General features: G+C 45.3%; 1 protein-coding gene across 1 annotated transcript; it reads left to right on the top strand.

Annotated features, from left to right (window-relative positions):
* The first annotated feature begins 14,905 nt into the window (after positions 1-14,905).
* Positions 14,906-37,663, top strand: LPL (lipoprotein lipase). Its single transcript, XM_077921731.1, has 10 exons — positions 14,906-15,189; positions 21,683-21,858; positions 23,869-24,048; positions 25,064-25,175; positions 26,551-26,784; positions 26,938-27,180; positions 28,863-28,983; positions 30,474-30,656; positions 33,747-33,851; positions 35,445-37,663. Coding segments are annotated over exons 1-10 (1,464 nt in total). The 5' UTR covers positions 14,906-15,080; the 3' UTR covers positions 35,446-37,663.
* Positions 37,664-72,089: the final 34,426 nt, after the last annotated feature.

The raw sequence follows: 72,089 nt of genomic DNA, 5'->3' as shown, positions 1-72,089 counted from the left end.
GCCTCCTGTAGCGTTAAGTGGCTGGCAACTGGAGCCTGAATTTGATTATTACAACTGAGAGCCAAATTGCACCCCCGAGAGCCACACTTGGAGAGGAGGCAAACCACGTCAGCACATGCTAAAAGTGCCTGGTATGTGTGGGCGTCTTGGAAAAGAGACGGAAACAGCATTGGCAGGCATCCATCTCCTGTACACACATACAAACACACTGAAAGAAAGCAGTTTGCAGTTGCAAAGCTTAGCGGTGGCCATGGCAAGGATGCATTTTTCTCTCCATCGCCCCAGGCATCCCATTGCCAGTTTCAGAGGAAAGGAAGAAAATGTCATCTTGTAAAGGAGACCAAAAAAATGATAATTGAGAAGATGTATGAGAAAAGGCGGGATGCAGGTGGTGCTGTGGTCTAAACCACAGAGCCTAGGGCTTGCCGATCGAAAGGTTGGCGGTTCGAATCCCCGCAATGGGGTGAGCTCCTGTTGCTCAGTCCCAGCTCCTGCCAACCTAGCAGTTCGAAAGCACGTCAAAGTGCAAGTAGATAAATAGGTACCACTCTGGTGGGAAGGTAAACAGCATTTCCATGCGCTGCTCTGGTTCACCAGAAGCGGCTTAGTCATGCTGGCCACATGACCTGGAAGCTGTACGCTAGCTCCCTCAGCCAGTAAAGCGAGATGAGCGCCGCAACCCCAGAGTCGTTCGCAACTGGACCTAACGGTCAGGGGTCCCTTTACCCTTTACCTTTATGGGAAAAGGCAAAGTCATAGCTTGCATGATTTTCAAAGATCTCTTCCTCTCTTTGGCCTAATTATGTTTACGATGCATAAATAATTTCAGTTCATAGTCCATAAATGATGCAGTCCATGCTTAAGGACATGTGCATAGCTGTCAACTTACAGATTTGAAAATAAGGGACCAGCAGCCTTGAAAATAAGGGAGCAGCTGCCAAAATAAGGGATTTTCAGAGCACAGGTATGTTCAACTTCTGAGCCCCTCCGAGCCAAAGGCAGAAAGCCTAGTCAGCAGCCAAACGAAGCCTCAAGCGGTGGTTCCCACAGCGCAGCAACCTGGCAAAGGGGATGCAGCAAGGAAAACTACCGTCACCTTTGAAACCTGGGAAATTTAAGGGACATCATCAATAAGGGACAGCAGCGGGACACACCCCTGGGGTAAGGGACTTTCCCGCCAAATAAGGGACGGTTGACAGCTATGGACATGTGGTATCTAGGATGCCCTCTGATGCACAGAAAAAGCCTCGGATTGTACTGAAGCAAGACCTTATTGGACAAACTGCCCGAAAAGGAGCATGATGTGTCCCCCACCAGAGGTACTCCTCCTCCCCTAGTTCTCCATACACCCCAAATGACTCCTGTTAAATGTAATAGTTGAGCAGGAGAGGGAATTTCAGCATGTGCAGCTTTTCTCAGTCCTGTATGGCTCAAGTCACACCTTCCAAAATTCCCCCATCCACAGGACTATTAAACAGGAACCCCAGCAGGACCCCTGCTGCTGAGTCCCTCCTCCAAAATCCTTTGGCCCATTCCTTCATCTTGCTGATGTTGCGTCTTCATCTGGCCTCTCCAGGAGACAAGAGGGCCAAAGGAAGGAGAAGCCTTGCATGCTCTCCTTCTGGGAAGTGGTGCAGATTGGGGCCAGAGGGCAAGCGAATGCGTAGTGGAGACAACGGCAATGAGCTGAGTCCACGTGGCCTAAAATTTTGAGCCAGTGCTGCTGTTACAGGCTAGCAATGCATACATCGCAATCCACCCAACCCCAGAAGACGCAATGCGTCTTTGTGTCCTCTGCGCACGCAAAAGTACGTCACCTCACATGTCAGCAAGGCCAGGCCACCTAGGATCAGGGGGTCTGGTCCTGGCTGCAACACTGTCCCCAAGTGCTTTCTTGTTTTCCTGTAGGAGTGGATGTCACATTCACAGATATGGGATAAAATAATGGTCTTCCCGGGACTGGGGCACAGGCTAAATCTGCTCCCTGGATGCCCATCCAACTATCAAGCCAAAATTTATCTCCATGGACCCAGCATGGTTTCTGTTTCTGCGTCACAGGATGGAGTGTGTTTTTATTTATTTATCCCATTTAATTTTGTCCATCAATCTCTTCCCATGAGTTGCATCCAGAAGCATTTAAACAACAACAACAACAAAAAACCCATCAGCAATAAAAACATGAGTAAATACGATTTCTAAGGCCAACATGGGTGAAGGCCACAATCAACATCTCCACTTAGAAAGCTTGTTGGAAGAGGAAGTTCTTTAATAGTTGTAAAGACAATGAAGGCAATGGGTATCTAATATAGAATGGAAGAATGTTCTGAAGGCTGGTGCTTCAACAGAGTGGGGTGCTTCCTGATAAGAAGTTATCCACAGGAGGCTGTCTCCTGGCACAGCCCAATGACCGAATAGGTATTCAAATGGTATTTCAGGTATCCTGGTGCTGAGCTATATAAGGCTTTGTTTGACAGCACTAGCACCTTTAACTGATCCCAGCTGCTGATTGGCATCCTGTCCTTCAGCAGCGACTTAACCTGATGGTGACTTTCTGCCCCAGCAAGCTGCTGCATTTTGCACTAGCAGCAGCTTCTCGCTCAACCTCAGGGCAGCTCCACATACAGCACATTGCAGTAGCTCAACCGAGAGAGTACTAGCACATGGATGACAGTGGTCAGGCTGCTCCTGTCCAAGAACATCCCTAGTTGACTTACCAGTTGAAACTGCTAAAGGGCACTCCTAGATGTTACCGTGTGTGATGGCCTGGGACTCGGGCTTGGAGACAGAACCAGAGGAGACTCAGTCTGCACCGGATCATTTGCATCACCTGAACCAAGTCTGGGGCCTGATCCTGAAGAGTCCCAGTCTGCACAGGTTCCCCTGCAACAAACACCAGCTGGGCCGAGTCAGGGGCCTGAGCCTGCCCTGGCTCCAGATGCAGGGATTACCTTGTTGCCTTCAGCTGGGCCATCGCTTACAGCTGCTCCACTACCGGTTTGGTCAGGGGAGGCTGAGGTGGCCCCTGGGTCTAGTAACCCACCGACGTCTCCCGAGTTGCAGAGACTAAGGTCTGAGAGAAGGAGAGACCTGAGTACTTGCAGGAGGAGTGCTCGCCTTTGGGCGAAACAGGGAGGTAAGTCGCTGGGGGATCAGGACTGGCCACTACCCTGACAAAGATAACAGGCTGTCGGACCCCACTCCAGGTTGCAGGAGCAACTTTGCTGTATGCTAGATCCTGCCTGAGACCCTGTTCCTGTCCTTGCCTGGTTTCCTGCCTTGTGTCCTGCCTTGGCCCTGTTGGACTGACTCCTAGCGGAACCTCCGGATTCTGGACCGGTCCTGGACCGCGTTTCATGGGTTACCACTGGGCCCAGCACACCGTGGCCTCTAGAGAAAGATGGTTCCAGGAGGACCTCCAGACTACAAACCTATTCCTTCATGGGGTGTATGGCTCCTTCCAAAGCAGGCAATTGACCAGTTACCTGGACTTGTGAACTGAGCTCACCCAGGGTGCCTTCCCCAGGATTCAGAGCCAGTTTGCTGGCACTCCTCCAGCCTACCGCAGAGTCCAGGCACTTGTCTAAGACTTTCACAGCCTCTCCTGATTCAGATGTTACAGAGAAGTGGAGCTGTGTATCAGCAAACTGATGGTACCCAAATCACTGCAGCACAGTGGCCCCAATACCCTGTTCACTGAATTTGTTCAGGTCAATGGTATCAAAAGCCACTGAGATATCAAGCAAAAATAACAAGAGTTGTACTCCTGTTCTTCTCTAGATAAAGGTCATTCAACAAATTGATGAAGGCCAATTCAGTCCCCAAACCAGACTGGAGCCTGGACCAAAATGGCTTGAGATAATTAGTTATCATGGCTGAGCTGGGACGGGGGAGTTCTGTCGGCCCTGGCTCGGCTGGGACATTCCAAGATCTGCCTATTCCAGACTTGCTCATCCTGGGGGGACCTTGGGCTGGCTTCAATTAAACAAGCAGGAGCCGGCACAGTGTGCCCATTCCACTACCCTGTGCTCCCTGCACCTCTCAAATAAGCTCTGGAGGGAGGAGGAGAGAGGAGATTGTTTCGTCTGGCTAACAGAACTGCTTGTACAGATGGAGCAATAATAATAGCCCAATGTTGAATTCCTCCCATTGCATTTGGGTCTTACTGTTACATGGAAGTGTTATGTTGATAATTTCCCATTGCCAATTACAGTACAAGGTGACATCTTTGTGGTAGGTCATGACTCTGGGCCCCAGATCTTGAAAAATTATGCCTTCAGGGGGAGACGCATTTGCATTTCTGTCTTTTATCCATGTAGAAAATATAGGAGCTACATTCCCCTTTGCATCTGGTGACATCGGTCCAGAATCTGAACCCCAAACCCTGGTGCAAAATGAAGAGGAGTCAAACTCTTCCAAAATGCTTTTGCTCTACTCTCTTTACTATTTTCTTTCCTCCCCCCCCCTCCCCAAAGAAAAATAATATTTAGCAATTGCTCAGTCTATTTCCTAAGCAAGTCAAATGTCAGACTTTCTCAGGGGGATTGGTTGTGCCACAAAGTCCAAGCTCAGAACTGTGGAATGTATTTTAAGTGCAGCAACCACCAGCCTCCTCTGAACCTCCCGTGCTGCAGACCTTGGTTTCCTCGCTTGTGACATAAGCAGCCCTTCTGAGCATCTGGGGCAAAGATCTTGGAAAGATCTGGGGAGGGAAAAAGCCAGCAGATTTTGAGAGTACCCATGCACGATACGAGACGACAGACAGACCATTGCGTATTTGAAAGTTAAAGGTAGTTTGTACGACTGAACAGTGGCGGGAGGGGGGAGCACAGGAGCAGTTGCCCTGAGTGCAAAATTGTTAAGGGGCACAACATTTCAACGCCTGGTGCTGCCTCAATACAGCTGCACGCGTCTGTCGCTGGACTCTGTTGAAAACAGCCTCTCCATGCAAACCAGAGAGTGGCCTCTCCAGACAATGGAACAACTCTTCTTATCGCTGCAGCTGTGATCTCCTGGGTGACAAGGATGCCATTAGGCAGTTGAATGTGCATGCATGCTCTGTCTGTTTCCCTTTCCCCCACCCACCCACTCTGCACGGCCCCTGGCAACCCATGCTACACCACTGCAATGGAGGCATCATTTCCCAGTGGCATGAAATATAAGCCCCTTATCAAGACCTGGGGTGGTGGTGAGGTGTTCTCCTCTATGACCTGATCAAATTGGGCTCAGTGAAAAAGTGGGTCCCTTGGTGGGCATTGCTCAGATTCCTAGTGGCCCAGCTAGTTGGCTATTTCAAGTGTAGCAGGGCAATGTTTCTCATACTACACAAAACAACTGCTGTGTTGTTTTAATGGCTGCATCATCTATTTTAATGGTGGGTGCCTATATTTTAATGTTTGTGTAAAGGTAAAGGGACCCCTGACCATTAGTTCAAGTTGTGACCGACTCTGGGGTTGCGGCGCTCATCTCACTTTATTGGCCGAGGGAGCCAGCGTACAGCTTCCGGGTCATGTGGCCAGCATGACTAAGCCGCTTCTGGCAAACCAGAGCAGCGCACGGAAACGCCATTTTACCTTCCTGCCGGAGCAGTACCTATTTATCTACTTGCACTTTGACGTGCTTTCGAACTGCTAGGTTGGCAGGAGCTGGGACCGAGCAACGGAGCTCACCCCATTGCTGGGATTCAAACCGCCGACCTTCTGATCGGCAAGCCCTAGGCTCTGTGGCCACCCGTGTCCCTCTCAATGTTTGTGTAGCTGGTTGCTGTACTTTGTAAAACACCTAGAAATCCATTTTGGCATTAAGCAGCATATCACATCTTAAGTTGGAAAGGCAGATAGCAAGATAGGATCAGTGGAAAGGTGTGCTAAAGAAAGAGGTTGTTATGAAACGAACCCCACAAAAAACACATTACTAATGAATGGGGATGTTTTCATGACCTCGTTTGCTGCTTATCTGAGGGTGGGGCAATTTACCTTTCTTCTCTTAGCAGCTGCATCCTTATGCTTGCCATTGTATTTCCACATAATACCCTGGGTGTTGCATTTCCCCAGAGCATTCTGGGGGAAATGGTGACTGCCATTGAGACTGCTGACTTTCTTGTGTTGACCACCCCCCCACCCCCCCACCCCCTCAGAATGCTCCCAGAACAGAGCACTCTAGGAAAATAAAACTCTGCTCCCACCACTTCCATAAGCTGTGTAAAAAAAGAGGGGGGTGAGTAATAAGCACAAATGCATTTTTTTAATGAATTAATACAGGCAAACGTATTTTACAATGGGGTCATTCAGGAGAACTTCATGACGGACTGTGCCCAGCGAATGAATAAGATTGCGACCAAGCCAAATGTTTCGGCTACATTCATGTGGACTGACATTGAACTGTAGCATAAAATGCACTCTTCAAATACACATTTCCCCTGCAATCCGTGAAAGGCCATCTTCACATTTAAATGACACGAATGCCATAGTTTGTTTTCCAACACACTGCATTCCAAAAAACACACAAAGGAATTGAGAAACTGAAAATTCAACACATAGTGGCATGCGCTGTTTTGGATCTAATTAAGTCCTGGAGTTCGTCATAGTATGTATTATGTATGCAGAACAAATCAAATCAAAACATGATTTGCTTAAAGGGGTGGTGGCAGAACACAATGAAATTACAATGCTTCGTTCCAGTGGAATTTTGATCCACCCTGGATAGTTTTAAAAATAACAACCAATTCTCCCAGGCCTCTGGCTAATTAATCTATGACCTTTTTTTGAACTGTGTGTACAAGGGGAGTTTATTGTTTTGTTTGTTATTATGTTATGTATCATTGTGTTTTTTTATATTGTATACCACCTTCCAATCCTCAGATGAAGGGTGGCATATAGCTTGAATGAATGAATGAATGAATATCAACTGCCAGGGAGCAGAAGAGACAGCCATACACACATCCCTGGCTTCCGACCACCTTGTATCTTTCTTTGTGTTAGATTGTAATGGATTGTACACCAGGCAAAATTGCAGTTTGCTTCTGCCCCCTGCCCTCTGCACCTGTCCTCAAGTCAACTGATTAATTCTGTGAACTCAGATTAGGTGAATGCCAAGGTCTGCTTTTGCAAACAGCTGGAACAGCTTCTATGAGCTTCTAGTTAGGCTTTCCCCCCCCCCCGGGATGGTCCACACAGAGAGGTGCAAATATGTGCTGGGGTAGTAGCTACCCTTTTTCTAGGTTCACAAAACTCTCTTCTAATCTCTCTCCCCGCCCCCCCGCCCCCCGCCTTACAGAGGTCCTGTACCTTTAGCAACAGAGCTCTGGGGCCTGTGCTATTGCAGGCCACTGGTGGAAGAGGACAGGTCTGAAAGATCAACGACATTGAATAAATAAATGGACTTTCCCTGCATACAGGAAATTAGACAATTTGGGACTATCAGTATCAACGTATTAAAAACAAAAACACAAAAACACCTTAGGCTCCAATCCCATGCTAATTTACTTGGTAGTAATTGTACTCAGGGGTGTTTCTTCAAATAGTTGTGCATATGCATTGGGCTGCATGTTATCAAACTATAACCCCCAAAGTGCCCTCATGGAACAAACTGCAAACTCACCTGTTTCGCAGGTATTTGTGGTGCCATTTTCTTCTATACAATGCTGTCAACAGCTCATCCAAGGCAGACAGTGTAATAACTATGACTTGTAGTTAATTCATACTTGGAGTTTGATCTTTGCGGAGCATTTAAGCCTCTTGGGAAGACACTGAATGGGGTCTTTATGTATGACAAACACAGAGTCATTTATTGCCTCTTTGGGGGTCATTGCATAGTGAGTTAGCAAAGGCATCTGCAAGAGCAACTGTTTTCATTTCTTGGCATTCCTCTATGACAGCATAACAATCATATAAACCCTACAATTGTAGATTAGCTATTGTACCACATGGTAGACTCTTTATGGAATACAGTGCAGTGAAATTTAGGTTATCTCCAGAATGACAGTATTTTGTGGGAGGGATTCAGGCGCATACAAAAAATGTAAAGATAAAGGTAAAGGTACCCCTGACCATAAGGTCCAGTTGCGGATGACTCTGGAGTTGCGTGCTCATCTCGCTCTATAGGCCGAGGGAGCCGGCATTTGTCCACAGACAGCTTCCGGGTCATGTGGCCAGCATGACTAAGCCGCTTCTGGCGAAACCAGAGCAGTGCACGGAAACGCTGTTTACCTTCCTGCCAGAGTGGTACCTATTTATCTACTTGCACTTTGACATGCTTTCAAACTGCTAGGTTGGCAGGAGCTGGGACCGAACAATGGGAGCTCATCCCGTCGCAGGGATTCGAACCGCTGACCTTCCGATCAGCAAGCCCTAGGCTCTGGGGTTTATGTAGGTTTGCACAAAGTGAGTTTAAGTGCTCTGTTACCCTGCCACAAAGACCTTTTTGCTGTTAGGAAAGTGATAGGGCAATGGGATTAATGGGAAGATGCAGGACTACAGCACAAACAAATCAGAATGAATTAAGGGACAGCGTTGTTTGTCGTATAACCGCCACTCCGCAAACAAATGGAGAGGAATGCAATGCTCAATAATGACCATTGTGTAAGATTTGTGCAAGCAAATCAGGTTAAATGCTCAATAAACAGGTCTTCTGGGGGAACCCTGAGAAGAGAGGGAATGACCTATTCCTAGAAAAGCTGCTTGACGTTTTTTCACAGCACAGAGATCAACATTATTGCCTGCCAATGACCAAACATCAGGTTTCTGTTAAAGGCACAGCTACAGTTGCAAAGCTGGCAATCCTCGCTTGTGGGGGTTGAATGAGAAAGGGCAGCGGGAGTCCAGAAACTTAAACTGGAGAACTATCCAAAGCTCACCATGGCGCTAATGCCCTCTGTGGATATGCCATTTGTTGGCAATCTGGCGGACTCTGTTTGGCGGACTCTTGCAGCATTTCAGCCCACTGTTTCTGTAGCAGAATTGCTTAGGCAGGGTTTGTTAAAAAAGAGATGCAAAATTCTGAACAGCAAGGAGATGTTTCCATGTAATTTTTTATGCTGGCAACCTCCTTACCAAAACTTCAGCCCCCCTCACACCAATCAGTGCCAAAATGTTAGGATTTCACACGCCCAAGAAGACGAGAACCTGTTTTAGATCTTGGCATGTTATTCCACTGTAAGAATTTCACTAAAACTGTAGGACACCAAAAGGTGCTTCGGATGTGAGGAGGAAGCTAACTGAATTGAATGGTTTCAAGAAATGTCGAATGAGTTTGGCCCAGCTGGTTGAAATTCAATTTAGCACTCGACATCGACCCAAATCTGAAAAAGTTGCAGGGACCTGGAGGCAGGGAAAGTTAGAATTGAATTCAGCATTAACAGGAAGCCTGTGCAGCAATCGCCAGAAGATACGATTAGAATTGTAGGAAGGCTCCAGACTAAGATAATTGCCTTTCAGGAGGTGACCAGTGTTACTGAAAAACTAAGGAAAAGCATACATAAATGCTGTAATTCGGAACCAGGTCAAAGATAAGCAAAAGTGACTTAGGATATGAACACCCTGGAATATAAAGGTAAAGGTAAAGGTACCCTTGCCCGTACGGGCCAGTCTTGCCAGACTCTAGGGTTGTGCACTCATCTCACTCTATAGGCCGGGAGCCAGCGCTGTCCGCAGACACTTCTGGGTCACATGGCCAGAGTGACAAGCTGCATCTGGCGAGCCAGCGCAGCACACGGAACGCCGTTTACCTTCCCGCTGGTAAGCGGTCCCTATTTATCTACTTGCACTTTGACGTGCTTTCGAACTGCTAGGTTGGCAGGCGCTGGGACCGAACGACGGGAGCACACCTTGCCGCGGGGATTCGAACCGCCGACCATGCGGTCGGCAAGTCCTAGGCACTGAGGTTTTACCCACAGCGCCACCCGCGTCCCCCTGGAATATAAGAAGCTGCATTTATTCATTACTGAGTATCCTTTATTGTGTGTGGGTGCTCCTCTACTTCTCCTGATTTTATTTTGTTTGGAGAGAAAGGCTGTGGTCGACAGAATGAAGAGAATCTGTTCCCATGGCTCAAACGATTTGTTTAATAAATATATGTAGGACGGCAGGGAGGTGGGGGGGGGGGGAATTGGCTGGTTCAGAGAGGGCTGGCAAGGGAAGCGACTTTGTCCGTGAGGAAGACAGAGCTCCGCAGGAACTAAACGTTTCTCTCTTGGACCAAAATAAATAAATAAAGCAAAACCCATCATTCCCCACCCTCCTTTCCCACCAGCCAATCATTTCCTGACTCTTGCACTTTTATGCAGCCTGGCAAAGGGCTGGAGGGACGATGTCTTTCCCATGCTGCAGAAATAGCCAAGGAACCATGTGAGCCTGATCAACAGAGGAGGGAAAGAACCAATGGCAGAAGGGACTCGGGCTCCACACCCACCACCCACCCCTGTAGTGGGAAGGGGCCGGCACCCGGCTGTCTCTCTGCATTGCATGCTTTTAAAAAATGGCTGGCAAGACAACCAGATACACTTGGCGGGTGGTATCTGCTCCTCTGGCATTATGAACTAGACCGTACTCAAAAAATGCAGCACGGGCTGTTTTAAATCCAGTGTCTGGATTTTCCTGGAATCTGGCTTTTGTTGTCTAAATCGACTTCTTTGCCTACATGAAACAGAAGATTCCCTCCTGCTAAAGTTGAAAGAATTAAACATGCCTCTAAACTGACCCATGGGTGGAAGACTGGAAGTTAGAGAAGAAGGAGAAAAGACAGAAAGAGAAAGAGAGAGAGTTAAGAGCATCTGAAGGACTAGAGCAGAGAGCCACTATTCTACCTGGTAGAGATTTGAAGAGAGAGATATAAAAAGTAGACAACTTCCCAGACACTGAAATCAATGGGACTGATGTTAAACCATGACTGACTTGACCCACTTATTTCAATGGGACCTACATTCAACTAATTTAACCAGGATCCACCACGGAGTAATTTGGACAGCCTATAATGCAAACAAAGAAATAGGTCACCAAGGGTCATACCGCAACAAGAACCCTATTCGCTTTTCCGGTGCCAAAACTTTATCTCTCTTGTCTCAGTTATCACAACCCCAAATATTCTTTTCCTGCCCTTGTTGGTTTCTCTATTGCTGGGTGTGTGAAATTGTTAATTAATTAATTAATTAATTAATTATACCCCACCCACCTGGCTGGGTTTTCCCAGCCACTCTGGGTGGCTCCCAAGAGAATATTATTAATAATAATAATGTGACAAAACATCAAACATTAAAAACTTCCCTAAACAGGGCTGCCTTCAGATGTCTTCTAAAAGTCAGGCAGTTGTTTATTTCCTTGACATCTGATGGGAGGGCATTCCACAGGGCGGGTGCCACTGCCGAGAATGCCTGGTTCCCTGTAACTTGGCTTCTCGCAGTGAGGGAACCACCAGAAGGGCCTTGGCGCTGGACCTCAGTGTCTGGGCAGAACAATGGGGGTGGAGATGCTCCTTCAGGTATACTGGGCCAAGGCTGTTTAGGTCTGTAAAGGTCAGCACCAACACTTTGAACTGTGCTCGGACTGTGCTGGTCCCATATGGGCCAATAGAAAGAGCCAAGGAGGCCACTTACATACAGGGTTCCATAGAAAGAAGGGGGTCAGACTGGGCCCGGACCAAAGGCCTGGCAGAACAGCTCCGTCTTGCAGGCCCTGCAGAAAGATGTCAAATCCCTCAGGGCCCTGGTCTCTTGTGACAGAGCGTTCCACCAGACTGGGGCCAGGGCTGAAAAGGCTCTGGCGCTGGTCGATGCAAATACATATGTAATACATTGGATTAATTAAAACAGGTCAATATGCCTGTCTGCCTAGCTATCTGCTATGTGTTCCGCTCTCCTTTTAAGGTATTTAAGACAGGACGGTTTCCATTTTATCTTCACATCAACCTTGCAAAGTAGATTAGGGCAAGCACTGATGTCTTGAGAAGGCCACCCAGTCAGCTGCAGGACATGTATCTCTTATTGTGGCTGGGTCTGAAAACATACACATTCCTTGAGCAAGTGAGCTAAGCAGAATCAATCATTTCCCAACTAGTTTATATGAAAATCTAGCTAACGCAATGTGTATCGTATTACTCTAGGAGGCTTGCTCAGTCCTGGCTCTGCGACTCTTTGGAAAATTCTGAGAGTTTTCTTCCAGCTGCAGATAATTGTAATCAGGTTGAGAAGTGTTTTGTGCCATGGCCTAAATATGCTCAGTCCAATGTTAGCTGGCTTTGAGCCTCAAATCCTCAGCGAAGTACGTAGCCTTAATGTGCTAAACATTATTAGATCTTCAACTTAACTCTCCCACTGACACCAGTGATATTTCAAAGTGCTTAACTAAGGTTGGATCACAGAATCGTAGAGCTCAAAGGGGTCCCTCAAGGGCCATCTAGTCCAACCCCTTGCAAAAGCAGGTGCCCATAGAGAAGTCAGCAAAGGCAGTATGGCAAAGGCAACCAGTTTATTGTGGTCACAGACCAGCAATTTTAAAATGGCCAAAAATACAATAGTTATAAGAACAAGATACAATAGTTATCAGAACAAGCCAGGATAAAAGCAGGGAGACAAAAGAGTCGCTAACCAACTAGAATTTTAGCTGTTACTAAAACCATTCAATTTCATGCCCAAGAAAAATATGAATGCAGCTTTTTTGGGGGCGGCGGGGTCAAACTGTGTGTTTTCTCTCTCTTACTTGTCTTCTCAGGAGTGTAGAGCTTGGTGACTGGACAAATAGAAGCAATAGAGCATGTGCTTCTCCAGTGCTTATACTATAGAGACCAGGCACCCCCAAACTTGGCCCTCCAGCTGTTTTGGGACTACAACTCCTATCATCCCTAGCTAACAGGACCAGTGGTCAGGGATGATGGGAACTGTAATTCCAAAACAGCTGGAGGGCCAAGTTTGGGGATGCCTGACAGAGACATTCATATTAGCCTCACCTCCCCACTACTCCATAAGTACCCAGGGTGCACAGGACAATTTTATACCTCCCTGCTGCTGTCAGATACCAATCCTGCTACAACATAGTGTTGCCAGATTCTGCACAGCAGCATTCAAAATTCGTCAGATGATGACGACCTGTGCCACAAACTAGATTTAATGAACACTCACATCAGGGTGCTTTCTAAACTGATAGTTGTAGTCTTTTATATACTAACCTTTTATGCTCTTCCATATTCATTTAATGTTCCCAACCCTTCTTTTAGATTCTTATAGTCTTTTAGATACACCTTCTGTTTTAATACTTTTTAGCCTTCCGAAATGTTTTACAGATTCTAAATTACTGTACCCCACCCTACTTATGCTGGTCTATGACCGTAATAAAGATTTAATCAATTGGTGAAGAAACTCTCCATGCATTTAGTAAAGTTGCAAAGTCCTGGGACTAAGGTTACCAGTGCATTTTGGCTGTAGTGATAGTGAAAATTCTGGAGCAAGTTTGGAGGCCTCTGTTCAGGAAAAAAAACTTACAAGGAAGAATGTGAGAGAAGTTCAGGAAGGTTTGTGATATTCATTGGGCAGGGCAGGGGAGGCAGGGAGGACTCTGCATGTTCCAAATTGCGAAACAGGAGAACATTAGAAAATCAGATGAGCCTGCTGGATCAGACCAATGGGCCAACTAGCCTAGCATCCTGCTTTCACAGGGGCTGACTAGATGCAACAGCACTCTGCCCACTTATGATTCCCAGAAACCAAGAGACTGAGGCAACCTTTGCAAACTCTGGAACATCTTACCAATGAATTTTGGGCACAATACCTCAGGAAACTCTCCTGCAAAAGCCAATTGAAATAAATCTACTTTCATGTGGGACATGTGCAGGAGAAATTCTGGATGGATATTGCCCTTTATCTTTAAGGTGCATTTTCCCAGACCATATGGAGCACACATTTGACGCTTTTTCATTTAAATGCCCAACACCTGTATATTTTCCCATTGCATACTCTATGTGTGTGTAACTGCATATTTTTTTAGAAGTTTAAATGCAATGCACTATATCCAAAGTTAGTTCTACCTAAATGCAAGTTTTCTGTCCCAGGTTGTAGTCTGGCTGACTGCTGATAACAAAGCAAGCAAGCATTTTAAAAAGTCATTTAAGTCGGAGATGAGTGGGCAGATTTCAAGATGCACATTTACAGAATTCTGAGCTCCATAATTTGATTGAAGTACCAGAGCAGAAAAGAGATATCCTGCCCGTTTCTTAACAAAAGAAAATTCATCTCCATTTTTCTTCATTTCAGCAGAGGGTGGGGTTTTCGGGGGGGGGGGGGCTCATTTTCGTATTGGTTAGCAATTGGGACTGCATTAGAAATCCTCGCCCCTAACAGCAACTTCTGTCATGTGCAGTGTGAGTCCGATCGGTGCAGGTATTGCATCTGCCCCGCCCCACCTTTGCGGGACTAAGGCTGCAACCCTGCGCAAAACTCCCCCAGACAGAAGTTCTCCTGGCCTGAACACAGTGGGATTCCACTTTGGCATGCGCAGGTGTTGATGAAAGTATAGTAGCTTTGGGGAGGAGATACCAGGTGGGAAACCAAACCAGTCCGTCTGGTCCCGCTCATGAATCTCCCCATCAGGTCTGATTTAGCAAGGATTTTTCCTATATCCACGTCGCGACTTCGGGGACGGGGAGACACTTGAGCATCTTAATTCAATTCGCCAGTGGTTTCCTTCCGCGCCTTTGCAGCCCCTCGTCCTTTAAGTTTGGGGCTTGCAAGGCATTCCTCCGCCCACTGCCTTCTCGGCTCCGAGCAACTCCAGCTGCGCCAAAAGGAAGCGAGCCTTGCAGAACTGTTTGAGCGGAGCCTGCCTCGCGCGCTTCGCGCAGCCAAGGGGTCGGGCCCCTCCTCCCCTCCTCGAACCAATAGGTGCCGAGCTTCATTTGCATATTTCTATAAAGCGCCGGCTTGGGCGGGGTGGGGGGCAAGCGCGAGTATCTTGCCTTCGTGCCATTCCGAGGGCGCCCTCCGAACCCTCCCCGCCTTCGCACGGCACAACTTGAGGGGAAACTTTCCCGCACGGACGCCGCCCGCCACCTTGCGCTCGCGGAGCTTCTACCCGGCCTCTGCCAGCCCGGTCTCCGGAGCGATGGACAGGCGCGCGCTGCTGGCAGCCCTGTGCCTCGTCGCTCTCGCCTCCCAGCCCGGCGCCCCCAGCAGCAGCAACGCCGCCGCCACCAGCACCACCTCGGTCCCAAGTAAGTGCAGACCCGTCCGCAGCCCAGAGAGCGAGGCGGCCACGCGACCAGCGAGCGCTCTGCGAAGCGAACCTGGCTGCGGTTGGCGGGAGAGAAGGAGGGTTGCGCGGCGCCCGCGCTGGCTTTGGGGTGGCGGGAAGGCGAGCAGTAGTAGCAGGTAGACGCGTCGAGCGGGCGGAGTGGAAGGGAACCCGCGGAGGCGGCTGAGGGGCGGAGAGGGCGGGAGGAGGACAAGCGGACGTCTGGAGCGCGACGATAAGGGGCGCTGGTCAGTCAGAAGCGGGCGCCAATTTTCGCGGTGGGTCTGGAAGGGCGGCTGACAGGGCGAGCTCACTCGGAAGTAATGCGCGCCGACGTCAGGGGACTTGGCTCCCAAGTTTGAGTGCCTGGGCGCCTCCGGCATCCCGGGACGGTGCCAAGTGTCAAGCGGGGAGGGGGGGGGTGTTCGGGGAAGTTCATACCTGGGAAAGGTATGCGCAGAAGCGCGGAGGACCCTGTATGGGCTTGTGGCACAGTCCGCGTTTCCGCAAGCAATCCAGCCACGCGTCCGGCGCGCGCGGGATGAGGCAACTTCAGTTTTTGCCCGGGACTGTGGAAGAAGCAGGTGTGCCGTTTGGTGGCGAACCTGCCCCGCCCGCTAGGGCTTCTCGGTGATGAGGCGCCCTTAAGAGAAGGGTTGGACCATTGGCGCGGCAGTTTTGTGCGTATTGGCGGGGAAATGTGAGGCGCCGCGGAAGGGAGAGAGGGGAAGAAGGGCGAAAGGAATGGAAGTGGCGGCAGCGGCGGGTTAGGATACATAAAGAAGTTTGGGAACGCTTGACGGGGTTACGATGCCGCAGCTCGACGCCCTGCGGAACTTGAGCCGAAAAGGAAAGGCGCGCTGAGGCGAAGGGTTTGCGGGGCTCGGCGTGCGCGTCGGGGAGGCGCAGGTTCTGTGGCTCGGGGCGCGCACGCTGCGAGGCGCGAGCTTCCTTCCCGCCCCTCGGCTGCTTTTGCGCGCTTCCTTGTTGCTGCCCGCCGCCCTTCCTCGTGTCGGCGGCGCCGCCGCGTCAGGAGTGGGCAGGGCGGCTCTCCTCCGGCACCCGCGCGCTCCGGAGGAGTGTGCTGGGCGGGGAAGGGGCCCGCCGGCTGACGGCTGCTGCTGGTGACCGCTAGTAACTCCTCCGCTCGCGAGCCCAGGAATGCCTGGAACGTGGGCCAAGGTCACCCTGGTTCAAGGGCTTCTGGGAGCCGGTGCAGGCAGGGAAGGAGGGAGGGATCGCGCGGAGGGAGAGCGGCTGCGGCTTCGGCTCCAGCTTCCGTGCCGGGGAAAGCCTGGCTGGGATGCTCCCTGGAAAATGAAAGCGCCACTCAAGGGAGGGAGGGGGGAGGAAGTGCCTGTGGAAAGTTGTGTAGTAACCAGAGAGGGAAGGGAAGGGGAAAGCGCTGTTTCGCGGGTGTTTTGGTCTCCACAGGGTGCGCTGGAAGTCAGTCGTCTAATCCTCATGCACGCGCATTTATGTTCTTGTGCCCATTGGAGGCCAATACACACACCCCAATCTCCAGATGCAACCCTTAGAGAGCCGGGAAGAAAGCTGAAAGGATGGAAGAGAGACTGGCTGTACACCAGATTTGCAGTTCAAGGGAGATAGATGGACAGTGGCTAAAATTCTCCCTTCCACCCCTCACACAACCCACACAAAACTTGGCAAAGTGTTACCAGAGGGCTTCTCTAATTACACTGTGCACACTGCATGTTTTCTATCTGTAAGATGTAGCCCTTGTTTTCTGGTATCTATGCTCCTAGTAAAGTACTTTCGCTAACAACCACCACCCCACTGGGCTCCTTGGGGATGTTGTTGTTGTTATAATTTAAAAGCATTAGTAGGAGTTGCTACAGTTGTTGAAAGTCCAGAGTTGCTTGTCCAGAAAAAGCACCTATTTGTTGCTTTTTAGAAGCACCTTTCACGACTGTAGGTAACAAGTTACCATCTGGTACGTTAGTGTTCAGCATTCAGGCCTACATATTACAGATTAGTCACCCTGTGACCACATTCCATTTTCATGTTGCATTATTCCAGTTTTATGGCAGCATGTGCAAAATGGCAGGACTCATGTGCTTTTAACAGATTTGTGATGGGTAGAAACGGCAAGTTCTGCCTTCCCTAGTTTCACATATTCTGAAGCCAAGGTTCATTTTACAGTTTGCTTGCTTAGCAGGTTGTAGTGAAGGAGATCCTTTAACCATGATCCTGGGCTCACACAACACACAAAACCAAACCTTGGCTTAGTTGCTGTGCCATACTGACATAATAAGCCTGAGAAGGAACAAAACAGAGGGAAATTCTCCGGGAGGCAGCATGTTTGCATGGTAATGGCAAACCAAATTCTGACTTACCATGGCATGTGAAGTGGGCAATAATTTGAGCACATGTGGATTCTTTCAGAGTTTGTCTCATGCTGCTCTGTGAATAACACTAGCATGCATGTCCTGCTCAGGCTTCTTTATTTATATGGGGGGGGCATTCACATTTATTTTGCATGTGTAAGGTGGGAGTTCCATTCCAGAAGTTACTACAATGGATTCAAACGCAGTGCAAGCATACCTGTGCTGTACCACTGCCAGCTGGGAGGCCAGCATAATAGACCAGCATTGTAGATCTAGAGGACATTGCGGGCAGCAGACATTTGGCCATGCCTCTGTTTATGAACTTAATCAGTTCTGGAAGTCCGTTCTTAAACCAAAACTGTTCTTAAACCGAGGCTCGCTTTCCCTAATGAGGCCTCCCGTCGCCAGTGCCCTTCCACCACTTGGATTCCATTCTTAGACAGAGGTAAAGTTCTCAAACCGGGACACTGTTTCCAGTTTTGTGGAGATTGTAAACCAAATCGTACTTAAACTGGACTGTTCTTAAACCGAGGTACCACTGTACTGTTAAGTTCTGTGTACTCCACCAGCAAAAGTTTAGGCCACCAGTCTAAACTGGGCAGAACGGGACCATACAGCATCAGCTTGAAATTCTGTGCTGTGCTCTGAAAGCATACATAGCTAAAATGCAGAAAATGAAAAGAATGACAAGGAGAACTCTTTAGTCAAGTAGGAAAACCCCCAAATATTTTCTTAACCCCCCCTTGCAAAATACCTCACTTGCAACCAAGTTAAACACCCATTTCTCAAAGATTAGGCTTGGCCTCTGGTTCACCATCGGGTGTCAGTCGGTGGGCTTTTGTTCCTAATCAGTGAAGCTGTTTACAACATACCACTTGCCAGCCATTGATCACAGCATCTTTTTTTGTGTCCTTCCTAGCGTGTTAGATCATAAAGTCAGTGATTTACACTGCAGGAAGTTAAGTTAATAATGTAGCTTATTTAATACATATTATCCCCATTTTCATAATGGGGGAAATAATAACTACTGTACTTGAAAGGAACTTGGCAAAGCTTCATTTTATTGTGAATTGTAGAATTATAGAAAGTTTGTGAGCAATAACTTAACAAAACATTGGTCAGTTAACAGCTGAATTGCCAGCTTCTTATCTGTAGCAGTTGTTTCCGGAATACACAGTTTGTGTAAATGCTGATACAGTAGTTGCAAATTTTGAGTATTGTTGTTCATGTAAATTGCAGCAGTTTTGTGCACAAAGTTCAATAAATGCTCTCCTTCTGTGCTCAGCTGATATGAATGGTGGTTGCAGTGTTTCCCTGATTTTAAACTAGCAGCCTTCTTTTCATTTTTAGTGGCTAATGAAGCTTCTCTCCTGGGATTAATAACAGTGTCAGGTGGAAAGTGTGGGGCTCATCGGAAAACATTAACTCCCTCCCTGATTGGAGGTTTTGATTGGGCCTCCAGATGATTGGCATTACAAATTGCAGCAATAAAATATTACCGTAATTCTAATGCAAGTGATGTGTTAGTGTTGCATCCTGCTTTTGGTGGTTAACCCTGCTTTTGATGGTTGCTAGCATTCCTACTAGGGACGCGAGTGGCGCTGTGGGTTAAACCACAGAGCCTAGGACTTGCTGATCAGAAGGTTGGTGGTTCGAATCCCCGCGACAGGGTGAGCTCCCGTTGCTCAGTCCCTGCTCCTGCCAACCTAGCAGTTCGAAAGCACGTCAAAGTGCAAGTAGATAAATAGGTACCACTTTGGCAGGAAGGTAAACAGCATTTTCGTGTGCTGCTCTGGTTCGCCAGAAGCAGCTTATTCATGCTGGTCACATGACCCGGAAGTTGTATGCTCAGCCAATAAAGCGAGATGAGCGCCACAACCCCAGAGTTGGTCATGACTGGACCTAATGGTCAGGGGTCACTTTACCCTTTACTTAGCATTCCTACCATAAGTACGGAAATTGTACTTCAGAGATAGGGAAAACATTCCCACTAACCTTTACTTGCTTGGTGAATTCTGTGATTCTAGGGCAGAGCTTTCCGAACTTCTTGTGTGGGTGACACACTTTTTAGACGTGCATCATTTCGCAACACAGTACTGTAATTCAGTTTTACTAGAAAACTGGAGGTTAAACTAACCCCTTTTCACCAACCCCAGAAGGAGCGCGGGGAGCGTTCACGCAACACACCTGCACACTGCAGCTGACACACTAACGTGTCGCGACTCTAAAGCTCTGTTCTAGGGTGTATAGACTGTTAGTCGGTCTAGACAGTTCATATTTATTTGAGCTCTTCAAAGGTGCTATAGAAATCTTAATAACAGTCATATACTGGCAATAGGTTGAGGAGACAATGCTTTTGTTTTGCAAGGCTACTGTGAGTAGTACTTGAGACTGAGAACAATGAGGTGCAAAAGCTGCCATAAAATATCATAAGCGGTAATATGAACTAGCACCAGTCAACATAAAAAAAAGAAACCCTGTACCATTAAACAGCATAAACCTGGGAATGCCTGCCTGAACCAAAATTCTTCACCTAGGACTGAAGGAATAAAATGTATTTCTCTTGAAAGGGAGCTCCCTGAAGATGGCAGTGAGTCCTAGCAGGTTGAAAGGCATTATGTAAAATAAACAAATGGAAAAAAATTCATTTTAAAATTTATTTAGTTCTAATAAATGCATGTGTGATCCCCGCCATACTAAAATATTTTCCTTCAGAGGCAGGGGAGCCAAAGAGTCACAGATTCCAAAGTCTGAGAATAATTTCCACAAAAATAAATGAGTTTAATTGCTTCCTTTACTTCCCTTCCACTACACACACCTTTTAGCCTTCCTGGCACCAATGCACAGAAGCCAGTGAGACAAAAGTCCTACTGATTTCAACCCAAGGAATATGGCGCTGGACTCATTTTGCAAATATACGCATGTTTAACTTTTAAATGGGAAAGCACCCTTTGAAAATGCTGGCATTTCTTCACCTAGAGCTTAGGTTTGGGTATTAAACATATAACTGTTAGAGGGACCATTGGCCTACTTGGATATGATGGGCTGAATCACCCTGAGACCTCCAAGTGTAGGGTGGTATATTAATAATAATAATAATTAATAATAAAAAATAGGTTCAACATTTTTTATTTCAGTGGGAAAACATGTCATTTCAATATTTTTGTGTATAGACATCTTAGGATACATTTAATAGAATGACAGTTTTTGTAAGGGTGGCTGAAAATCTCAGCCTCCAAGTCTCTGTTCTACTTGTACACATATATTAGACACTGTGGTTTCGTCATTTCCTTTGCTAGTTCTGAACAGCACTCCACAAATACGTTCCCAGAACATTGTGAAACTTTTATGTGAAACAACGAATTGAATACACAGTTAGATAAACAAGGCAGCTGTAGTACCAACATTTGCTATGTTATGAAAAGGTGAATAAATATTTGATAGGTAGAAGCAGATCAAGAGCTGCCTATTCAGCAAAGAACTGAGATTAGACCATGCTTAATGTTAAAATTAAGCAACCTTCACTGCAAAATATATTGTCTGCCCCTTTTGTTAAAGAGCAAGATGGAAGCTGCTAGTGAAGTCTAAATGTCTTGATTCAAGTAAAGTAAAATATTTGATGATGGTGGGGTTTGTAGATAGCCAGGCACACAAGATAGGAAAGCTTTTATAAACTGTGTTTTGTGAACTGTGTTGTGTACACACACATGCAGACAGGTTACTAATGTTTGTGAATCAACTTGCAAGGCTGAGCTAACAAAAAAACCATTGGTAATGTGATAAATTTTTAAATTATAATGGTATGTGTTTTCTTTGTACGGCAAATGATTTACATGCTGATGCATTCCATCGTAGCTAGTAATCAGAAACAGGGTGGCCCATCTGCCTCTTTAGCTGCTAATACAGTTGCTAAAGCAATGATAGCTGTGGGCATTGGTCTTGCCAGCATCCTAGGATGGGCAGGGGACAGTGGTCCACCACCCTCCATACCATCCTCAAGGAAGACCCTTCAAGAGAACTATGGCCACACAGGCTGTGTGTGCAATGCAGAACGATCACATTATTTGCTGGCGTTCCTTTTCTTTTAAGTCATTTTAATGTTTTCATGTTTTGTTCTCACATTAGGGAGCACTACGGACAAAAAGTGGGACTTCAGCAGCATTGAGAGCAAATTTTCTTTAAGGACACCTGGGAAACCTGATGAAGACACCTGCCTCATAGTTCCTGGCCAGGAAACCAGTGTATCGCAGTGCAGCTTCAATCATACCAGTAAAACCTTTGTGGTTATACATGGATGGACGGTAAGAGGGGTTGCACATCTCCTGGTGCTTCACAGTTGCTTTCTGATTCAGAGCCGTTTGAATAGAGTCTATTAGCGAATTTTCTGTATCATTCTCCTATGCTATACCACTTCAAATACTTGTCACATTTCTGGGTGGCGGATAGCCTTCTGAGTTCCATTTAGTATTAAAAAGTCTTTAGACTTGTTCTTAGAAATACATATTATGTGTTTATAAGTAAATTGCAGCAAACACAATATTAAGCTTCAAAAATAACTGTATCATAACCTTTAGCAAAATAAGAGCAGCAGAGTTCAATGAGAAAGCAAGGGCCAGTCTAGTGTAGGGTTTCCCAAGCTTGGTTCTCCAGCTTTTTTGGGGGACTACAACTCCCATCATCCCTAGCTAGCAAGACCAGTGGAAAGGGATGATGGGAATTGTAGTGCCAAAACAGCTGGAGACCCAAGGTTGGGAAACACTGGTCTAGTCCATCATTCTGTTTCCACCATTGGCCAGCCAGGTACTTCTGGAAGCCAAGAAGCTGTCAAGGGTGAGCTGTAGGCAGCTGTCAGAGGTGGTTCAAGAGCCAGAGAGTCAGGGCTAAGGGGCGAAGTCAGGCACAGAAGAAACACACCACTGTTGAAAGACCTTACTATTCAGGTAGTGTCCCAGCACAAACAGGGAAGGCTTTCTGATTCAGGAGGGCCCAATAAGGCAGGGCCACCCAGAGCTTGAGAATACTTCATTGCTGGGAAGATGTTCTAAGCTGCATCACTTGTCAGGGCCCCATATGGAACTAAAGGTTCCCAGTACTAGCCCTGGTCCTTAAACAAGCAGAGCATTAAGACGAGGGCATTGTTCTTGTTTGACTCCAGCACCTGGTATTCAAGGGATACATTGCCTCTGTGCATGCGGTTTCCATTTAGCTTTCATGGTGAATAGTAGACTTATCCTTCGTAAATGTGTCCAGTTCTGTTTAGGTAGATTTTTCACGTTCTGCCTCCATTCCATTGCCTCCACATGCCTCCGAATGACAGTTGCTGGGAATTGCAGGTGGGCAGACCTTGTGCTCAGGTCTCGCTTGCAGGCTTTGCACAGGCAGTGAGAGAACGGGTTGTCAGTTGTCAGAACAGGATGCTGGACTAGACGAGCAGAGTTTTATATTCTTATTTAAAGCCATCTAGGCTACAACTGATCACCACATCTTGTGACAGGGAATTTTGTGTGTGTTCACTATACTAATAATAGGTCTAAATTGGAAAATTGTGTGTTCTGCGTGGAGTCCCCAGTCTAGGTGTGCATCTGCATTCTATGATTTTGATGGTTCAGGCAGTGGCTGTTTATATACACACACACACACACACACACACACACACACACAGCTATATATGGGACGTGGGTGGCGCTGTGGGTTAAACCACAGAGCCTAGGGCTTGCCGATCAGAAGGTCGGCGGTTTGAATTCCCGCTCCTGTTGCTCAGTCCCTGCTCCTGCCAACCTAGCAGTTTGAAAGCACGTCAAAGTGCAAGTAGATAAATAGGTACCACTCCGGCAGGAAGGTAAACGGCATTTCCGTGTGCTGCTTTGGTTCGCCAGAAGTGGCTTAGTCATGCTGGCCACATGACCCGGAAGCTGTACGCCGGCTCCCTTGGCCAATAAAGCGAGATGAGCTCCGCAACCCCAGAGTTGGTCACGACTGGACCTAATGGTCAGGGGTCCCTTTACCTTTACAGCTATATATATATATTTCTTTTCTATGGTTTTGTCATGGCATTTGGCTTGTACAGTAAAGCTTACTTACTGTACTAATACTGCTGAAATCTGTCCTCGGTGATTCCCATCCCCCTAAAATATACCTTAGATGCTGCTGTGATATAATTCCCTAATCAAGCATGCTTTCCTTTTCGGTTCCCACACTGGAAACCTTTGAAAATTGTGTTAATCTTGTGTGTTCACACACTGCTTCCTTGGTTGGGAGCTCCCTGTGACAGCTTGAGACAGAATAATGTGATTTATATTCCTGTCTTGCAGGTGATTGGCATGTACGAGAGCTGGGTCCCCAAGCTGGTAAAGGCTCTGTATCAAAGGGAACCCCATTCAAATGTTATTGTCGTCGATTGGCTGTCTCGATCCAGCTTACATTATCCAGATTCTGCTGCCTACACAAAGGAGGTGGGAGAAGATGTTGCCAAGTTTGTTGACTGGCTGGAGGTAAGCAGTTGCATTCCATTTTAGTGCATAATACATTCAAGGAAGGTTAAAGGTGTAGAATATGTGCTACAAACGCTATATATTAAAGCATAGCTATGCAGTCAGTGAACTCTAGCAATGCATCTCTTGAAGTGTGCCACATGGGGCTGCAGGTGGGGCAATTACATGTTTAAATATTCTCCCAATGGAGGTAACGTTCTGCATATAGACTGGGCAGAAGGCCAGACTGGAGAACCTTCTTTCCGTCCTATCGGATTTCTGTCCAGGGATTTTTTAATATGGAAGAACATCTGAGAATCCGAGCTGCAGCTCGAAGCGGTACACTTTGGCAAGGATCACACCTCTTTGTCCTTTTTTCATGTGTAGATTGTCTCCTAGTTTCCTGGATATATGAATAGTAGCCATGCTCCTGTGCAGTGTCCCTCAACCTTGGGTCTCCAGCTGTTTTTGGACTACAACTCCCATCATCCCTGACCACTGGTCTTGCTCGCTAGGGATGATGGGAGATGTACCCTGCTCTAGCGCAAGTTGAGTGGGTTTGTGGTAGGCTTCCTGCTGTAGTATTTTTGGTCTAAATCAGGGGTGAGGGCCACGTTCTTGTATAGACAACCTTCTGGGAGCCTCATTCCTGTGCTGGGAAGCACCGGAAGCAAAAGTGGGCATAGCAGTCAATGTGAACTTTACCTTTGTACTGTGGTTGGTATCTACACACACACACACACACACACACACACACACACACACACACACTCACACACTGTTCTCCAGCCTCCATCCAAGCAGGCAAGAGGCATATTCAGAGTTCAAGGACCTATTCCAGGCAGGAAAAAGCACTCAATGAAGGTGCAAAGCAGTGCTGGGCATGACTTGGGAGTGTGTGTGTGTGTGTAGTCTGGGAGCAGCTTAAGTGCTAGGCTGGCCCCTGTCACAAATCAGTTCATCGGCTGTTCAGTGTCAAGCAAGATAAAAACGATAGATTTAGAGCTTAATCTTTTTAATATGATTTTTTTTATAGGAGCAATTCAGTTACTCACTGAACAAAGTCCATTTGCTGGGATACAGCCTTGGTGCCCATGTTGCTGGCATTGCTGGGAGTCTGACCACTAATAAGATTAACAGAATTACTGGTAAGCAAATATTGATGCCATTGAGTTAAAAAAGGAAAGGTTGAATGGTGTGGTTCCTTCCATGTTACAAAATGAATTATCCTTAGAACAAAACCAGGAAAGAGTCATTAAAATGTTACATAAAGGCTTTACAACCTTTCTGAAATGGGAAGTAGTGCTAATAGTTATAGGAGTCTGTTTCTAGCATCATCATTTATTATTTATACCCCGCCCATCCTGCTAGGTTTCCCCAGTCATTCTGGGCGGCTCCCAACAGATTAAAAACAGAATAAAACATCAAATATTTAAAACCTCCCTAACAGGGCTGCCTTCAGATGTCTTCTAAAAGTCAGATAGTTGTTCATTTCCTTGACATCTGATGGGAGGGCGTTCCACAGGGCAGGCGCAGGTGCAGTTGAGAGCTATTTATATCCATGGGAATTTTACCATTGAACTGAATGAGAAAGGGGGAGGAATTCAATGTTACACCAATCCATTGGTACAAGTATTTCTACTTTCCTGACAAAACAAATCTCCCCTGTCCTCCCACTAGGGTTTTTCCAATCCTGTAGAGTGAATTTGCGGAAAGAGAGGGGGCAAAGGCCCGTTGTGCTAGCGGGAGACACTTCAAGTTCAAGTTTATTAAATTTGTGAGGTCCATGCCTTTACACAAAATACCATAAAACATTATTGAAAGATAGACAATAAAATTATAAAAGTAAGCTAAAATTCATGCCATGCTGTCCCAGCAAGGAAACTACCCAAAAAAACCCACCATTCAGGAAAGAAGATACAGCAACAGGTTAAGAGAGCAATGGGAGGGACCTCACTGTTTCCTCCAGGAACCGTACCCTAGTTTTCATAGCCTTCACCACAAAGACCGCTACCACGTGAGAAATCCGTGGATCAGCGTCCACCAGTAAAAACTTTACTTGGTCCTCAGAGTTGACTATTGATTTGGGAATAATTTGTAACATCGCATCCCTGAAGGCCGAATAGATGGGACAATACAACATGTAATGTGGCTAGCGGGAGACCTTGTGCTGGCTTCTGCTAGAATGCAAGGTTAGGTGAATCCAGCCTATGGAACTCTACCACTAATATTCATTCTTTTAGACCAGAGTTTTCCAAATTGTGTGTTGCGACACATTAGTGTGCCAGCTGCAGTGTGTAGGTGTGTCATGTGAACGCTCCCTGCACTCCTCCTGCGGCTGCAAAGGGGTTAGTTTAACTTCTGGTTTGCTAGTAAAACTGAATTACTGTGTCACAAAATGATGTATGTCTTTAAAAAAGGGTATCACCAACATGAAAAGTTTGGGAAGCTCTGTTTTAGACAATGTGCTGTACAAAAGCATCGTACTTACAGGGATTTCTAACAGTTTTCTTCCCTCCTAAGGTTTAGATCCTGCTGGCCCTAACTTTGAATATGCTGAGGCATCCGTACGCCTTTCCCCAGATGACGCTGTCTTTGTAGATGTCTTGCACACTTTCACAAGGGGGTCCCCAGATCGCAGCATTGGAATACAGAAGCCTGTTGGGCATGTTGATATCTACCCTAATGGAGGTATCTTCCAACCTGGTTGCAACGTCGCGCAAGCCCTGCTCCTGATTGCAGAAGGAGGACTTCAGGGTAAGTTTTCAAGTCTTTGAAACTTGCTGATTTTGGCCTCCATAAAGTCAAAACTGGAGGCCATTTACTGCATATATTGTATATGTTGTTTAACAAAGGGCGTGCATCTGTAAGCTGTGCATCCGTAACGTAATGGCTTCCTTTTCCTTAAAGACGCAGATCAGCTGCTGAAATGCTCCCATGAACGCTCCATTCACCTCTTCATCGATTCCCTCTTGTACGAGGAGAAACCAATCATGGCCTATCGCTGCAACTCAAAAGAAGCGTTTGACAAAGGGCTCTGCTTGAGCTGCAGAAAGAACCGCTGCAACAACTTGGGCTACAAAGCCAACAGAGTAAGAAGCAAGCGGGGCACCAAGATGTATCTGAAGACTCGAAGTCAAATGCCTTACAAAGGTAAAAGTGGTGACTTTCTCTATTCTAATCTCTGAGGGTTTTTTTTGTGTGAATATAGATAATTTAAAGAGAATGATGGAAAAGCCTGGTAGTTCTCTTGCATAGGTACTACTTATTCAAAGGAGCTTGTGCAGGAACCTTCCACATGAATCATGCCTCTCTTTCCCCAAGTAAGGAGAGAAGCAGGATGCAGCCATACCAGCTGTTTTGTCTGGATCTGACATTGTTAATTTTGCTGGTGGCCCACCTCTGAACTGAGTTGGGTCTCTCCTTGATAACAGCCGGAATTGATATAGCCTACCTTAGATACTAAGGGACGCAGGTGGCACTGTGGTCTAAACTACAGAGCATAGGGCTTGCTGATCAGAAGGTCGGCGGTTTGAATCCCCGCGACGGCAACCTAGCAGTTCGAAAGCACATCGAAGTGCAAGTAGATAAATAGGTACCGCTCTGGCGGGAAGGTAAACGGCTTTTCCGTGCACTGCTCTGGTTCGCCAGAAGCGACTTAGTCATGCTGGCCACATGACCCAGAAGCTGTACACCAGCTCCCTTGGCCAGTAAAGCGAGATGAGCGCCGCAACCCCAGAGTCGGCCGCGACTGGACCTAATGGTCAGGGGTCCCTTTACCTTTACCTTAGATACTGGCACAGACTAAATGCCTCTTAGGGCCTTATTCCTATTAAGGTGTTCTGGTTAGAGCAACTAAAAACAAGTGGCTGGGTGCAAAAGTGTCGCAATAAGTTTAGGGCTTACAATCTCCAAATGGATAAATATTTAGCCCTAAGTTCACAAGACCTTAGAAATTGGAACTTTGACCAGAATGCCAGTCAAGATAGAGCATCCATAATAGCTGCTTGTTAATCTACCTGGTACCCCCAAATTAAGATCAACCATTCAAGACCTTGAGACACTGACTTTCTCACGACTGAGTGGGGCATTTGTTGAACTAAGGTTCCAACAGATGCCCTCAACATACTTAGAGGGGAGGTGCCTGGGAATTCCCAATATGGACGCAAGTGCATTTATGGATGCAATCAGGTTGAGGATATCATGTGCTACTTGCTGATTTGCCCCCACTGTATACAGTATAGGGCCAATCCCCCTAGGAAGTGGCAGTCGAACTCTGATAAAGATCTACAGATACACACCTGGTGCCCAAATTTGCTCTGGCAGCTAAGAAGCCCCTTTCCAGACATGTTAATGCTCTCCAATTTTAAAATTTCATGCTGTAAACTTTTTATGCTGTAGACTTTTATAGGGCATGTCATGCAGTTTCAGAGGAAAGCTTTGCCTTGACCTCAGCTGTACATTTTAAAGGCCTTTGGCCATGCACAATAAATTGACTGATTGATTGACATTGTTACTTCATTGCATTATTGTCGAGAATGCAGTTACAATGCAAGATATGCGATAATCAGATAAAATTCTATGATTGGGTATAAATTGATATATTTGTTAAACTTATACCCCACCTTTCCATCACATGATACAGAAGGTGATTATCAATGGATTTTATGATCTTTTGTTAACTGATGGTGAATAAATCTTATAAAACTGACTTTGTGACTTGGATGCAGAAGTATTGATATGCTTGAATAAAAGTAGTGGCTTCTAACTCAAATTAAAAATAATTGAATTTAGGTTTTTCATCTGTTGCTTTTGTCTCTCTTTTTGTTGCTTAGTCTATCATTACCAAGTCAAGATCCATTTTTTCGCAAAGGTGAATACAACCAAGAAAGACCAGCAATTCCGTCTCTCTTTCTATGGCACGAAGGATGAAAGTGAGAATATTGCAATTTCACTGTGAGTATTGAGAAACAACTGCATTTCTTTTGGGTAGTAGAAAAATGTCAAATGTATGGACATACAGACAGACACACAGAGTTATGCAGAGACTCTATAATCAATCAGTCATGCAGAGGCTTGCTTCTCAGTCTGCATCTTGTAGTCTGACTGAGTCCAAAACACACGCCTCAAAACACTTCTGCATACAAAGGCAGCCATCCAGTTTGAGAAATAGTTAAAGAGCTACGCAGGGCAGAGAGTAAAATCACTTTGCCTCTTTCTGTATTGTGGGACTGAACTGACCAGGTATGGCAAAAGCTTCAAATTACTTAGGAGTTGTGTTGTGTAAATGATAAAGCTATGAGTTGTGTATGTAGATCTCCACCCATTCACTTTAAAATAAAATAAAAAGAGTTCAGCTTCAATAGGCGCTGTATTTTTATGCCCTTATGTCTCGTGACTTAATCTCATAGATAACTGAATTTTTATTGCTGACTTCCTCTAATCGTATCTTTGTGTACAAAGATTACAGTCATTAGACAGTTAGTGGCACCTAAGTCCACCACAGATTTAAAATTAAATCTGAACTTCCTTCTCCCATGTGAGACGTAGTCTAATAATGCTAATGAACAATGTGTTCTGTCTCTACTTCTTGCTCTCGTTTTGAGTTGTCTCAGCTTGGTATGTTGCAAGCCACTGTCCTACTTTCTCTCTATGTGGGGCTCTCTATGCACTCTATGTGGGGCTACCTTTGAAGGTGACCCGGAAACTACAACTAATCCAGAATGCGGCAGCTAGACTGGTGACTGGGAGTGGCCGCCGAGACCATATAACACCGGTCTTGAAAGACCTACACTGGCTCCCAGTACATTTCTGAGCACAATTCAAAGTGTCGGTGCTGACCTTTAAAGCCCTAAATGGCCTCGGTCCAGTATACCTGAAGGAGCATCTCCACCTCCATCATTCTGCCCGGACACTGAGGTCCAGCGCCGAGGGCCTTCTGGCAGTTCCCTCGCTGCGAGAAGCCAAGTTACAGGGAACCAGGCAGAGGGCCTTCTCGGTAGTGGCACCCGCCCTGTGGAACGCCCTCCCACCAAATGTCAAAGAGAAAAATAACTACCAAACTTTTAGAAGACATCTGAATGCAGCCCTATTTAGGGAAGCTTTTAATGTTTAATAGGTTATTGTATTTTAGTGTTTTGTTGGAAGCCGCCCAGAGTGGCTGGGGAAACCCAGCCAGATGGGCGGGGTATAAATAATAAATTATTATTTTCTCTAGTGTGCCTGCGTGGTTGCTGCAATAAGGATTGACATAGTGGGTGGAATTGATTATTTAGTGGCACATCTTTGCTCCTATACGTGTTTGATACGATGTGTGCTATGTCCTATGAGCCAGCACCTTAGTCCTTTCCATGTTTCCTCATTTAAGAAACAACTGCATTCTCAGATAACTGAATTCTTATGTTTCAGAGGCGTATTGCCTAAGCATAGATTTTCTTTTTTAACAGGCCTGAGATCTCCACAAACAAAACCCATTCGTTCCTGATATACACAGAAGTTGACATTGGGGACTTGCTCATTGTCAAAATCCAGTGGGAGAAAGGCTCATTTCTCGACTGGGCCGATTGGTGGGGTACTCCTGAGTTTGGCATCCAAAAAGTCAGAGTCAAGGCTGGAGAAACCCAGAAAAAGTAAGAGAATGGATTGTGCCTTATGGCGCTCTCTCTCTCTCTCTCTCTCTCTCTCTCTCTCTCTCTGTGTGTGTGTGTGTGTGTGTGTGTGTGTATCATTTACCTTGCAGCTCATTTTGCTTTCATCTAGGACTAGTTGCCATCTATTCATTCTCTATGAAAGTGAAAACAAAAAAAAAATTCCTTCCAGTAGCACCTTAAAGACCAACTAAGTTAGTTCTTGGTATGAGCTTTCGTGTGCATGCACACTTCTTCAGGTATCTGAAGAAGTGTGCATGCACACGAAAGCTCATACCAAGAACTAACTTAGTTGGTCTTTAAGGTGCTACTGGAAGGAATTTTTTTTTGTTTTGACTATGGCAGACCAACACGGCTACCTATCTGTAACTGGATCTATGAAAGTGGTATGCTGAAATTTTCTGTAGATGGGAAACCCAGATGTGTTCAAGCAGGGCTGGTGAACCTGTGGCCCTCTAGCATGGCCCATGGTCAGGGAACATGGGATTTATAGTCCAGCAATATCGGAGTTCCACGGGTCCACCAGACTTGAGTTAAAACATCTCTACTAGCAGAGTTGAGAGAGACCTTGGCACCATGAGGTGCACCATGTGAGCAAAAGGCAGTTCTTCTCATGCAAGGGAGGCTGACTCCCCTCACCACCACCAGCCTGCCACACCATATCCCACATTGTTTGAGGGTGCTCTGACTCTTGTTATAAGCTGCTTTGGGGATGCTGGAGGATGGAGAGGAACAGCCCATTCCGTGAGCGGAATACTTGGTGCTCTCTGGACACTTTAGACCAGTGTTTCCCAACCTTTTTTGGGCAAAGGCACACTTGTTTGATGAAAAAAATCTCGAGGCACACCACCATTACAGCCCCGTGACGTCAGTGCGCAGCGTCGCGCCGGGAGGGACGCACGAAAGTGTAAGTTTCAATTTTTTTCCCTCCCCTCCTGTGTAAAGGGGAATGCACTCTGCTAAGTAAAGGCACTTGCCACAGCAGCGTCAACGTCACAGCACCCACCGGCACCCAAGAGAGAAGGGGTCTCAGCAGCCCTTTTGCCAGGAAGAGGAGCAAGAACGAGAGGAGGAGGAGGAAGAGGAAGAGAGTCCCCCCCAAAAAACCATTCTCCTTTTGATCTTCCTTATTTGCAATTCCTCATTGCAAAACAGCGGTTGATATAGAGCTGATTTTTTTGTTATTACAGTCCCCACCCCCTCACCTAGAAAAACACCCCCTGTCAATTTTATTATTATCATTATTATTATTATTATTCCCCGCCACTCTGGGAGGCTGAAGCCCTTTAAGGCTTCCTTCTGTCCACTCTCTGTGAATTACCTGCCCGGAGCAGGTTTCTGGGGGGGGGGGGCGCTGCTGCCGGTGTCCTCCCCGTCGAGTCTCGCCTTGCCCGGCGCGTGGCGGCCGCCCTTTCCCACACTCTGCCGGCTGCGCTGCCAAGCCCCGCGGCTCGGCCTGTCAGCGTTACCGGGCTCGGCGGGCGGTAATTCCCGAAGAAAGCCGGCGGCGCTTGAAGAGCTGGCAAGCCCCCATTTGCATGTCTGTTTTCCGCAGCCCTTGGAGAGGATTAAGTTCCCTCCTTCCTGCCGGGGAACCTCCAAGCTTTGGGGGTGTGGGGGGAGGAGGCAGCAAAGCGAGGCAGGAAGGAGAGCGCGGCTTGGCTGGGTGAGCTTTGGCAGGGGCAGGGAATGAGAGCCGCGAGGCGGGCGCAAGCGCTGCCCGCCGAGCTCGCAGGCAGCCAGGCAGGCAGACGGCGAGAGCCCCGCGCTGGGCGGCCTCTCCTCGCCGCCGCCGCCCCGCCTCTCGCCGCCCGACTCGCCCGCCTCGCTCCCACGGAGGTAGGCTGGTGTGCCGTGGGAGGGAGGCGGGCGAGTCGGGCGGCGAGCACACGCGGGGCGGCGAGCGAGCTCCCTCCCACATCCCATCGCCGCTCGCTTCGGCCGGCCTACTGGGCTGTCGCAGGCGGAAGGCCTGCGCATGCGCAAGGTTTTTGCGCCTTCCTCCAGTAGGCCGGCCGAAGCGAGCGGCGATGGGATGTGGGAGGGAGCTCGCTCGCCGCCCCGCGTGTGCTCGCCGCCGCCGCCCCGCCTCTCGCCGCCCGAGTCGCCCGCCTCCCTCCCACGGAACACAAGGCAACGTTCCGCGGCACACTAGTGTGCCGCGGAACACCGGTTGGGAAACACTGCTTTAGACCATGGGTATGTGAACTAAGGCCAGGGGGCTGGATCTGGCCCAATTGCCTTCTAAATCCGGCCCACGGACAATCCGGGAATCAGCATGTTTTTACACGAGTAGAATGTGTGCTTTTATTTAAAATGCATCTTTGGGTTATTTGTGGGGGTTCATTTCTTCCCCCAAAATATAGCCCGACACCCCCCCCCCCCCAGGTCTGAGGGACAGTGGACCAGTCCCCTGCTGAAAAGTTTGCTGACCCCTGCTTTAGAGTGTCTCCCAGAGTAGACAATATTAAGCTCAATTAGCCAATGGACTGTCTTGATATAAGGTAGTTCCATATATTCAAACTCCCAGAGAGCATAGAGGTGGGCTTCCTGTCCTCTAGAGTGGAAGGATGCATCAATACATTGTGCAGCAAGCAAGGAGGAAATGCTGTGATATGGTCCAGTAAAAGTTTTTACCATATATGTTTGCTGACAGTGTCAATAGGATAATCAGCAAGCAACATTTCCCCCCAGTGTTTTTCTAATTTAGTCTTCTGCTAAAGATCAGACTTCAGTGGGAGTATATAATTGTAATACTCTGCTCTGCACTATACAATGGAAGCTTGCAGTATTAAATGTTTTACAAAATACGGACCAGGTCCATGCCGCAAAATCTTTGTGGTTTGTAAGCAGAACTTGCTTCTCTGGAATAATTGAAAATGCCATATGTATAATTTCATCATAGGTTAACATGTTACTTTATTTCTTCTATCTCCCCCTGCCTCAATTATAAAATGCCACTATTCAGAAGACTTTTCCAGTGTAAGAAACAGATTAAATAACAAGAGAATAAGACGTTGCATTTAGGATGGATCGGGAAAGAGCTATGGTAATATTCTGTGTACTCTGCAGGTTGGTGTTCTGCTCTCGTGAAGGATTCTCTTACCTCAAAAAAGGAGGCGGAGCTGTGGAATTCGTGAGATGCCTTGGAAAAAACTCCGTTGATCATGATTCATGGTAAGAACTTTGCAGCTGTGTCACTGAGAACTCGGTCACGAGTGATGAGTTGCCACCACCTTTCTCACAGTGGGTGGGGTAGGGCAGTGGTGGGTTTGGAACTGCACAGGAACAGTGGCGGACATGATCCAGCAGCACTTCTGCTGGTGTGCCCTCACAGCCCTTACATCATCACTGCTCTGCCCCATCTCAGTCTGATTCAGGCAAGCTGCAGCAGAGGCATTGTTAGTTAGCAAGGTTAGTATCTTGAGTGCAGCAGCTCCACCACACAGGTCACTGTAGAATCCAACCCATGCCTGCTCTTCCTAAACTGTGATTAAGAGCCAAGTTCCATTATAAGCAAAATCAGGTGGTACACTCTTGCTAGACTATACCTTGGTGATGGGGCCAGAGGTGCCACCTTGAGAGCGATTGGGTCGGTGTGTGTGTGTGAGCATCGTGCCCCTCTCCCTAAGCTGGGCAGAAACTTTCTGGGGTTTGGGAAGGAGGTGTCAGGCCTCTGACAGGATGCTGGAGCTCTGCTGTCTCTTTCCCAAAGCTACCTGGCTTTGGGAAGGTGGAAGGAGGGCTTTTGGACCCATTGGAGCAGCATGCTCCTCTCCCTAAGCCAGGCAGAAGCTTCCTGGGCTTTGGGAAGGAGGTGCCAGAGGAACATTTAAGGGGCTAGCCTAGACCCCCCCCCCCCAGTCCACTGACGGCACATACTGCAGGGTTCTCCTCATTCTGTACGTAACCTGCTAGGGCATTGTAGAGAAAGTCAAACATAACGCTTCTCTCTGATTGTGTGCAGGCGTCCTCCATGGGATATAATTCAAACATATGCTCTGCATTCTGAGGGGGAGGAAAAAAAGCACAAACCACCAAATACTTGTGGGAATGTTCAGGGAATCAGGAGAGGATATATTGTTTGATTATACCCTTTCCAACTTCTGTTAACAAGTTCTACAATTTAGCTGAGTAACATTCCCCTTTTTAAACTTGCACAGCGGATGCATTTGCTCAGGCTTGCTAAAGCCTCTAAAATACGTTTCCTTGGTAATTCCCCATTTAGTCCCTCACAAAAAGATAGACGTGACACAGTCTTCTGTAAAAGTATAAAAAGAGTTTACTCACACATTCTGTTCACAAATGGATCCCAGAAGGCAGACCTAAGTTACAAAAGTAATATACACCTGGAAACAATCCCATAAGGAGACAGCTCCTTTGTCCTCTCTTGGCTGGAAGCAAAGACGAATGTGGTCACAGAGAGATGGCTGACCAGTCCTGCTCTTTGGTTACCTTTGCAGGTGAGGTCACACCTAACTCTAGTCACATGCAGAGGAAGTCTGTCCCAGCCTAGGAGAAACAGGAAGTTCCGACTGGCTGGTCCAGACATCCCCTTTGATGTCCACTCTAGGGATGTTGTACTTGACTGCTCTTGTGTTTCACATCCCACAATACTGAACCCTGGTGGGCTCATGCCGACAAGCTATTTTAACTGCCCCCTCTTCTGCCTTCTGTCAGCAGTTCCCACCTCCACCCCCAAGTTCAATCCTGCTGTGCCCATGGATCTCATGTTCCTCTTTCTTTGCCACCCCATTGTTTTCTTTTTAGAGACCAGGTCAAGTCACGAAATAAATATCAGCGCTTGAGTTCCTCGAAGACTAGCAAGTGGGTGAAGAAGTTCCATTCAGGGAAAGAGCCAATATGTTGGCTGTTCAGGGGCTGAACCCATTGAAATATTTATCGGTCTTCTGCAATGCTGTCTACTTTCTTCGTTGCTCTAAGAGACTCTCGCCCAACCCAGGCTCTAGACTGGTTGCACCAGAATGTGGTTGGGGTTGCCCAGTTGAACGCACACCCAACTGAAATGAATGCAGTGCAATAGACAACATTTTCAACGAGAATTCAAATCTTCACTGTATTCCCGATCCAGCAAATGATATGCGTGCAGAAGCCTACTGTAAAATATGGGGATGCCCTTCTCTGGGTCAGAGCATTTTTGTTACATCTCAGTATGCAAAAGAGCGCACACTAGCCAATTGTTCTTTTTTAAAAGAAGCCTCTCACATTGCATTGAGAGCAAACTACCATAATTGTCACACCACCCTGTTACAAAGTTTCTCACTTTTTTATAATGTACTGTGTGTAAAAAAAACCAAAACTATTTATTGAAAGGCTAGATACTTCAATTGATGAGTTTGTATTTTTATAGGTTTTTTTAATGATCACTTGGACATTATGCTGGACAATTTCCATTCAGGTCATTCATTCAGTGTTGCATCCTTTGACTGAAAGGCAATAATTTCACTTGAAGGGGGAGGGCAATAGATAGAGTTCTCACTTAACATATTCCTGTTATATACATTTCTCCTCCAACCCTGAGCATGACTGAAAGACTGCATGGTGAAGTCTCTGCAGTTGGTCAGCACTTATGTACACTTAGGTATTACTTATTGAACACTTACTTTTTAAATAGGATAATAAATTTTCCAGAGAAGAAGCTAGCATTTTTTTAAATGTCCTATCTTCATTTTTTAAACAAGAATGTAGTGCATCTGTATAAAAACATATGCACTCTCTGGCACTGTACCAAGCAATTAGTAAATAGGAGTAACTGTGTGTTAAATGATTGCAGGAACACTATTTCCGTTATCAATTTCAATTTGACAACTCCTAGTCTTGAGCAATTGTTACAGCTGCAATCATTGTTCCTAGGACTAGGATAAAGGACAAACACCTCTTTGTTGCTGGTATACTTAAATTTGGGGATGGAACCTCTTTTGTTGCTCAGCAATATGAAGAACAGCAGAACCTTGAATAACAGTGTTTGTCTGAAATCATGCAGGTTTTAACAAAAAGCAGTATTGCACACTTTTAGAATATGCACACTTTCATATTATGCACAAGCTTTACACCCTTTGAATCAGAAAGTCATGGACACATGGACAAGCTATAAAACAAAGGGGCCCTAAGTAGTATTTACTAGAATGCTCAAAATACTTTAGTAATCATTTCAGTTTTGTAGCTGATAACTCAGTTAAAACAAAAAGCTGTTTTATGAGGATACCGGAAAAAGCATACCTGGAAATATATATGTACTGACCTTCTATCTCTTGTTCCGAGGGGCTGTCTGACATTTAATATTCATTGTTTGAGCAAAAACATGTCACAAATAAATTGTTACCAAAATCCTGTGTGTGGCGACAAAACTGTGGTCCAGTACGCACGTAACCCAGTCTAACACAACAAACTGCATCCTTCAAGAACATTCTTTTTAAAAAAGAATTTATAATAGTTTAGTTGGCTCAAAAATGATCTCTATGCCCTGATGAACTATGGTGTAGGCATGATAATTTTGAGTTTGATAACTAAGTACTGAAGGAGATCTATAAAGATGAGGCAGTGTTTCTTCTTGACGAAAGTTCATACTTCCATTTTCAAATTCCTGAAAAGTGAGGGTTCAGTATCTATAAATGTATTATGAATTGCACATTTAAAGGCAAAATCAAATATAAATATCAACAGCATTTGATCACCAAATGGTGAAGTATTTTATATGTGAGAAAATAAAACTAGGCTTTAAATGTTCTTATTTATTATCTGTAAAATACCTGTATGTATATGTGCCAAAAGGTTAGTTTGTATATATTGCTGAAGTTATCACGGCTATATGCATAATAAAAAAAGTGCCAATTTTTCTAAATGAGAAATTATCAATCAGTTATATGAAAAATGCTGCAATGAAAAACCTTTCCTCCTCCCCAAGATGCATCTCCATTTTGTACTACACTGAAATATGAAAGCTTATTAAAAGTTAATTTAGAATGAAATCACTGGCATGACTTTCTTTGGAACAGGTGGGGAACTAGAACTTATACTCATACTTACAGAAAGAAATTTAGCAATGCACTGGAATATATGTGTGAAATTAACACTTTCATCCCGTCTGCAAGCAACACCCTGTCTCCATAAACATGCCCTCTAAATAGGATGGGCAGTCCATTCATATAACTAAAATCCCAGCAAAATACTGAGAAAATGAAAACTCTGTGTGATACATTAGAACAGTCCATGGGGGGAAATCAGTCCTTTTTTGCTTCGAGGTATTTCAAATCAATTGTTTATAAGGTGCAAATTGTCCTAGGATCCCTACCAGAAGCTAACTCAATTATGTAGAACGTTCGTGTGTTTCCTTAAACCACTTGGCAATAAGGACATATCTTACATGCTATTAACAGTTTCACATTAATTAACTGTTGTGGCATCCCTCAAAGAATATCATCACAATTTATTATTTATACCTTGTCCTTCGGGCTGGGTTTCCCCAGCTACTCTGGGCGGCTTCCAACAAAATATTAAAAATACAATAAAACATTAAACATTAAAAACTTTCCTAAACAGGACTGCCTTCAAATGTCTTCTAAAAGTCAGACAGTTGTTTATTTCCTTGACATTTGATGGGAGGGTGTTTCACAGGGCGGGCGCCACTACCAAGAAGGCCCTCTGCCTGGTTCCTGTAATCTCACGTCTTGCAGTGAGGGAACTGCCAGAAGGCCCTCAGAGCTGGACCTCAGTGTCTGAGCTGAACAATGGGGTGGAGATGCTCCTTCAGGTCTACTCCACCGAGGTCGTTTAGGGCTTTAAAGGTCAGCACCAACACTTTGAATTGTGCTCAGAAATGTACTGGGAGCCAATGTAAGTCTTTCAGGACCGGTGTTATGTGTTAGGTCATTTTAATTTGGCGAGGGTGCAGAAAAAGAGGTCCCTGTCTCACTCCTCTCCACAGAACTACAGTTACCTTTTAGGTCATGAGGCAAGTTGAGGTTGACAGCCGGGGGCAGCAGAATCCACAGGGTTTAGCAGATCTGGCCTCTGAGGAATGCATCACTCACTGCCACAGTGTCAGTGACAGCTGAGGCTCACTTCTTGGAAGTCAGATCTGCCATCTGTTCAGCAGCCCCATCCTCCATGACATCTCACAGCCCTAGTGAAGGAATGCCATTTAGTGGTTCGCCTCGGGTGACAGAATGCGATGGGGCTGGCCTTGTTTTAGTTGCTTCCAGTGTGGAAGTGTGTGCTAAATATTGCAAATGGGTATCACAAATGGGTCATTGGCAGCTGGCTGGTGTCTTGTTTTAAACAAACTTGCTGCAGTTTCCATGGAAGGGATCAATCCATTAAACTGGGAAGAACGAGGGCTGACATTCGGATGCCAGTGATTATGTGAAAAACGTAAGTGCGTGAGGAGCACCCATCACACAACAAACAACCATCTGGAACTTCCACCCACAGGGAGTGGAAACTGTTGTGAAACCAGTTTATTCTGTATGGTAGATAATACCCCCTTTTAAAACCCTCAATGGTTTTCACGTGGCTGGAAATACTGTATTTTTTGCTCCATAAGGAATTCCCCCACCTCCCACAAAAGCCCACATTTTGGGGAGTAGCCTGTCCGCTACTCTTTGGGGCTGGGGGGGGGGGACCTGGTTCCCCCACCTCCCGCAAAAGCCCACAGGAGCCACGCACCCTTCAAGGAGAGTGCGGCTCCTGCGGGCTTTTCTACGAGAACGGAGAAGGGACTGAAGCGGTCAGTCAGTCCCTTCTCCCTCCTGGGGAAAAGCCCGCAAGAGCCGCGGGGGCTTTTCCTGCCTGCCTCCCCCCTGCATTCGCTCCATAAGACGCACACACATTTCCCCTTACATTTTAGGAGGGGAAAAGTGCGTCTTATGGAGCGAAAAATACAGTAAATTCAAAACAGTAGCGAGGAGCACAGGAGTCTGTAAATCAGGCTGGTGGTGTTTTGTTTTCATTTATATTCAAAAGCTTTATGTATTGCCCTTCTCCATCATTGATTCTATGATGGCTCTGACTGAGAGCACCCAAATTCAGAGGCCATAAAAGTCTTATCGGTTTCATAAATTTAAGACAAATGAGCCAAATGGCAGCTCTTTTAATGCTGATTCTCTGTTTTTAATTTTCTAGCTCCCTGATTTTTTTCTGTGAGCTGTTGTTATCAGCTTATCAGGTATAACCTGTTGCCCACTCATCCAAATAGCTTGGCCAAATAGTTATGCAATTTTATTTAGAAATAAAATTGTGAGATCTCCTGTTGTGAATGGGAGATATAAGAAGCATGCATATGGTCGAAGCTTTCACTATAAGCCCACGTAGCTTCAGTGGCAAGGAATGTTTATTCCCAGCTTCAGCTGATGCACTAGCTACAATAATTTCTGAACTGGGATAGCTTTGTGTAAGTAACCTATGTTCTAATATGTCCAGACATCAGGCTGTCCGTTCTGGAAGCTAAAGCTAATGTTTGAAAACACTACAGTCAGCCCCTGTGTGCCATCCACAAGGCTCAATTCAAGGCTCTATACTCAAGTATAGAGCTGTTGACATCTCTTTAAAAAAAGACAGGGTGTTTTTCAAAATGAAAGTTGGTATATACTGCAAATAAGAGAAGGCAATGATTTATTTAAAGCCAAAAAAGCTCTCAAAGCTACTGACAAAGATCAGTAGTAAGACAGCCCCTGATCTCAGGCTTGCAATCTAAGAATCCTTCTCCAGAATCTCCTGAAATGAAATCTCCCAAGGGGTCAGTAGAGGCCGCCCAACAACCTTCAAGGAATAACCAGGAATAACCACCACTAAGGGTATGGTACTTTCTTCTAAATGGACTTGCATAGGACTGTTAGAAAGCACAACTCAGCTTGCTGTTGTTACTTGGCTAAACAATTGAAGTAAAAATAACCTGTGCAAGCTCAGAAGCACTGATCTCATTACTCCGCTGTGAGTGAAAGTTTAGTTAATAATAGCGCTCCACAGTCTGAATTGGTGCTGCCTCCTCAAATAAACTAATATTTTACCAATAGCTTCCCTTCTACATTCTTCGCTCGTTCTCACCATTCATATAAAAATACCCTGCATATGCTCAGAGGGATTTTTCCATGGCCAGGGAATATATTTTTGAGACTGAAAAACCCTCTTGAGAAATTTAATTAGTCGTACTGAAACTCTTCTAGCTCCACTTTAAATTACTCTCTCCCCCCACCCCACCCCCAAAGTAGGAACCTCTTTGGGAACCTAGAAGTGTGAAGATGGTGAGGGGAGACAGCTGAGGAATTTTGCTGGTCTTATCAAAACTTGTTTGGCTTGCTTTGAAATTCCCCAGATGTTTTCAACAATCATGACGTCCCAAGTGTGCCTCAGATTTGGCTTTAGGCAATACTTGAGGCCAAGCTAGAGGTATTCTAGAAGCCAAGGGGATTTTACGGTGGTGAGCACTGCTGAGATAATATATGTGGTATGTTCTAAAGTACGATATGGATGACATATATTGCTATTTCTAGTAGTAATAGTACTAGCACTATTGTGGTAGTGGTTACAGGAGAACCTGTTGACAAAATATCCATCGCTTTAGTCCCATGTGAGTGAAAGCTGAATTGCAGAGTCAAGACAGTAGACACAGATCTTTGTCCTCCTCATATGATCCTCACAACAGCCCTGTGAGGTGGTTGGACCTGAGAGATGGTGGCTGACACAAGGTCATTCCAACAAATTTCAGGGCTGAGTGGGGATTTGAACAGGCCTCTCTACTCCTGGTCTGTCACATAACACAAGGGGGGACTTATTCCAGAAGGAGGGACTCATAGCATCCTTGGCAGCCTTCCAGGAGCCACGTGGAAATGGTGGGTGGTTCCAAAGGCAAAAGTGGACAGGTGTGTTGAACCAAATGTGAGCTGCTCCGGAAGCTCTGATAGCGCTATCTTGGCACTCAAGATGACCCCACAATCAACTGGTAGCGGTTGTAGCCAAGGTCTATGTTCAGCTTGCTTTGAGGGTACCCTTTTGGGCTTGGGATACTGGGTTCCGAGGGCAGAGAGAGGGATATCTGTGATGTTTTGGGTACTGGCTACCTGCCAGTCAGGTGATTTACGTATTTTGCTTTGCTGTATTAAGAAGCTAGTAGTATCCGTGCTGCTGTCGTCGCATACATAAATAATCGTCTCTGCTCCTTTGGTATCTCCGCACCTAAAATTCCTAATGAAAAGGCCTCTGGATACTATTGGCCCAGAAATGGAAAGAAGATAAAGTCCCACCCAGAGATGAATGGCTGATGAAGATGATGGACTACGCCAAAATGGCGAAATTGACTGGGAAAATCAGAAACCAGAAAAAGAAGAACTTTAAGAAGGAATGGGGAAAATTGACAATGTACTTAAGAGAACACTGTAAACAGCTAAAAACTTTGGCGGGATTTGAATAACGTTTGTAATGTACTGAAAACTAAGGTAAAATTGGATTATGTAAGAAAAATAGAGAAAATAAGTGAAGTAGTGGAAAAAGATTGAAAATGGTAACCATGGAAGGGTGGAGGGGAGTAAAAGGATGCAGGGAATCCTAAATGATGATGATGATGATTGTTTGAATTTAAATTTGCAATGTAAAATTCAATTAAAAAGATTTATAAAAGATAAAAGAAGAAGAAGAAGAAGAAGAAGAAGAAGAAGAAGAAGAAGAAGAAGAAGAAGAAGAAGAAGAAGAAGAAGCAGCAGCTATGCCCTTTTGCTTGCGTGTGGACAACCTACTGTATTTTTCGCTCTATAAGACGCACCAGACCACAAGACGCACCTAGTTTTTGGAGGAGGAAAACAAGAAAAAAAATATTCTGAATCTCAGAAGCCAGAACAGCAAGAGGGATCGCTGCGCAGTGAAAGCAGCAATCCCTCTTGCTGTTCTGGTTTCTGGGATAGCTGCGCAGCCTGCATTCGCTCCATAAGATGCACACACATTTCCCCTTACTTTTTAGGAGGGAAAAAGTGAGTCTTATAGAGCAAAAACTACGGTAGCTCCTTGCTGCAACGCCTGCATGCTGCAGAGTCTTTCCTGTTTCTGTAAGGGCAAGGGGAACTAGCAGGCTGCTTCACTCTAAATCTATGCCTTTCTTTAATAAAACATTAGAACTGATCGCTCTGATGTTTCAGAATTCTTCCTTGGAACTCTTGCGTATCACAAACTCCCAAGAGCCCTGCTCTGGCTCTGTGCCGAGCAGCGACAGAGCAACAGACGTAGCATTTCCTCTGCGCAACGCTTGCACACAGATACTTGCACTCCAGCCACCCAAAGTAGTTTCTATTCATCCACATCTCTCTCCATACTGGGAAGAAAGAGGCTTTCTCTTTCAGTTCAAAGACACATCCCAGCCATGCAAATGCCAGAGAGCAAAGCATTTCTGCAGGAACAAAATCCACTGGAGGGAACAAAATGGCTCAAGATTTACTATTTCCAATAGCCAGCGTCCCCCAGATCACCAGTCCAATCTGGCCTGAGTTCTGGGAGGACTGAGGTGAATGTTGTGGTGAAAATGTTTAGAAAAGAGGTTAGAGCAGATATTTCCCTCCCAAAAAACCCTCTGACAGTGACAAGAGGAGTTCACAATGGAAAAACTCTATCACATATGGAAATATGTGCCTGGCAAATTACAGCCCTTCCAAAAACCAAGAAGGAAGAGATTTTTTTTTTATTAATGCACCAATGTTGGGCTGTTGCTGTACAATTCCACCACTATACCAGTCAAGCATCTTCTATAATCCTTGCCAAGACTTATTTCAACAGTAGTTTTTAATGATCTAGCATCCTAGTTGTAATCTAGCTTGCTTCCTACATTGACTTTCCCCAGCTCCTTCAGCTCGGCTGCGCAGTTCTTTATCTTTAAAATGGGCAGCTCATCAATGGAGGACTGTCCTTCAAAGAGAGGACTGCGGGACACATGTCAAGCAGGTCACAAGAGTACTCTAGTCCACTTTCTCACAAGCTTTCTTTCCACATTAATTGCCTGGTGTGTGATACAATGACGTAGCCTGGGATGACATGGTAATTCATAGGCGATGGCTGCTCATATTGAGTCTTGTTGTTTAGTCGTTTAGTCGTGTCCGCCTCTTTGTGACCCCATGGACCAGAGCACGCCAGGCACTCCTGTCTTCCACTGCCTCCCACAGTTTCGTCAAACTCATGCTGGTAGCTTCGACAACACTATCTAACCATCTCGTCCTCTGTCATCCCCTTCTCCTTGTGCCCTCCATCTTTCCCAACATCAGGGTCTTTTCCAGGGAGTCTTCTCTTCTCATGAGGTGACCAAAGTATTGGAGCCTCAGCTTTAGGATCTGTCCTTCCAGTGAGCACTCAGGGCTGATTTCCTTAAGAATGGATAGGTTTGATCTCCTTGCAGTCCATGGGACTCTCAAGAGTCTCCTCCAGCACCATAATTCAAAAGCATCCAATCTCCGGCTATCAGCCTTCTTTATGGTCCAGCTCTGCAGGGCCACCCAAGATGGACAGGTCATAGTGGAGAGTATTAGAGATATATTAATGAATGGGGGAGCTGTGGATAGCACAGCTGCACTCAGATCCTTCTTGCCAGCTTCTCTTGGGCATCTGGTTTTGAAGGAATGGCCACTGTGACAACAGAATGCTTGGCGGAACGGGCCTTGGATCTGGTCCATCAGCATTTTGCTAAGGGTTTTAAGCATCCAACAAAAGGGGGGGGGGGCAGATTGAGGCTATGGGCATAAGCATAATGGGGCAATATCTAGTTATATGCCTACTGGGAATGAGGAAATGTTAACAAGATGACAAAATATGGCCAGGGGACCGTGCACTTATCTGGAAGCAAGACAACAATGCAAAAGGAGCAAGATATGGATAGCAGGCTGTCTGACCTGAAAGCAGAAGATTAGGAAAGTGTTTGCTGTCTGCGTCCTGAAAAGTTCAGCACATCAGCCCAAGACATTTGGCTGCCCCCAGGAAGCTGCACTGCACAATCCAGAAGTACATTTCCTTATTCCACCATGTTGTGGTGTTGTGGTTTTTTTTAATGAAGCCTTTCTCACCAGGCATGTAGGTCAGATATGACAATAACTTAGAATTAAAACATTCAATGGCATTAAAAATAGTTGACATAGTTAAAATTATTGGAAATTCCACAACCAAGTTTAAAAAGTCAATAATTTTTGAGTAGTTGTTTGCTAAGAAAAACTAAATTATATCAAATTCAAGTAGGTAGCCGTGTTGGTCTGCCCTAGTCAAAATAAAATTTAAAAATTCTTTAAAAAGATAGTTAAAAAGACTTTTCTTAAAAACCTAAAAACTCCCTTAAAAGAATCAAATCTTCAGAAAAGTTATATGATCTAAGAAAGTATTTAAAAGAATCCTTGCATAAGAATTTAAAAATTATAAAGTAGCACCCTAGAGACCAGCTGAGTTGTTTTAGGTATAAGCTTTCGTGTGCATGCACACTTCTTCAGATACATATAAATTATATTAATTTAGCCAGCTTTTTAGCACCCATCATTTTTGGAATTTGAAAGCTGAAAAATTCAACCCTCCCTATTTATATAGTTATATACAGAGAATGCATTAAAACAGCAATCAGCCCCAGCAGAACTATGTAATTACAATATAATATGCATGGTTGGAAAAGAAGATTTGCATCACCAAGAGCGGAGGACTAAAGAGGACACCAATTTGCATTAAAAATGCATATGGTAATTTTATATGTGTAGGCACAAAGTTAGCAGTGATCACTATAATTAGAAAAGCAGTAAATCTCAATATAATCAAGAAGACACCAGGAAACTTGCATGCTTGCTCATTCTGCTGACCAGTTGGTGCTGCTGTTGATGGCAACTTCAAAGCTCTCACCCTTCCTTTTTCTAGCTCTTTATCTTTAAACCAGTCTCAGACTTGGACAGCTGTCAAACAGAGTACGCTTTCAAACAGGATTTCGGCAGCCTGATTAAAACCATCACCAAAAACCCAGTTTTCAAAGCCTGCTTAAAGGCTTGGCAAGGGGGAGCCTGTCTAATCACACTTTGAACACAGTTCCACAAAGGTGGGGCCACCACTAAAAAAGCCCTCTCCCTCATCCCTGCCAGAACATTTGCTCTCCCAGGTGGGTGCACAAACCAGGCCTCAGAAGCAGAACTCAAAGTGTGGGCAGGCTGCTCCAAGTCCAGTATAAAAATTAAGAACCTCAGTAATTATTTCCGAATTTCCATCTATGTATATAAATTAGCAAATACAAATCTGTGTCCTCCATGGTTCTACCCCTTGTGTAGTCACACATTCTTCATTTTTGGCTGTGCATACATTGTTAGCATTTGTATTGTATTTGCATTGTAAACATATTCCACAAAAAATATATGGTATTGGGGAAAGGAGGTGGCAGTTGGAAATTGGCAGCTGGCAAGTGACAGTTGGGAATTGGTTGGTTATTCTGTTCTTCAACTACTGCCAAACTGACAAGTAAAGATTTATCTTCAAGTCTTGTGTAAGGCATCTATTTTTTATATGTATCAAAAATAGCTAACATAAATGGCCACCCTAACACCTATTCTCAAAGATTTGCACTGCTTGCCAGCTAGTTTTCCTGTTCAAATAAATTTGCTAGTTTTGTCCCAGGCGGTCTGGATCTTGGCACTTGAAGGAACACCTCCACCTTGTATGTTCTTCTATGTGCCTCAAGATCATTAGATGAAGTCCTGTTTTGGGTCAGCCACCCACCCCACCCCCATTGAATGAGGTAGTTTTAGGCCATTTCTTTAATAGCTCTTTGGAACTCCTTTCCTTAGGCCATTTATTTGGCCATTTCTCTGCAGGTTTTCAGAAGACTTGGGTGAGACCTCTCAACTCAGCAAGGCACTTGGATTGTTAGAAGGCAACTGGTAGTGATTTGATTCAGTTCTCATCCTGTTTCTGCTTTTCATTTGTGACTGTTTTATATCAGGGATGTAGAGCCTGGGTTCCTCCAGATGTTGTTGGACTCCACCTTCCATCAGCCCCAACTAGCATAGCCCACAGTCAGGGATGATGGGAAGTGTAGTCCTGCAATCTTTGGAGGGCCTTTCTTATATTGTGGTTTTAAAAAAACTGTATTTTCAATACTGTGCATGGCTTTGCAATACAGCAAAACACAGAGCAACACAGCATTTACATTTGCCCTACACTCCCCCCCCCTTTTAAAAAGATTTTCTTGTTTTACAGAAGTATGTGTAATGTCTCTCATATTTTTTCCATGTAACATTTTTACAAAGCAGTTTCATTTGTTGAGACATTAGGAAGAAAAGGGGTGGAGGGGGGTGGAAGATGGGTGGGGTCGGGTGGCGATGTTTCCATTTTGCTTAATGTATGTAGGGTTTGGTGTCAGCGTTACTTGTGCCGGTTCTCTGCTGTTCACTTGTGTTCCTTTGGTGGTGAGAGAGGTTGGGGTTGGCCTAGGGTGTGGTTGTTTGTTTGTGATTGGCTGTGGTGATCTTTGTTTTTGTGTGTGAGTGGGGTGGACAACAGCCATATGAGAAATATGTAAAATAACTAAGCAAGTATTAGACATCACCCCAGAATTGGCCCTACTAAACATCTTCCAAGACAACAATGCCCATTTACACCACAAAGCACTCATAACCCACCTACTTTCAGCAGCCAGAAACACCATAACCAGACACTGGAGAGACCTGTCAGGAGTAAGAATGGACCAATGGTACCAAATAGTATGGGAAACAGCCCTACTAGAAAAATTAACCAATAAATATTTGCCCTACACTTGATCTTAGCCCATACCAGGCCGAGAAGCTCCCTAGCTTTGCAAAATATGCTACTAGAACATGCCAAGCGTTTCTTTTGTGGGTTGCGTCTGTATTTGGGATGTTCCTTGCACTCAGCAAGGCCTCCACTGGAAACGAGTCCCAATTTATGCATGCTACAACTTCAGCTAGGATTCTCTACACACAAAAATGGAACGAAGCAGAAATACCCACAAAAGCAGAATGGATAAGCAAGGATTAAGCAGAACTGGCGAAGTTAACAGCTAAAATAAGAGAAGCTAGTGATGAAGGTTTTGTGGAAGAATGGAAACCCTTTTTTTGGGATCATTTAAAGAAATATTATCATATGATGAACACACGAGCAGGATTGGAACTATGAGCAACAGATGGGATTAAAGATCATAGTAGTTTTGTTAAGGGTTAAGAGATAGAAGACAAGGTGCACCAGAGAGAGAAACACCTTGGGTCAGCAAGTTGGGGGGGAAAGTTTTTTATTATGTATGTGTGAAGTTTTGGAAAACGTAATTTTAAAAAATGGAAACAAGTCCTGAGAGATTTTGCATGAAGCAAAATTCTCTGGTGTGCAGATGCACACACACATACACACGAAGAGCCAGAAAAACAGCGTGGAGAGTCAAAAATCAGTTTGTTTGCCAGAATCAAATGGGAGGATGAAGAAAACATATTTCCTTGTCAAGCTTCGTAACATGGCAAATATCCAATTAATTTCAGACCATTTTTATTATTCTTGCTTTAGAGCCATCTTCAGCCAGCTGAGGAAGAGACATCTGAAAGTGGATCAAGATAAAAAGAAAATCCAATATAAAGTTATCTTTACTCCTCTTAAAAACAGTCATGCAAGGGAATGTTATCATATGTTGGCACAATGCCTAGTGACATAGGAAGTTTGATCTTGGCTGAGGTCCCAACACAGTATCAAAGAAATGATGGAGAAGAAACTGGTTTGCTTTCTTTATCCTGCTCAGTTAGAGGTCGTAGAGACGTCTCTAGAGGCCCATTTGAATATCAGTCTTAAAATGCAGCCTTCTTCATTAATTCATTTTATGGAGCTTCATGGAGAGATTTAGTAATCTGCATGATATGTCTGTCTGAACCCTACAGAAATTCTTTTCACTTCCCTCAAGGCTTGAGGCCCACAGCTGAAGATTCACACCTGGTTTTCCAAAAAGTTTGCTTTGCCACAAAATGCAATATTTTGGAAAAAACCTAAAATACTGTTCAAAGGAGAGTAACTCCTTGAAACCCTGTGAGATACTATTACATTCACACCACTTGAGAGACAGCATGGTATAGTGGTCCGAGTGTCAGACCAGAACGTGGGAGGCCACGATTCAAATCCCCATTCAGCCACGAAGTTCACTGGGTGACCTTGTGACACTACACTACACTAACTCAACCTACCCACAGACTCTATCCCAATTCACTCCCACTCCAACCAACCTACCAACTCCCAATGAACTCCCCCTTCGCCCCTCCCAGAGATGGTTTTATATTCCCTCTGACTCCACCCCCTGGGTTCTGATTGGGTAACCTGTTTAACTATTTCACCTCCATCGCTTTCATATGTTAACGTCACAGGCACCAACCCCCATCAGCCCCTGCCAGCATGGCCAATGGCTAGCGATGCTGTGAGCTGGAAACTGAAAGGTATCACCTTTTTAAAAGGCCTTCTCCACTTCCCCCCAGAATGTAGAATGGAGAACAAAACATGGCAAGACATTTTATGAGGAGCAGGCATGGTGCCAATGCAGAGTAGTGATTAGACTGGTGAACTAGACCCAGGAGACCAGGGTTCGAATCCCCACTCAGGCATAAAGCTCTTGACCTGGGACCAGTCACAGTCTCTCAAGCCTATCCAAGCTCAGATGGTTGTTGTGGGGCTGAAAATGGGGAAGAGGAGAACCACGTACGCCACCTTGTGTATCTTGGAGGAAAGGTGAAATATAAAGGTAATAACAGATGGAAAAGTACAAGAAAACGGGGACTATTCCTGGTGTAGAGGGAGAGTTGCAGTGCAGTCTGAGTTGGCCAGCTGTGCTTTTCCTTTCTTAAATAAAATACATCCCATGCAACAAAGCATTTCTTCAGTGCACACATAACCCCCTCTTTTTCCTTGGTGACATTTACTCTACTCGTCTCTCAATGACAGTGTCTGCCAACAGGGAACTATATTCCATATGTCTCAACTCCTGAGAGATGTGGAGGGTTAGATCGTGATTCAACAATCTGCTATGCCTTGGGAACAGTGGGTAGCAGGGCACAGATCGAAAGTTGATGTGGAGTCAAGTTTCATTTCCTAATAAGCTGTGCTACCCTGAGGAATAAGTAAGCAATTCCCTGACTGGTGGAAGAGCCTTGTGCCAAGAACTGAAGGTGTGAGCCCCCTCACTGTGGCATTTAAACACGGGAATATAGGGAACGGTCTTCGACTGAGCCAGCCTCTTTTTTTGGTATATTTTTTTATTAAATTTTAGAATATTCATTTAAACAACCTTAAAATACCAGTGACTTCCTTTCTTCTCTCTCCATGGTTCATTTTGCACCACATAAATCCCTGCATATTTTATATAAACTAAACCATTCAGTATTCCATTGTTACATCCACCAAAACCTATTTACACTGTTGAATTTATCTTAATGCTGCCCATGTCTTCAAATACAGTGGTACCTTGGGTTACAGACGCTTCAGGTTACAGACTCCAAACAATGTCAAGCACACTCCATCTAGAATTTGCATATTACTGGGGGTACATGGTTTTCTTCTACTTCCTAAGTTATAGCCCAGTCTGCAGACTTGCCATGTCCGTGAACACATGCCTAAGACAGGTGTGCAGACTGTTAGAAGATTACCATGGAATGTCGGGAATTAGCTTTTGTACGTCAAGATTTCATGCTGATAGACATGGCTGTCAACTTTTCCCTTTTCTTGCGAGGAATCTTGCGAGGAATCCTGATTCTCTTTATGCTGCAAGTGCTATTGGGACTCACTCAAGAAGATAACCATGATAACCATGCTCCCTTGGTGAAAGTGTTTTGTGAATTGAAGTTTTTTTTTAAAAAAATAATAATGTAAAGATTAAATTTGCATTTAACTTACAGCTGAGCCACACAACCAGCAGACTTAGGTAAGGTGATATATATCTGTTGCTGGATTGTACCACTTCATAGTGCAGGGGAAGACTAAATCTGAATACTGTAGAATGCTTCCTCCTTATCAAACTCTTGGAACATACAATAGCACCAGGGAGAAAGTTAACCCCAGATTGCCTGGTTAACAGCACTAATATTTGAAGGACACTTCACTTGCTCTGGATTGTGCCCCATGTTTCCCCTCATTGTATGATTCTGTTGCCCATCACAAGACAGGCTGTGAATCCCAGCTAACTCCTCTTTACTGTTGCAGAAATGGCATTTGTTTGCACTGGCTTCAGGAGAGCTAATCCGATGGTCTTTGCCTGGAGAAAGCAGTTTCGAGTTCTCCAGCGATTCCTGGCTATCTCTGTTTCAGGTCCTTCTGCTAGGTTGATCTGTATCTCTGGTGCTCTTCGCAATCGGCACCTTTTAAGTTAAGCCACCCATCCAACAAAGTATCTGAAGAATTTCATCTTCCTCTGAGAAATGGTGGTGGAATTTCCCCTAACTGATGCACCAGTGCAAAAGATAATGACAAATTGTGGGATTGCTTTGTGTAAATATTGTTTCATGGTTATCTGTTTCCCTATGGTGTGGAGAGTTCCAAGCAAGAACGTGATTCCAGCACTGGGCAAAGGAAGTTTGAACCCATCAATTTTAATGGACTTGAGTGTGACTAACACCATGTAACCATAGCTGTCAACTTTTCCCTTTTCTTGTGAGGAATCCTATTCGGAATAAGGGAATTTCCCTTTAAAAAAAAGGAAAACGTTGACAGCTATGCATGTAACCATAGTGTTTTTATGACATCCTATTATATGTAAACTAGGGACGCGGGTGGCGCTGTGGGTAAAAGCCTCAGCGCCTAGGGCTTGCCGATCGAAAGGTCGGTGGTTCGAATCCCCGTGGCGGGGTGCGCTCCCGTTGTTCGGTCCCAGCGCCTGCCAACCTAGCAGTTCGAAAGCACTCCCGGGTGCAAGTAGATAAATAGGGACCGCTTACTGGCGGGAAGGTAAACGGCGTTTCCGTGTGCTGCGCTGGCTCGCCAGAGCAGCTTCGTCACGCTGGCCACGTGACCCGGAAGTGTCTGCGGACAGCGCTGGCCCCTGGCCTCTTAAGTGAGATGGGCGCACAACCCTAGAGTCTGTCAAGACTGGCCCGTACGGGCAGGGGTACCTTTACCTTTCATTATATGTAAATCACAAGCTGAGAAAGGGGCAGCAACCTGGAAAATTCCTGCTTTTAAAGTATCATCTGTTTCCCGAAAGGAAGCACGATGCAATCTCAGATTCCCCCATCCCAAAGGCAGCAATTGGCTAGGCGACAGAACTTCTTTCTCCTTTGCTGGCTGCATTTGAGGACATAGGGTATGCACAGTGATAATCTTCTCCTCTATGAAATTGTCTTACTCCTATATCAACTTCCAAATGTTTGTTGAGAATCTTTCATTGCTACTTTGCCTTATCTTCCATAATTCCATTACAACTTGGGAAGTTCGTTCTTCAGCCTTTGACATGCGTTTGGTGGGGCTTACTCCCAGGTACATGAGTATACAGTAGGTTTGAAGCCTTCATGACATTATCCAGCTGAGAGGTAATTTGGGCAAAGCACATGGGTTCTTCAGTAAGATAGAACAGAACAGAAAGTAGAGGTATGACACAAGATTTGGAATCATGGCACTGGGCGACTCCATTGGCTTTGGCTAAATTTGAAAAATATGGAGTCAGCACATAAACATTGTGTTCTGAACAAAATTTAAAGGGGAAGTGGGGGCGGAGGTGATTTTTAGGAGCATGTTTCAGCAGGCTGACCAGGAAAAAAAACACTGATGGAAGAGAAGAGGTCATGCCCAATGGGGTTTGCACAATTCTGCCCCTCTGTTTGTTTTTTAAGAGTAACTGTGACTTCCGCACAGGAAGTGAGGGGAGCACAAGATGGGAGCATGTCATGAGGTCTTTATTAACAGTTCTGGCCAATTATGGTATCAGGAGGAAGATTGCATTAATTACATGAGTTGCACCCCATGTGCATGCATGCCAGGAAGAGGTTAAGCAGGTCACCCAACCCTAAATTTCATATCTGAAGCCAGTTTGGTGTGGCAGTTAGAAGGTCTGACTAGGACTGGGGAAAACAGCACTCAGCTAGTAAGTTCACTGTGTAACCCTACTCAAAAACAACAACAAAACTCTGAGCCTATGACTTATATATTTATATATATTATTGATTTTTAATTTCAGATAATGAAACATACCCGCAGAAGCGGCAGCAGTGGGCACTTCTGGGCCTGCATGGTGGAAAGGCATCCCCTCAGCACCAGACACTGAGCTCCCAGGCGGGCCTTGCACACAGCGAGCACAAGAAAGGCCAGCAGAGTGCCTGCCTGCCTGGCCTCCCACTTGTCTATCCATTCCCAACTGCAAGGGCTGGTGGACTGGATGACTGGGCTCTCTCACTTGCTTGCTTAGTCTGAGGCTTTCCTTTGGACCACATCACTGAGACAAAGAGCGGGGTCTTGTCATCTGGGCAGCCCAGGACCTCCATACACCCTTCCCAGGCTTGCACCCCAGGGAGGTCACTTTGGTGCTACTAATGCAGCAGTTTGACTTCACCCCCGGAGGAACACTCCATTGTCTCTTGAGACAAACAGCGGCCAACAATGTCATTGTGGCTTGTATATGGTCATCCTGCTTGGCCCCTGTGGGGAGCAGGATTAGGTAGGCCTTTGGTCTGACCCATAGGAGCCAACTCCTAGGGCCCGAGGTCCCTTCTACCCCCACCCCTATAAAATATTTGAAGGGACCGCTCTGTCCCCAAAGTTGGTGGTGTTATGTACTGAAGTTCTCACCGTGGGCCAGCAGGGGGATACTGTAGATAGTTTTCACTCAGGTCCACATATGCAAATAAGGAATTGAAAGTGACATTCAGTGATTGGATAGTTACAGAAAGTTGTTACTGTTGCTTTGTAGTTGAGCTCTATATAAGCAGGTTGGCTGAACCCTTCAGCTCATTTCTGTTCTGGCCTGTGAATAAACAAGAGCTGTTTGAAGAATCGCTGTGTCGTCTGATATATTCACCCACAACTTGAACAGGTGGGCATTGCCATACAAATGGTGTGTGTGCATTGCATCTTGTGGTCGATTATGCATGGTGAGGGTTACCTGCCCCCCCATATTTTATTCAAGTTGGCACCCCTGGTCTGAACCAGCAGGGCTTTTCTTAGGGCTGAGCCAAACTATGAGTTGTAGTGCTCAGTTTTGCTTTCAAAGGTGTCTTGCAATATAGCCAGGGGTTATCTGTTTAAAGAAAAAGAAATAAAACCTTCCACTGGAATCTTTCTGCTTTTGCCTAAGCAGATCTTCATTTTGTTTTTTTGTTTGGCTTTGCTTTTTTCCAGACATTCAGAATATGCAAGTAGCATGAAAACCACAAGCCCCATAGACTGATGGGAAAGCATGATAACCAGTTACCCCAAGCGACTCCCAAGGTAGACATAACTCTTCTTCATGCTAAAACGGCAAGGTTTTTCCTCATATCAGTAATTTTCCAAGGCAGGTTGTTCAGCAGCTCATGTCAGATAAGAAGATTATAACTCATTGCCTCTGCTCTGAGCTACTTCCAGCCTTAGTTTTTGGATTGTCTCCAATCCACTGCACAGCAAGCAAAAGCTGCAAACGTCAACATGTGCTAATTAAGACTGGGATTGTTAGAAACTTTGCCATTACATAAATGCATACAGTCATTCAATTTATATGCCACCTGTGCTTGGTTCAAAGCATGCTCAAGATGGCTTGTGTGGAAAAAACACATAATTACAACATAACAAAAGCAGCCGCAAACAACAAATAAAACCGCAAAAAAAATACATAACCTAAACTTCCTAACCTGCCTTCCTAAACTCAGCATTCTTCCACTTTTGCTATGTTTGTTCCTTGCCCTTTGCAATGCATATCTTTTCTAAATCTGACTATAGAAGACTGTCTTGTATTAGCTAAGACTAGTATTGTCTTTTCTGATGGGCAGCAGCTGTCCAGGGTCTCAAGCAGAGACCCCTACTCCCTGACCCTTTTAAGTGGAGTTTCCAGGGATCAGATATTCTGCCTGTTCAGCCTTTGCTTTGCAGTCCCTTCTCCAGACAAAACATATGAGGATATACTTGTAAACATGGCCAACTTAATTTACACATTTTGTTCTTGAATGCACAATGTCAACGTTTGGGGTGGTCAAGGAGGTACGTCCTTCCATGGGCCTCATCCAATAATTAATCTGTACAGCCTGTCAGCTGGTCAGTTCCTGCTCCTGTATATTATTAAGGGGGGGGGAGAGGCATAGAAGCAACTAAGTTCCTTGACCAGTGTCTCCAAATGCCTATATCTGACCTGACCTCGTCCTTTGGCACTAGAACACTCTTATTTAATCTTCTGCAGAAAATATTACTTGCTGCCATGTGGCCTTGAGCTAATAGCTGATTTCTCAACATGTGCATGGCCTAAGAGAGTTGAACAGTGCCTTACACAACATGGGTAGTTCTGCTTCTGCATTTTTTCTCCCAGCTGTTCATCTCCAAGTGGGAAAATGAAGCAAGAATATTTGCTCTGGGTTATGGGTGACCAGCAGCAGAAAGGCAGGAGCTGGTGGCAGTAGGATGTGTGTCAACATTCTCCTGCCCTGGATGGAAAATGGGAAGATGGAAACACTCCTGCTTTGAACAGCTGCTAGGACCGGCTTGAAATGCTGGTGACCAAATTTCACAACCCTGCTCCTGGAGTTTGCAGCTGGAGCCATTTCACTTTTTTAGCTGGAGAGAGAAACGATTTGTGTTATTCTTGAGTAGTGTGTGGGCTTCCCATGAGCATTTGATTGGCCAATGTGAGAATGGACAGGCCCTTGGGCTGTTGCAGTCAGGCTCTTCCAATGCTCTGAGGCATGTACAGTGGTACATCGGTTTACAGATGCTTCAGGTTACAGACACTTCAGATTACAGACTCCGCTAACCCAGAAATAGTACCTTGGGTTAAGAACTTTGCTTCAGGATGAGAACAGAAATCGTTCTGCGGTGGCACGGCGGCAGCAGGAGGCCCCATTAGCTAAAGTGGTGCTTCAGGTTAAGAACAGCTTCAGGTTAAGAACGGACCTCCAGAACGAATTAAGTTCTTAACCCAAGGTACTACTGTATAGGATTGTACTGCCTTAGGCACCCTACAATCTCTTGGTCTCAGCCCCTCACCTACAACATGAATACTCATTTATCGTTTAAGGGTATTAAGAACCAATGCAATGAAGCACACCTAGCAAGCATTGCCATCTTGTTCTTAGAGCCTCCCTGCAGTGGATCCCAGCACCAAACCTTTAGAGATAAATCAGAAACAAAACAGGGACCTTGCACTACTCTGCATTTAGAACTAATAGAGAATTAGTTGATTTGCAAAGATATATGTTTTATATGCTCAGTTGGACATAACATCTTCTCATTCAGGTGGCAAATCTAGAAGTGTATATAAAAAGTGACCCAACAGCACTAAACTTTCCATTTGTAGATTAACATAACTTGGTAAACAAGACTAGATGGCAAACCATCAGCAGGGACTTGTAGTTTTATTTTTATTTTTCACAGTGCCTTGTGCAATCAGTAAGAGGAACCTCAATGTTTTATTTCTGCCTTCACAATTCATAATAGTGAAGGCCAGTACGCACAGGACAGAGAAGAGCAAGTATTTCTTCACATTATTGGTAAGTGACTTAGGGGAGTAACTACCACAACATGTGGTGATAAGTCCAGATGAATTCTTGAAGTGACAAAGTTGTGGAGGACACATTTATCCATTCCAAAATCCGTAGAAGGTTGATACTTTTATGAGGCCAACCAAAACGTTACAAAATGGTGTGCAAGCTTATCAGTGTACATGGTAACCAGCCCAACCCCAAGACATTGTGTTGCCTGTGGCAAAGGACAAGATGGTGGCCTCCTCGCATTCCATGTACAAAAGTCAATCAGACCGAGAGCTGAAACTTCCTCCAATGGTGGCAAAGAGACAGCAGTGCATCTGAGGGCAGCAGGCTAATTTAGGGGATGCAGGGCAGGCAGACTGGATGGCACACACATACTCCAACACGAGGGGCATCAACATAAGAAAACCCTGATGGATCAGACCAAAAGTCCATTTTGTCCACCATCCTGTTCTCATTGTGGCCAACCAGATACCTGTGGCAAAGGTTTTCAACCTTTTTGAGTCCACGGTTCCCTTGAACAACTATGTTCTTTCTGCGGCACCCCTGTGCGGCTCAGGAGCCCAGTTATGTCACCCCTTGCCTGCAGAGCTGGCAGCCTCTCACCCTTTTTCAAACACCCTTTTTCAAAACACCCTCCCTGCCCCTCATCTCTGAGCCACACACCTTGTGCCCCAAAGAGAGGTGCCTCCTCACACTGCCCCACAGGGGTCTGGAAAGAAGAGTTCCCCAGCCTTAGCACCCCAACAGAGACTGGCCAAAAGTGAACGTGAGGCCAGCACCTTACCTTGGGATACAGCAGTGGCAGCAGTAGGCACTGTCGGGCCTGCATGCACCAGGCCCTTAGCTCCCAGGCAGGCCTTGCACACAGCAAGCACAAGAAAGGTCAGCACAGCACCTGCCTGCCCGGCTTCCCACTTGCCTGTCCATTCCCAACTGCAAGGGTTGGCGGACTGGGTGGCTAGGCTCCCTCACCCACTTGCTTGCTTACTCCAAGGCTGCGTCAGCTCCTGGCAATCAGCACCCCCTGGCCAGCCCCAGAGGCACCATTGGGTTGTCTCTGCCTGCCTTTGGGAGGCAGAAATGTGAGAGGGCATCAGAGGATGGAGGGAAGGGAAGGAGGCCAGAGGCCAGTGTTGCCCATGGCACCCCTGGCCATCATTCAAGGCACCCCAGGGTGCCACGGCACACGGGTTGAAAACCACTGACCCATGGGATTGGGAAGCCTACAGATTTAAGACCTTGCATGTTCTTTCAGATTCCTGAATAATCAGTGGGTAGTTAAGTCCCTTGGTGGCACCAGATGTTTCTGGTGTCTGTTTTTGTTAGAGAGAGACAATAAAGTACTTGTGTAGCTCCTTGTCCAAATGATAAGTTTCACCATGGAAGCAGTAGCGGGACATGCTTTAACCCTTGCTCTGTGGCTTTCACAATGCATATTAGGCCCCCCTCCAGTTGGTATTTGCATTGGGAGAGAAGCTCCCATTGCTGCCCATGGGAGCTTCTCCCCCAAGGCAAGTAGCAACTGGGTGGGGTCTCCACGAAGGGTTAGGACTGTCATCAGGGCAATGGATTAACTTCCCTCTCCCTTATGCTACAGCCTCAATTCAGAGCAGAATGGTTAAATTTAGGTGTATATACATGCATACATATATACACAAACATGCTGATGAATGATATAAATCTGCTTTGGCCTTAAAATTGTGCAAAGCAGAAAACAGGATACTCCCTGGCTGACACTGCAATGAGTTCTTTCACTTTTATGATATCTCTTCAAGGGAATGAACTTACTGGCCAGATAACTCAGGCTGGAGATTCCGGTAACCTGAGATGGTGTGTGTATTTTCCAAATATGAATGGACATCTGGAAACACTCAGCCTCATGTGTTTGCAGAAACAATGCCCTGAGAATATCTGCATTGAGATGTGAGTTGATTTGAGCAAGGAGGTGTAATTTGATCAACAGTCTTGATAATGTTCCAAATGCAGGGTTCTCAAGACCAGGGTTCTCAATTGCACAGGGAGTCTCCATTGGATACGCAAGACTCCCTGCTACAGAAATTTACTCCATCGCATGAGGGGCTGGAAGGAATCATGTGGCCCTGTGGGTGAGGCTAAACCTGTTTCCCCAGCCATCCTGCCTCTTTAGGGTAATAATTCCTGAAGAAGACTAAAGGTATTGTGAGATGGTTCATGAGACCATAGCAATGGTGCCTGGCCTGTTGTGGAGCAGCTTGCAATACTCATTGAAAACCAGGTTTGCAGCTTGAGGGTGCTTTTAGAGCCAGTTTGACAGCTGTAGCATGATGTGCCTTATCCCAATTTGAGTTGGTTGATTGACAAGAAGCATGCTCTTCAGGAAAAGAAATCATCTGGCCACAGTTTCCTATCACACTTTGCTAACATCATTAGACTAGCACTGCAATACATTGTATGTGGGGCTGCCTTTGAAATTGCACCAGGTTCAGGATACTAGGCTGTTGAATGGGACCCATGCCATGTTGGCTGCCAGGTTCTTCCCAAGCTCAAGTTAAAGAGCCCCTTTTGACCCCTGTAAGTCCTAAAGGGTTTGAAGCTGGCGTACCTGAAAGACCGCCACGTTCCATGTGAATCCACCCATTGACTGAGATCCTCAGATCTGAGGATCTCCTCCTTGTAAACCGGCCATTGAAGATTCAACAAAAGACTGCACGTCCACTGCCAGCACGGTGGGGTGGAAGCATTTCTCTGATCTCCTGCCAGGTGAGGCACTGCTGTTTACCAGGAGAGGCAGTGGCAAGGGTGGTGCGGCGCAAACACACCAAGGGAGCCAACCCAGTGGTCCTGCCAGCACATTTGCACTGCACTACCCTCCCCACTACCTTGCCCTTCCTTGTAAGTGGCAGTGACTCACCTGTTTGGACATCTCAAAAGTGTCTCCAACCCACCACACTGTTTCCTATTGACTGACTGGCAGAAGCTCTCCAGGGTTTCCAGCAGGAGTCTGCCCCAGCCTTCCCTGGAGATTTCAAGGACTGAACCTGGGACATTTTGGACGCAAACCATAACTCCTCTACTTACGTCATTCCCACATTACTATTTCTTACGTACTGTCCATCTTGTTCTTTTAACACACATTTTATTTTAACTGTCTGTAGACAGATAAGCAGGCAATGTCACTTAATCAGGCCTCCTGATCAGTAAGTGATGTCTTGATGGATATATATATATATATATATATATATATATATATATATATATATGCTTTCGTAGATTTTCACTGGTATAGGAATGCAGGTTTTGGTGTCCTCGGGTGTCTTCCCGTGTAAAAGTTGGGGTGTCTAGGCGACGTTTCGACGAGGTCTCACTCGTCATCTTCAGGCTGGTGCTTTCGGCTTCTTGTTACTGGAACAGAGCAGGGTCTCAGTGTTTGAGTTCCTATAAATACTGTTGAGGTGTGGTGTATAGCCTCCAATGTTCTGGGCCGAGAGGAAGTTCCCAGGCTAGTGTGCCTTTTCTTCTTTTGTTCCTTAATTGTTTGAGGGATATCTTGAGTGATTTCTTGAGTGATATCCTGAGTACCACTTAGGTGGGTCATTAGGTGTGGATTAGTTGCTAAAGCCTTTGTGTCTTGACCTCTTGAACTTTGTGAAGAGTTTTTCTGAGAAGATGGCTGTACTGCATTTTGTTGTGCTCTGGCTTGGCTTCGTGTATAGGGGCGAGCTGTGGTTTTGTGGCCTGTGTAGGGATTGCAGGGGGGTGCAGCATCCGGAGGTGCCACCATGGTTTGGCTACTGGATGGTGTCTGTAATTTATCTGTGGAGAGGGTCTGGGTTTGGGTCTGGTGTGGTTGATTGGTGATGGCGTTCTGTGTGCCTCTGGATCTGGTGTCAGTTTTTGTGGGGAGGGCTAATTTCCAGATGTCTGGCAAGCGGGATGTGTCGTCACGCTTGTTCATGTTGTGAGGGTGTTTCTCTATCTTGATGGCTTCCATGATTATTCTCTTGTGGTGATGTTCCATGTTAGAGAGCAATTTGGAATCTGCAAAATTAATTTCGTGTCCTGTTTCTTTCATGTGTTGGAAAAGAGAGGAAGTTTTTTCTTCTTTTTTGACGGCATTCTTGTGTTCTGCGATACGTGCATTTATTCGTCTGTTTGTTTGTCCAATGTACGTGGCTGGGCAGACTTTGCAGGGTATTTCATAGACCCCTTGGTTTTCCAACTGGATTTTATCCTTGGGGTTTCTGAGGATATTGGCTATCTTTTGGTTGGCGCAAAAGGCTGTTTTGATATTGTGTTTATGGAGGATTTTGCTAATTTTATCTGTAGTGCCCTTGATATAAGGAAGGAGGGCCATGCCATTGTTTTCTTCTGTGTCTTGGTTTTTGGGGGGTGTTTCTTTTTGGATTAGCTTCGTAACCCTGTTTTGCTGGTATCCATTGGCAATTAACACATTTGAGAGATTCTGTAACTCAGTTGTCAAGTGGTCTTTGTCAGCCAGGCGTTTGGTTCTGGAGATGAGAGTCTTGGCTACGGAGTTTATTTGTGCAGGGTGGTGGTGTGATTGTGCATGTAAGTAGCGGTTGGTGTGTGTTTTTTTCCGGTAGATAGTGTGTCCTAGGGAGCCATCAGGTTTTTTGTAGATTAGGACGTCAAGGAAGGGAAGTTGGTTGTTGGCTTCTATTTCCATAGTGAATTGTATTTTGGGGTGTAGGCTGTTGAGATGTGTGAGGAAGCTGTCCAGTTTTTCCTTCCCGTGTGGCCAAATTACAAAGGTGTCGTCAACATATCTGAGCCAAAGTTTGGGTTTGTGTTCTGACTTGTCTAAAGCATTGGTTTCAAAGTGTTCCATGTACAGGTTTGCGATGACCGGTGAGAGGGGTGATCCCATAGGTGCTCCTTCTATCTGTTTGTATCTTTGTCCATTGTGGATGAAGTACGTGTTGGTTAGGCAGTGGTTGGTCAGGTCCAAGATGTATTCGGGGGGATTGTATTTGTTTTGAATGGCTGTCAAGGCTTCATTAATGGGCACTTGTGTGAAGAGAGATACAACATCGAAGCTCACAAGTAGGTCATTGGGATGTAGGTTTTGCTTCTTTATTGTTTCTATGAACTGGAAGGAGTTTGGAACGTGTGAAGAGATGGATTCTGCATAGGGCTGAAGTTGCTTGGCGAGAAATTTAGCGAGATTTTGTAGAGGTGAGCCTATGGAGCTGACTATTGGTCTGAGTGGTGTTCCCTCTTTGTGTATCTTGGGGAGGCCGTAGAGTTTGGGGCATCTGGATGATTTTTCTCTGGGGATGATTCTTAGCTGGATTTCTTCACTGATAGGAGAGGCTTTTATTTTGGATTTGGTGGTTTTTTCCAGATAGGTGGTGGGATCTGTTTTTATAGGTTGGTAGGTAGGGTCTTGGAGTAGATTTGATAGTTTTGCTTGGTAGTCCGATGTGTTCATCACAACAGTGATGCAAAGTCTGCCCAGCCACGTACATTGGACAAACAAACAGACGAATAAATGCACGTATCGCAGAACACAAGAATGCCGTCAAAAAAGAAGAAAAAACTTCCTCTCTTTTCCAACACATGAAAGAAACAGGACACGAAATTAATTTTGCAGATTCCAAATTGCTCTCTAACATGGAACATCACCACAAGAGAATAATCATGGAAGCCATCGAGATAGAGAAACACCCTCACAACATGAACAAGCGTGACGACACATCCCGCTTGCCAGACATCTGGAAATTAGCCCTCCCCACAAAAACTGACACCAGATCCAGAGGCACACAGAACGCCATCACCAATCAACCACACCAGACCCAAACCCAGACCCTCTCCACAGATAAATTACAGACACCATCCAGTAGCCAAACCATGGTGGCACCTCTGGATGCTGCACCCCCCTGCAATCCCTACACAGGCCACAAAACCACAGCTCGCCCCTATACACGAAGCCAAGCCAGAGCACAACAAAATGCAGTACAGCCATCTTCTCAGAAAAACTCTTCACAAAGTTCAAGAGGTCAAGACACAAAGGCTTTAGCAACTAATCCACACCTAATGACCCACCTAAGTGGTACTCAGGATATCACTCAAGAAATCACTCAAGATATCCCTCAAACAATTAAGGAACAAAAGAAGAAAAGGCACACTAGCCTGGGAACTTCCTCTCGGCCCAGAACATTGGAGGCTATACACCACACCTCAACAGTATTTATAGGAACTCAAACACTGAGACCCTGCTCTGTTCCAGTAACAAGAAGCCGAAAGCACCAGCCTGAAGATGACGAGTGAGACCTCGTCGAAACGTCGCCTAGACACCCCAACTTTTACACGGGAAGACACCCGAGGACACCAAAACCTGCATATATATATATATATATATATATAATCAGGAGAACAATTTTTTATTCCCTTAAAGGGTCTAAAAAGCTTGATGCACCCAGTTGGCACATAGAATATAGCAGCCCATTTGACGTCAGCGAAGCAGAGGCTGTTTGGAAAACTGGGAGGATAATCTGGTCCCCAGAGTGTGCTCGGCTGCAGTTTTAAGCAAAATAAAGATAATATTCAAGGTTTGTTTGAATTCTACCACAAATTAGAAAGAGCACGATAGCAGTCGGTAGCTGCTTCCAGACGGAAGCAAGAAACCATTGCTCTTCTGCTGTAACGTACAAGTGGAATTGCAACTCGCTTTTTTCACTATTCAAGATGTGGGACTTTTTCCTGTGGGCATCTCTATAACATGCATTGTACATTTAAAGCAGTACCATATCACTTTAAACAGTCATGGCTCCTCCCAAAGAACCTGGGCCCTGTAGTTTGTTTATTATCCCCTTTACAGAGCTACAGTTTCCTCGCAAAGAGGGGTTAATTGTTAAACCAGTCTAGGAATTATAGGGGAAAGAGGGGTCTCCAAACAAATAAACTATAGTTCCCAGGATTCTTTGAGGGAAGCCACGAATGACTGTTTAAAGCTGCCTAACACTGCTTTTACGGATGTGGGTGGCGCTGTGGGTTAAACCACAGAGCCTAGGACTTGCCAATCAGAAGGTCGGCGGTTTGAATCCCTGCGATGGGGTGAACTCCCGTTGCTCGGTCCCTGCTCCTGCCAACCTAGCAGTTCGAAAGCACATCAAAATGCAAGTAGATAAATAGGTACCACTCCGGCGGGAAGGTAAACAGCGTTTCCGTGCGCTGCTCTGGTTCGCCAGAAGCAGTTTAGTCATGCTGGCCACATGACCCAGAAGCTGTACGCTGGGTCCCTCGCCCAATAAAGCGAGATGAGCTCGCAACCCCAGAGTCGGTCACGACTGGACCTAATGGTCAGGGGTCCCTTTACCTTTTTAACACTGCTTTTTAAAAAACTTTTCATTTGTGTCACGCTTTTCTATATTATTACACACAAGCTGAAGAAACAACAAAGATCAAACACCTTATAACAGATCTGATACAATACAAAAACGTAATAATAAAAACATAACTTTCAAATAAACAACCTGTTTCAAATAAAGTAATATTCAGCAACTCATTACAATATAATAGCACACAGTAAAATTGAATATCAGCAAATAATAATTAAACAGAAATTCACTCTTAACAATGGCAATAAATAATTTCTAAACTATAAAAATGACAGCAAGTCACAGTGCATAAAATAACAATACAAATCGAGAAGCAAAGATGCAGGACAAAAATTATCCCTGAACTCCTGCTTTATAGGTAGAGATGGAGCCTCTGTTCCATCCACACCAATGGGCTTGATGTACCTGCTGCAGCTGGAGAAGATGGAGATCCAGGTTACTTGAGGGGATGTTGAATGAAAAGTTCCAAGAGGGCCTTTTAAAAAAAAACCACACACACACACACACACACACACCATTATTTATTTAGTGCCAGAGAGCTTATGCATTTAAGCATGATGACCTGATTACTACCCATGAAGCTTGTCTCCTTTGTATTAAAGGAAATATAGACTTCACCGCTGTAAATTGCTAGTGAGGGTCAGAAGCTCTTCCCTCAGCAAGGACCCTTGGGGTAACAGTGCCCTTTCTGGGGTGAGGCAGCGGACCAGACATTTTCGGGAACTCGCCTTCCCCTGAAATACAGATCAATGCAGGCAGTGGGGCATTTTAAAAAGAAACATTACATTACATAAGCTTCACACCACTTTCACACTTAAGTGCTATTGCAAAAATATTTTTTAAAGATGTAGTTGGAGAAGCATTGGCTAATAATAATAGTAATAATAATAATAATAGGGAAACTTGGAGGGAGTGCTGAAGTGGCAAGTAAGGTGACACATTTGGTACACCAGAATTTCCCAATTGCACTGCAATTCCCATTCAGAGGTTAAGTGTGCCTTTGAGGCTGCCATGCCATTCTTCAAGTATTACACAACATGCATGGAGTATGGAGAAAAAAGCAGACGTTTTAACACTGCTGTCTGTACACTGTGCCCTACGCTCTAAGGATAATGGAGCCAGACAGCGCCAATGCATTATGAAAAGGCTGGGAAAGAAATTGTATCTCTTCTGCCATCTACCGGCCATTAAAATAGCTACAACGGGTTGTGGAACTTTCCATTTCAATGAAGGTTGCACAGTTTCATATACTGTACATTTGAATGACACAATCTAAATAGTTTTAGTGGAAGCAACAGGTCTCTATCTACCCTCTAAATTCTCCTCGTCAAGAAGAGCTCTGAAGTTCTCTTGAATTTCTCTGTATTTACTTAGTTATTTAAAACATTTTTGTCTTGGCTCATCATATGGCTTTACAATCTAAAAGCCACAGGGTCTTGACAGTAGTGAATTTCTGTTTTAAATTACATTTTGGTGGCAGCTTTCCCAATTGCCTCTGTTTGAATGGTCAGGGACTCTTCCATGGGTTATCAGACGGCAAATCCTTCCCAAGAGTAAGAGATGCAGTGATCAGTATAGCCACAGCTGTTGATTTCCAGCTGTTGATTGCTGAGTTGCAGAAATATTTTCTGCAGCACAGAAACAGAGTGATAGGAAAAGTTGTAGAGGTTGGATTTCTGTCTTTCTTTTGTGGAGCTGTTAGAAACACCTGTCCATTAAGATTCCTTAAAAAACCCCAAAACCCACAAGTGAGGTGCACTAAAAGTTTGCAATGGGAATCATAGAAGAGTAGAGTTCAAAAGGCCCATGAGGGTCATTTAGTCAAACGCCCTGCAATTCAGGGATCATTTGCCCAACGTGGGGCTTGAACCTGAGACTGTGAGAGTCTCTACTGACTGAGTTATCCTGGGAAGTATTTTGCAAGCCTTCCTGCACTCCCCTTTAACCTGCAGCGTCAGAGGTTGAAGCAGGGAGCACGTTTTGCAATCCTCCCTGTGCTTCTTCCGTCCTCCCACAATATTGGAGGCACAAAGGAGAAGTGCAAGGATGCTCACATCCTCTGCCAACATCCTACTTTGAACCCTAGGACAACTTACAGAGTGCAGGAAATCCAGGGCAAATGTCCACAGAGGTGTTCTGCAGTGGATCATGTGTCAACAATGAAATATCCCCCAAATACAGGAGGCTTCAAAAATTCAGACTGGGGTGACTGCAAAACTGTATCATATCAAGGAGACTGGTTTCACTAGGCTTCTACTGTCCTGGAAAAGAAAGACATTCAGGGGCTGCAAGACTACATATTTCAACCCTCCAAACTACTCAAGTCATCTCCCAATGGAGGCCTTGTCAGGCTAGGATGTTTGTGATGACAAGGATCTGGCTTCTGCAGCCAGAGGTTGTTGAACAATGTACAGTTGCTTCTGAAATGCCTTTTTGCCGCTGCCTAGGACACAATTCTGCTTACTCAGGAAAGGCTTGCTGTGAGGTTCTCAGTTTGTGCATGTATTATGGCTACGCTGGGGTCAAGTAGGAGTACTTATTTGCCCAGCACATTCTGTTGCACAACATTAGAGAGCTAAGAAGGCAAAAGGTTTTTTGGGAGGTGAGGGAAGGAAACACGTTACTAGGGAGCAGTGCCATAGCTACAAGGGTGCTAGCTGGGTTTTCTGACCTGGGTGAAGCCTTCTGAGGAGCACCGTTGAGGCTCCCAGCCTGTCTCTCTCTCTCTCTCTCTCTCTCTCTCTCTGTGTGTGTGTGTGTGTGTGTCCCCGCAAATATGAGTGGCAGGGTGTCAAACTGGGTCTTTGACCTGGGTGATATAAAGCCTAGTTTCGCCCCTGCTGGGGAGGAAAAGAAAACCCATAACACATTTAGAACTGTGTGTCCTGTGCTCTGTGTGAGGGTTTAAGGCTGCAATGTTATACATCTTTACCTGGGGAAACTCCATGATCACTGCAGATGGTGACAGCAGCCGCAAAATTAAAAGACGCCTGCTTCTTGGGAGAAAAGCAATGACAAACCTAGACAGCATCTTAAAAAGCAGAGACATCACCTTGCCAACAAAGGTCCGTATAGTTAAAGCTATGGTTTTCCCAGTAGTGATGTATGGAAGCGAGAGCTGGACCATAAAGAAGGCTGATCGCCGAAGAATTGATGCTTTTGAATTATGGTGCTGGAGGAGACTCTTGAGAGTCCTATGGACTGCAAGAAGATCAAACCTATCCATTCTTAAGGAAATCAGCCTTGAGTGCTCACTGGAAGGACAGATCCTGAAGCTGAGGCTCAAATACTTTGGCCTGATGTTGGGAAAGATGGAGGGCACAAGGAGATGGTTGGATAGTGTTCGCGAAGCTACCAGCATGAGTTTGACTAAACTGTGGGAGGCAGTGGAAGATAGGAGTGCCTGGCGTGCTCTGGTCCAGGGGGTCACGAAGAGTCAGACATGACTAAACGACTAAACAACAACAACAAAACCTGGGGAAAAGTCCCACTGAACTCTGTGAGGCTTACTTCTGGGTAGACATGATTGTGTTCTAAATGGATGTTAAATATAAAATTCAGCATCCTGGCTTTGTTTCCGCTGCAATTTTCAGCAAAGGTAAGGCTGGAAGTGTGGGAAATGGGCAGAATCACCTGATATGAAAGAAGAGAGATTCGGCAGAGAATGGAGCATGCATGTCGTGCTTCACGCCTGATGCTCTCCTTGACTGGCAGATGTGGAATCAATCATGCAAATAGTCAAACATATCATTTGCATAATAGATACAAAACATAAAATATTACATTTGTGAGAATGGAGTTCACCATGATACAGAAGCCCATTTTTATTTTGGATAACTTAATGCAGCATTTATTTTAAAGGGATAGGCAAAATCTCTAGTACTCGCTTAACTCTCCCACTGCAATAAATAGAGCATGGATGAGGAACGTGCGGCTGTTGGACTTCAGCTCCCATCAGCCCCAGCAAGCATGGTTGATGGTCAGGGATGATGGGAGCTGTAGTTCATCAACTTCTTAGAGGACCACAGGTTCTTCACCCTTGCAACAGTGCTTCAAAGAGTTATTGTTGGTCAGAATGATCCACTAAAGTATCACAAGACAGTGATCAAAGTGCCAAGTTTGGCAGAACTCTTCATCAGATGATTTTTAAACAGTGTTATGTATATTCTTGTCAAGATATTTTTATACTGCTGTGCGCCACTTTGTGTGAACTTTGTCCCAAAAGCTGCTTTACAAGTGTGTATAGTTTTATAAACATCTCAATACATAAATAAATAAAATGCTAACTTTCTATGCATGTCTTCTTAGACATATATACCCCATAGAGGTCAATGGGACTGCAATCCTATACTGACTTACTTTGTTGTAAGCCCCACTATGTGCAATGAGACACTTTTTAGTTAGTTGTGTGTAGGAATGTCCTCTAAGAAGCTACATCCACATTTCGGTTTGCTCTGCCACTTCCCCCCGAGGAAACCTGTCATTTAGTGCTGAATCGGAACAAACTACAATTGGATTTACCGCAGGTTGTCATTTGTTCCAATTTAGCATTAAAGAGTGAGTTTTCAAGGGAAAGCAGTGGGACAAAAGCAAAACAGCTCACACCCATGCCTAGAAAGCATGAGGAAAGCAGCACACTGCTCGGAAACATGGAAGTATGGGTAAGTCCTTAGTTAGGCTCTACTAAGAGACATCACCTTGCTGACAAAGGTCCGTATAGTTAAAGCTATGGTTTTCCCAGTAGTGATGTATGGAAGTGAAAGCTGGACCATAAAGAAGGCTGATCGCCGAAGAATTGATGCTTTTGAATTATGGTGCTGGAGGAGACTCTTGAGAGTCCCATGGACTGCAAGAAGATCAAACCTATCCATTCTTAAGGAAATCAGCCCCGAGTGCTCACTGGAAGGACAGATCCTGAAGCTGAGGCTCCAATACTCTGGCCACCTCATGAGAAGAGAAGACTCCCTGGAAAAGACCCTGATGTTGGGAAAGATGGAGGGCACAAGGAGAAGGGGACGACAGAGGACGAGATGGTTGGACAGTGTTCTCAAAGCTACTAACATGAGTTTGACCAAATCAGCCCTGAGTGCTCACAGGAAGGACAGATCGTGAAGCTGAGGCTCAAATACTTTGGCCTGATGTTGGGAAAGATGGAGGGCACAAGAAGAAGGGGATGACAGAGGACAAGATGGTGGGACAGTGTTCTCGAAGCTACCAGCATGAGTTTGACCAAACTGCGGGAGGCGGTGGAAGACAGGAGTGCCTGGCATGCTCTGGTCCATGGAGTCACGAAGAGCCGGACACAACTAAAGGACTAAACAACAAAAAAAGAGTTATGCAGATCCCAAGTTGCACTGGAGGCTGATAGGACAAAGAAAGGAATCGTGACTGATCCCCCAGTTTTGAAAATATGAAATCCAGCAGTTTTTATAAGGCTGCTGAGGCAAACTAGCATTCACCCATGGGCTGCTTTCGACCCATGAGCTTCCAGCTGTTTCCTACTGCTTATAGATTGAGAAATAGGTTTCTATAACCCATCCTTAAAGCTTTATATATTTTCCCATTTTACTGATCAAAACATTTGCCCGAAACTGCATGTGGTCTTGCTAATGCAGCCTACTGCAGACCTGGGTCATCTTTCTTCTGTTTGGTAAGCCTTTGCCTGAGAGTGTAGGAGAATAGTCAGGTCGGTATTAACTCACTCATGCCATCAACTTGTCAACATGACGTTGCTTAATCTTGAGGCTAATTGTTTCCTTCCCTGCCCTTCTCTCTAATGCTCCTCAGACATAGATGGCAAGGGGAAATATGTGAAATTTAGAATGGTCCGTGAGTCATTTACCAATCACGGGGGAAATGTTGCTAAAGTAGTGCAATCTCACATGTTATATCCGGATAGATAAGGAAGTCAGTGGTATATTAGGCTTTAGCTTGTGGAAGTCGCTGGCCACAGGGTTACACAACCCTGCCTTTGCCAAAACAATACCAGTCATTCTTAACATGACAGGAGCAATCTGGGTACATTCACGAGGTTAGTAGTCAGGAAACTGTCAACCCCTTTGAGAACTTTAAAGTGGTCTATAAATAAGTCCTTCAGGTGGGTAGCTTAGTTGGTCAGAGCCTGGTGCTGAAAACACCAAGATTGCAGGTTCTTCTTCTTCTTCTTCTTCTTCTTCTTCTTCTTCTTCTTCTTCTTCTTCTTCTTCTTCTTCTTCTTCTTCTTCTCCTTCTTCTTCTTCTTCTTCTGCGATCACTCTGAGCTGAGTAAGATTGTCTTCCATAAACATGGTTTTAACAATGAGTCCGTAAGTGACTGGGGAGGCCAGTTCTGGATCCACATGTCCTTCCACAGTGGGGACATTGGTTTCTGGGTGGGAGTTGATCACGGTGTGGATTTGCCAAGCGTGCCTTCCTCTTAGCACGTTTCTCCCTTGTGTCCTGAGTTTTAGTGTCTTCAAAGCCCATGACACCATTGGTAAAGGCTGGAGCGCTCGCAGGCAAAGTGTTTCCCAGTTGTCCATGTTTATAATACATTTTTTAAGATTGGCCTTGAGACAGTCTTTAAACCTCTTTGGTTGACCACCAGCATTACGCTTTCCATTTTTAAGTTCGGAATAGAGTAGTTGCTTTGGAAGACGATCATCAGGCATCCGCACAACATGACCAGTCCAATGAAGTTGATGCTGAAAAATCATTGCTTCAACACTGACTAGGTTGTATTGATGCTTTTGCAAGACTCTTGGTGGTTATGCACACTGTCACCAGGGTTTCCTACCTGACCCTATGTACCAGGGCTTGTCTCTATTTTCTGGGACTTGCCTCTGTTAAGTGCTATTTTCTGTCTTTATTTTGCCATTCACGGAAATGTTAGGGATGCTTTTTCAAAACACTGATAGTGCAGAGAGCTAGCAATTAAGTCATCGCAGGGGAGGACAGGTGCGCCTTCTCTCTCACGAGCCCTTGCCTGCTGGTAGGACATCTGCAAATGGGCATAAAATGCTTCCCGCCTCCATCCTCCCATAACCTCCCATTAAACCATTAATTCATTAATACTCGCCAAATATGTTCAAGATCTAGCTGTTTAATTTTTTAAAAAAGGTACAATCTGATCCATTATGAGAACAAACACACAACAACAACAAATAATTATACAATTCTGGTCCCTTTCCTAATAGACTGTGTCTGCTTAAAGAAAGCACCCCAAAAAAGGTGGTTGCAGAAGGAAGGAAGGAAGGAAGGAAGGAAGGAAGGAAGGAAGGAAGGAAGGTAGGAAGGAAGGGAGAGAGGGGGGGAAGAAAGAAAGAAAGAAAGAAAGAAAGAAAGAAAGAAAGAAAGAGGGAGGAAGGAAGGAAGAAAGGAAGGGAGAGGAAAGAAAGAAAGAAAGAAAGAAAGAAAGAAAGAAAGAAAGAGGAAGGAAGGAAGGAAGGAAGGAAGGAAGGAAGGAAGGAAGAAAGAAAGAAGAAAGAAAGAAAGAAAGAAAGAAAGAAAGAAAGAAAGAAAGAAAGAAAGAAAAGGAAGGAAGGAAGGAAGGAAGGAAGGAAGGAAGGAAGGAAGGAAGGGAGAGAGGGGGGGAAGAAAGAAAGAAAGAAAGAAAGAAAGAAAGAAAGAAAGAAAGAAAGAAAGGAAGGAAGGAAGGAAGGAAGGAAGGAAGGAAGGAAGGAAGAGGAAGGAAGAAAGGAAGGAAGGAAGGAAGGAAGGCAGAGAGAAAAGAAAGAAAGAGAGAGAGAGAGAGAGAGAGAGAGGGAGGGAGGGAGGGAGGGAGGGAGGGAGGGAGGAAGGAAGGAAGGAAGGAAGAAAGAAAGAAAGAAAAAGGAAGGAAGGGAGGAAGGAAGAGAGAGAGAAAAGAAAGGAAGAAAGGAAGAAAGGAAGAAAGGAAGAAAGGAAGAAAGGAAGAAAGAAAGAAAGAAAGAAAGAAAGAAAGAAAGAAAGAAAGAAAGAAAAGGAAGGAAGGAAAACTTCCAATACTGTAGTGATGAGGCTGATGAGATTGACTCGGGATCCTAGGAAGGAACATAGGAAGTCGCCTTACACAGAAACAGACCCTTGTCCCATCTAGATTGGTATTGTCTGCACTGACTGGCAGCAGCTCTCCATAGTCTTTAACCAGCCATATCTGGAGATGCCAGTGACTAAACATGGGACTTTCTACCAGCCAAGGCTAGGGAGTATTCTACAGTGTCTTGAATACATCACAACACAAACAAGCTACAAAGAGGAGCAGTTTGCATTCACTGCATACATGACATGAGATCACCCCCCGGACAGCCACCTCAGTTGCGGTGTAGCTGCCCAGATAGGACTAGTGCAAGAGTGGAGGATGCAGAAAGAATGTGACCCCTGATGCGCTGCAGTGAGGAAAGGGAGAAGCCCAAAGGGTGGGGAGAAATCTTTCACTTCCTAAGCTGCAATTGACAAGATAGGCTTCGGGGCTTTTAGGC

This window comes from Podarcis muralis, chromosome 17 (assembly GCF_964188315.1).
Source record: "Podarcis muralis chromosome 17, rPodMur119.hap1.1, whole genome shotgun sequence".
NCBI classification, from domain to species: Eukaryota; Metazoa; Chordata; class Lepidosauria; order Squamata; family Lacertidae; genus Podarcis; species Podarcis muralis.
The sequence above is the reverse complement of the archived record's forward strand: the minus strand, read 5'-3'. Positions and strand labels throughout refer to the sequence as shown.

Bases quoted from the DNA above. Each gene is read 5' to 3' on its own strand.
- LPL (XM_077921731.1), top strand. From the start codon at position 15,081: ATGGACAGGCGCGCGCTGCTGGCAGCCCTGTGCCTCGTCGCTCTCGCC. The intron at 25,176-26,550 runs GTAAGCAAATAT...TTCCCTCCTAAG, and splicing joins TAAGATTAACAGAATTACTG to GTTTAGATCCTGCTGGCCCT. The intron at 27,181-28,862 runs GTAAAAGTGGTG...TTTGTTGCTTAG, and splicing joins AAGTCAAATGCCTTACAAAG to TCTATCATTACCAAGTCAAG.